The sequence below is a fragment of the Alosa alosa genome, chromosome 12 (assembly GCF_017589495.1).
Source record: "Alosa alosa isolate M-15738 ecotype Scorff River chromosome 12, AALO_Geno_1.1, whole genome shotgun sequence".
In the NCBI taxonomy this organism is placed as follows: Eukaryota; Metazoa; Chordata; class Actinopteri; order Clupeiformes; family Clupeidae; genus Alosa; species Alosa alosa.
In genome coordinates, this window is record NC_063200.1 from 32,473,241 (window position 1) to 32,544,424 (window position 71,184).

Genomic DNA, 71,184 nt, shown 5'->3' on the forward strand with positions numbered 1-71,184 from the left:
CTCGAGCTCCTTTGGAGAACAGCAGCCTGAGCTGAAGTGAGCGTCCTGATGACTTTGAAGAGAAAAAAAAAACCCACACACACACACACAAAGAATAACAGCGACACACACAAATGCACACATACACACACTGAAAAACACACACACACACATACAAAAACATACCTAGGGATATGTAAATACACACACACACACATACAGTGTTAGCACAAATACAGACACACACACCTACACACACACAGGAGTAAGGTTAATAGGGCACTTGGTTTCGAGGAGTGTGTGAATCTCTGTCCTGCTCTGGCTGTTGCAATTCTCAGCTGGGTAGGTATGCTTACACCCATCTCAATCTCAGCTTCCACTCACCGCGTCACCAGGGAAACAATTTGCCCTTTTCCATCCACCAATGAGCTCTCGGGAATACCCAGCGCAGTGTTTGTGTGGGTGATGCTGTTTCTGGCGAGGGCTTGAATGGCACAGCAGCCAGAACAACACCACAACAGTAGCCAGGGTTTGTTTGTAGACTTGAGTGACTAACTCATTAGTATTGAAATGTCATAGTAAGCTAGCGCTGGCATGACAATGGTTTCAGATTGTGTGAAACCTTTGCGTAAGCCTTTGTTATTGTCATCTGGTGAATATCGAGGGAGGCACGTTAAATCAGTATACGGGGCAGACAAGCTGTTTGTCTGCTTTATAAATTAAAAAAAAAAAATGTCAATGTTGTTTTATACAAGTCTCCCCTATGAGCTTGAACATTTACTCTAGAGAGGGAAAGATACTCTAGAGAGGGAAAGAGAGAGATTGAGAGAGAGAGAGGGAGGGAGAGAGAATCAGAAAGGGGGAGAGAGAAAGTGAGAGAGCCACAGAGCGAATTAGAGAGTACAGATTGAGTTGACTGAGGGCGGGAAGGACAGCACGTGAAAAGAGGGACAGAGAAAGAGGGAGGGAGGGTGCCGTGGTGCTTTTGTGCACTTTTGTGAGGCTCAGATTGTCTCCTACTCTGGGAAAGTGGAAACTCAACACCCCCTCCTGAGGTCTGGTTACCAGGTGAAAGAGGGAGAAAGAAGGAAAACAGAGAGGTAGAGCGAGGGAGGGGCGAAGAGGTGCAGAGAGAGAGACAGGGGGGAGAGAAAAGAGAGGGAAGAGAAAGAGAATGAGATTGGTTAACAAGGAACAAGAGACAGGAGTAAAGAGAGGAACTGATAAAAAACAGGACCGGGAGAGTGGGAAACAAGGGGAGTGGTAATAAATCTGCCAGTAACCTTTACTGATGGGCCGAGGGAGGGTTTTCACAGGTCAGAACAGCCAAGTTTGGCCGCCGTGATCCTGTTCCATGAGTCAAACAGTTTCATTTTTAACCAGAAAGGTATTTTTTCTTTTCTTTCTTTCTCTCTCTCTCACTTCCTTTCTTTAATAAATAATCAGTTCGTTTCACACTGGTCTGTGATGAATCACTGTGCTTCCAGTAGGCAGATGCCGGAGAGAGCTGCTTGTTCTGTCATAGCACCCCCTCTACTGGACATGCACAGAACTGCAATTATTAAACAGCTCTTCCCATTACAGGTAGATCAACCTCTTTCACAATCATGAATAGGAGTCTTGCCTTTGTTGGATATTTGTTTACAAAGTCATATCCTGCAAATATCTATTCATTAGTATCTAGCTGGGCCAAACCTCCATTGTGTTGTCTGTAACCTGAATGCTTTTTAGAACAGAGACTTGATTAAAGGTGCTCCTTTCATTATACACCTCATTACACATATTAGTTGAAATAGTTATCTTAGACTTATATTAAGTGAAATTAAACTTTATTTGTGACAAAATAACATTTGTACAAATCACGCAGCAAGTCACTGTACACAGCAAGAGGAGACTACAAAAACAGCAAGTTCTCTTTGTCCTATGCTACGAGATCGTTCCTAGTCCATGTAACTAATATCCTTTCAGTACACACCTGCCTCGCTCACACAAAGACATTATAAACAGGGTTCACATTCTTAGTCGTACTTGTTCAGATTTGTAGTTGACATTTTAGGCTATTTACAAACTGAAAATTTGCAATTGCTCGACATCTACACCCCAAGAGAAAATCGAAACATTGCACTCCAATCAAATCATTCTCAATGTCTGACACACACACACACACACACACATACACACACACACAACATATTGTGTACCAGGCATTCTACCACAAAATCAGTTGAAAACAAAAGGCTCACTGGCCAAGTGTTTTGAACATGGCAGGAATGTAGGAGTATTTTCTTTCCTGTACTGACAGTGTCAGGTTACACACTCAGATTAGTGGTGGAGAGAGAGAGAGCAAGCTCAGATAATTGATCGTTCTTGACACAGACATCTGCCACACTCTGTGAAACTGCCGAATCTGTGAAAGGGTGTATAAGTGTGTGGGCGGCCATGTGAGTTTGACAGTGAGGTGTGTGTGTGTGTGTGTGTGTGTGTGTGTGTGTGTTTGTGTTGTGTGCTCACTCAACACCTCTCTCTCTCTCTCTAAGTGTAACATCAAGTACACCTGCCACTGACAGACAGCTGAAGAGGCCATGTGTGCAAGTGAGCTACAGGAACACTAATAATAATATCAAATACCGCCCTGCAATCACGGCACACAAAACATGACAGGTGAGGGCGATAGCGTCAGAGAGGAGGCCTCTTACACCTTCTCCCATTGGCTATGAGCATCCTTTTCATAGAAAAGAGTGATTAGCCACTCTCTCTCTCACACACACACACACACACACACACACATACACCACACAGAAGCTTTGTATGCATGCTTCGGACAGCTAGGAAAAACTCTAACTATAGTGACATTCAGTAAAAAAAGAACCCAGCTCAATGATGATGACTCACATTCAAGTATTGAAGGAAAGGAAAAGGAGGGATCACAAGATGGCAAGGGGACAGGCTTTCCTCTGACAGCACTGTGTGGAGTGGATCCCTTTAAACATTTGTTGTGTATAGATAATTCAGCTGTGGAGCCGCAAGGCAGATAACTAACATGCCACTGCACACATGGACCTGGCTGAGGAACATAACTTGGGGGTTGTTACATTCATTTTGCTCTAAGGAAATTGAGTATTGTGGCCTGAAGGGATGAAATGAGGGAAAAGTTCATTTCCACTGTAGAAGTAACTGCCAGCCCCTCGGACCTCTCCTCCCTTCCTCTCTCTCTCTGTCTCTCTCTCTCGCTCTCCCTCTTTCCTTCTCTCTCTCTCTCCCTCTCTCTCTCTCACCTCACTGACCTCCATTGTAAGCATAGTCAGCCTTGTTGTGCATGACCAGTCTGTTGTCCACGAAATAGAAGCTGTCAGAACGTGTCTCATATGGATGATCCACCATCTGGCGAACTGAGGAAGAATACAAACACACACACACACACACACACATTGTTAGATGTTAGTTAAACACTGTCCTCATATGGCATTTGAAAGGATGGGAACATAAAACTAAAAAAAACAGTTTACAAATTCTACACTGCTGACAGTGTTGCTAATAAATATTTGTCAAAAAATACCACTCTGTCTGTCTGCTCATATACAAGACCGATTGCTGACTTTCTGGCGTTAGTCACTAAAGTCCATCAGCCACTATCGTATTTCATCTAGTGAATAGCTAATTGCATCAGTCTGTTCCCAGTGGAACCATAAATACAAATTACCAGCTCTAATATGATGAAGTCTCCTGTTCTATTTTTTTATTGTCATCTACAAATCTGCATTGATGACTATGCTTAAACATCAGTTTCACTGTTTTAGATCATTCTTTCATCACTGTGGTGCCTTGTGTTTTCACACTCCTTCTCTTTATCTTTCTCTCACTCTTTCTCTCTACCTCTCTCAACCCATATCCACAGTGAGGAGAAACAGTCACGCCTATGTTCGAGGCCCTGGCAGGCGAAGAAGATGGAGGCGCCATCCGGGACGGGTAAGAAGGAAGTGACTCACTCATGCTGTCCGACAGCTGTGGGAACTCGTAGATGTGCTCGCATGTGTTGCGGCTCATGGGAATGCAGAAGCCAAAGTCGAAGTCGAAGCTCTTGAGGAGGTGCTCCTTGAAGTAGTGCCTCTCGATCATGCGGAAGCTGTTTAGGGGTCGTGGGCCCACTGTGAACTCCACTCTGCATGGGGGGGCAAGTGGAGGAGACAATGACTGTTTGACTGTTGTGTACTAAAGTGAGGGTGCGAGTAGGACAGTGAGTTATGCGGCTCAGAGAGAAAATTGATAGAAAAAGGTGAGGCATGGGGGCTAGTGTTCAAATGACAGTATGAATGTGTGTGTGTGAGTGTGTGTGAATGTGTGGTGAGTCGGTGTGCTTACACATGTATGTGAGTGTGCGTGTGTGTGTGTGTGTGTGTGTGTAAATGCCCGAATGTGCTGTTTTACTCACGTGGCTCCCACTGTTTTCAACTTTAGGAAGGCGGTGGTGAACTGGTAACGCACAAACCGCCCAGTGCTGGAATCTGCCTCCCTGTTCTCCTCATCCTCCACTGAGAGAGACACACACACACCCACACCACGTCACATACCACACTCCTCCATTCACCTCAAACAGCCATTACACTGTATCACACCCAAACACACACTTCACAATCACATACATGTGCAAACATCAAAATCACTGTTTCACATGCTGGACATGTTAGTGCGTATCCTCCTAGTATGTAGCCTATATAGCAGTAGTAAGACAGAAACTAGAAACAAAAGTGCAATCTTGCATGCATGCAAATGGCAAAAATACCTACTTTGACAGTGTACAAAAATGTCATAACACAATGCTGTGTTTTACCAGTATGGGGTGGTTTAGCAATCTCAAACAGCACAGTGCCTGTGTCCAAGTCCCTTATCTTGAAGCGGGTGAAATCTATGTTGTAGATGTTGTCCTCTGGTTTGCACAGATAATCTGTAAAGATGATCCACAGAGACTAGTAACTGGAAGGGTTTTAAAGATTCCTTTGCAGTTAATGATGTATTTTGGTGACTATCACCTATTCACTGTGAAAATAGCCTACCTTAAGCAAGTCTATGTAATTCTTTTATATGTTCGAAATAGGCTTTGAATTGAACGAGCACTGTTAAACAAATGTGATTTAAGGTGATCTCTTACTGACAATCCAGTTCAGCCAAGTGGCATTTAACAGTTAGCTGACTGAACTCAACAGGTGTCGCGTGCTCATGATTAATTCTTCGGTCCCATATTCCTTTCTACCCCTTTCGCGATTAAACGAAATTAAACAATTTCGTGTCGACACAAAATAACAAGTCTTTTCAACGTTATTACCAAACTAGTTAATGTCGCAAAGACTGCTTCATACCCCGTGTGGCCGCGCGAAGTCCAAGCACGTCCTCAGATGTGATATTCCGACCCTGCTCGCGGAGCTCATCTTCAGTAACCGGCCTAGTATCCACCTGGCTGCGCCTGGACCGCAGTCTCTTCAGCACCCCGCTAGTCGGCTTGAGCTCTCGAGAAGTCACTGTACTTTGACCTGTTTCTGCAACGGACGCATCGGTTTGTGGCTTAATTCCGCTCATGATAACCAGCGGTTGACGTTTGATCAATGTAAGATGGCGTCCCAGATCACTGTGTAGTTAGACTCTGCATTTTGAAGAATGACTGGCCACTTGTTTTCATGAACACATGCTCAACAGTTGCCATGACTACCAGAGCTAGAGAAAGGATAACTAAATCGGATGGGATGGGTGGCTCTGCATCTAAAAGGAGACGCATTTGATTTGGTGCGTGGTGACGCCTACGCGACAGAGGATTCGCTGCAGAACTGTAGCCTATCCCCAAGCCATTGATCAAATTTCATGAGAATGCTGCCATGTCAGCTCTGCCCAACTATACTCTTTCGTAATAGCCCAGTCTACCTTTTCTTTTAACTTGTTTTGTTTAAAAGTAGCCTATAGTCTACTTGTCAATAGCCTAGAAGACGCCTATCATCAGACTATTAAATGGCAAATTGACAAATAAGTCATAAATGACACTGACAAAAGAAAAAAAAACTTGATCTATGACAAATTACCGGTTACGTTGATGCACGGATATTAATTATTGATGAGAAAATACTGTGCACTAGAGGTGCCACCAAATCAAACATCTAGTCGTGGTAACATTGTAGAAAACAATGAGCTAAAAATCCATTTACACTGTCAACCTTCCTTGCTGACTCACCCTTTGAAAACCTCTTCAACAACACCCTGTTTGAAATTTACATTTTTACGTTTTAGAAAACAATAGAGCGTGACATAACAACTACACCAAAGTTGTCCAAGAAAGAATGGCTTTTGTTTTCATAATGACTACAATGTAGGCTAATGTTTCCCTTTGTAGCCTAGGTGCGAAGTGTGATGGAGAAAACATCCTCAGGAGCGGAAATATTCTCCCGCCAGATGTGGAAAGGGGTAGGCAGAACCAAATATCCTTATGGCCACTGTTCAAACACTTCGACATCTTGCTCAAAGCCAAGATAATCTTGAACTATTTATTTAATAAAATCGTTAGAGTATTCTAATTTAATCAGGAGCCATATGATGCGTCGAATAGACTGAATTAGCCAAATAGATGGGAAAAAATATGAGGATTTTAATCATGATGTTGAAGACGGTGTGCTGAAGAAAGCTGTTCAAAATGAAAGTGCTTGATGTCATGGATCATGTTTTGGATTCGGGTGATGCTGGACCCGCCTCCTACCGAAATTCGAGAGGAAGGGAAGAATTTAACTTGAAAAGTTGCCAGCAATGCGTGGCTCTCTTAATTCACCTTAAGAAAAATTTTTGGAGGTACTTTTAATTCCCAGCCACATTGGTATTAGCAATTGAGTTTGTTGTCCTCTGGAGGATGCCTTCTCATCTCTTTTCTATTGGCAGTGGGTAAGGTCGAATCGTCCTAAACCTGTTTGTCCGGTCAGAGAAAACGAAAAGCTTACGTCCTAGGTGGGAGGGGCTCCAGACTCCTGCTCATACGCCTTGCATGAGATTTCAAGGCAGTGGATCTCGCTATTTGTCAAATGTTTCTCAGCTACGCTTAGTCTAGGCTGTGGCAAGTATTTACCTGGAACTAAAGAAAAGGGATTTACTACCCATCCTAGTGTTCTTACGCTTTCCGATGGAGTTGGATTAGGATTTCTACTAACCGGTAAAGTTCGTTTTTATCTCTAACTCATGGTTTTAGGTGATGTTTACATAAGCTGTCTGTTGGCTTGGGGCTGATAAATGTCCGGGTGGATATGAAACATCTGGGAACTCGGAACTCGGCCTTTGTGTCTGTATGCTGCTCCCCAATCTGGAGACTGTTGCATGTCACCCATGCAATCTCTGGTACCAATTCATACTTTAGAGTTTGTGTGACACTCTCTTTCTCTCTCTCTCGCTCTCTCTCACTCTCTGGGTATGTATCCATCCCGCTCCTTGGGTTCATAGACAGACCGTTCATTGTGACCTGCCTGCATTTATCAGTAACTTATTAGTGGCAGGTGAAGGTTGGTTTATATGTCAGATGTGGCTACCTGGGGGCATAAAACAGCATGTGGCAGACTTTTAGGTCAAAGTTCCCCCCTATCTAATTTGAGATGTTTATCAAAGGGAGAGCATATTGACTTCAATGGTCAAGACTTTTAAAGTTCAGAGTTCATATAAGGAACACGCACACCACACTTAAGGACAGTCTTTTCCTTAAACCCTCCATGGTCAGCGTGTTTCTCTCCAAAGTCCCAACCCACCACTCTCCTTGTGATCACATTATACAATTTAGGCAGAGCGAAGCATACCAGATTAGTGATGTTATTCGATCAACTCTCTGGAAGTTCGTTCAAAATATCTTTGCCCTCAGCTGGCCTTGCGTTGAAGTTTCCTTGATCAAAGAGCGCTCTCACTGGCAATCCACCAAACAGGAATTGGCTTGAATTTCATGCTCAGCAAATAGAATTTTCTTGCCAGGAACATCAGGAGGGTTAACAGTTTGTGACTGATGAGAGATCCTCTGATTGCAGTGCTTATTTTTCCTGTAAGGCCCCACGGTGGTCGAGGAGCAACACTCTTGAGTCCTTGTCCAACAAAGAAAAGCAAACTCACATCCCTCGAGCATGGCATGCAATCGGGCATATATTAAAGCCTTTTTAGGAGGAGGTTGTGTGACTCGCTTATACAGAGTGATTACAGACAATGTTTTCAGCAGGAAGCTGCTTTCAACAGAGCTTTCCTTCAGGGTCTGTTTCTCAGACTGTGTACATCGTTTCAACCCCGAAACATCAGTGTGTAGTCGGACCGGTTGTGCCATGCTCCCGTACAGGAAAAACTTGACAGAGACAGAGGGTTTTACCCCATAATGGAAGGGAAACCGGCAACCCTGCCTTGCCTTAAGTGATATGGTTCATATTTGAAACACTGTAAACATTTTTCAGCCTTTTTTACACAACCACTCTGTCGACGCACACCCTATGAGCTATCCCTTTCCTAACTCCCATATTAGCAAATCCAGGTCGTATCCAAGTCTACTCAGGAAGTCATGCAAACAAAACATGCCTTGATATGAGTCATTTGTGGCTAATTGGAGGAGTACTGTGGGAAGCAGAGAATATAACAACATACGCCAGGGAGACTTTAGGCTCTGTGGTAACACTCAGCCTTCTTTTCTCTGTTTGCTTCAGTGTGTGTGTGTGTGTGTGTGTGTGTGTGTGTGTGTGTGTGTGTGTGTGTGTGTGTGTGTGTGTGTGTGCTTAAAACAGAGAGATAAGAGATTAGGTTGTAACTTGCCCAGGGTGGAGAACTATACACAGTGTGGCTACAGAGTTAGCCTCAGAGTTGTTTTTGGATTGTTGTGAATCAGTTCCGAGTTTTCTTGCCGACACTATGACAGAAACCTCATTCTGCAATTTGTTTTACCCAAATCCACCATGCATGGTTTGCCATGCAGTTAACAAAGGAATGTATTCCCACAGAGAAACAAAGGGCATATTTTTAGTCACAGCTGATTACAAGAGAAATTCTTGAGAAACAATGAAGCAATTTTTCAGGTGGTGTCATTCACTCAAGATATCAGGGTGTGAGTCTTGCACTTACTTGATCTCTATTTATTTGGAAGGGTGATTTACCAATGCTGGATCAAGGTTGGTGTCGTGAAGCCTTGCGCACGCGCATTTCTGCCGAAATATAGTGGAGGGACTTGTCTAAAAGGACTTTGGTACAGTGTATGACGTATGAACATTTTTGCATTATATTGCGTTCTTTGAGTGTTTTCCACCAAACAGAGTAGAGACTTTGACCACCATGAAATATTTGTGTGAGCTCTATGCTTTTCAAGCCTTTAAATAGCAGTTGTGGTTGAAAATTGCAGATACACAGAAACAGAAAGTGTGAGAACAGGTTAGCAAGAGAGCCATCGTTCTGTCGAAGTTGATGTCAGAGGGTGTGTCAAAGTTCTCACAGCTAACGCTTGAATGTGAGATCTACACTTCCGAGTGGCAAAGTAAAGGCCCAATTAAAGGAACCCCTTGTGACACACTCTCCCACACAAAGAATATATTTGGAGTAATAATACACACATAGCATCTCTTTCTTTCTTTCTTTCTTTCTTTCTCTCTCTCTCTCTCTCTCTCTCTCTCTCTCTCTGTCTCACACACACATACACACACACACACACACACACACAGTCACATTCCCTTTACACAACATAACTAAGAAATGTAAACTAAACTAAAAGATTATAAGTAGAGAACATGAACTGTACATTTCCCCCCCTGAAGCCTGGTGGACATGATATCTTTTACAACGTCTGTACAGTTTCTTTCTTTTATGTCTTTTGATAACAGAGGCTGAGAACAAGACATACCTCATTGTTTGTTAAGTTTAACACAGTACAGCTGACACAGCACATGGAGTGCCTCCCCTGAGTTATATTATTTTTCTCTTCCTTCTACAGGTTGTGTGTAGCCATGGCTACGCAGGTGGGAGTAAACTCAGGTGAGGGTGGGCAGACCCCCTCTCCGGGGGCCAGAAAGCCCAATTTAGCCCCCAAACCTCACCTCATGCCCAAGCCTTTCACCCTGCAGAAGACACCCATCCGTCAAATAGCCGCTCCGAAGACCTCAGTCAGTAAACCGGCCTTGCAAACCACTGCCCCAGCCAAGCCAGTGCCAACCACTACCCCAAAGCCCACTCCGAATGTCCCAGCAAAGCCAGGCCTTTCCAGTAGCTCTCAACTAGAGGCGATTGCTTCCACTCCAGCAGTCAGTCCTAAAACTACTCCTGCTGTGGCGGCAAAACCAGACAAAACCATTTGCGATCCAGATGTTGCGTCTCATGCTACTCCAGAAGCCACTGCCTCAAAGCCTGAACCAGCAAGCCTTTCAAAAACTCCCCCACCTGTGGCTCCAAAGCGCACACCTGTCGTGCCAACCAAACCAGACCAGGCTAACATTATGAAGCCAGACTTACCTAAAAGTAATGATAACAGTAAAGGTAGTACGGTCTCCACAGAAGAGCTGAACCTGCCAAAGACCAATGATGTTGGCGTAAAGCTAAGAAGCAAGCCTAAGTCTATAGGTATCTCAGATCGTCAACAGCACGAAGAGGCTCTGAAAGAAGGTCAGGGGCCTGACAAAGCTGAATCTATCTCCAGTCCAACCACAGAGACCTCAGACGGCAAAGCCAACTCTCGATGGCCCATCCGGAAGCGTCTTTCGATGGAGCTGACCTCCAGGTTCGAGTCCCTATCCGTCCCTCCAGCAGTTCCCCTTCGGCCGAGCAAGGACAACAACCAGGAGCGGTCGGGCAAAAATGAGCCGATCTTTCCTCCGGGAGGACTCAAAGACCGAGGATCAGATGCAGTCCAGACCACTCCAGATGAACCGGATCAGAAGCCCAAACCCACAGTGGTGCCCCGGAGAGAGTGGAGGAAAAGCGAAGAGAAGGAAAATGAAAAAGAGAAAGAGAATGAAAAAGAGAAAGAGAAAGAGAAAGACAAGGATGAATCCAGCGGCGGCTCCATTAAACGGCGGATCAGCATGCTGCTGGACTCCTCGGCCGCCTCCCAGCAGCGAGAGTCCAGCAAAAGAGAGGAGCAGCCACCACCATCACCTGCTGAGATCTCTGTGGATGTCAAGCAGAGAATCAAAGAGCTGAAATTGGATATTGGAGTGTCAACAGACACCACAAGAGGGTAATTTGAGTCTTCTATTCCGTCCACATACATTTCATACATATTTTGCAACCTCATCCTTTTGCAATTTCATATCAACACTATGTGGACAGAAGTATTTGGACGCCTGCCATTACACCCACAGGAACTTCAATGGCCGCCCATTCTAATCCCTAGGTATTAATATGGAGTCAGTAACTCCTTTGCACCTGTAACAGCTGCAAAGCTGCACTCTGTTATAAAAGATTTCCACAAGATGTTAAGAGTGTCTGTGGAAATTGTTGCTGACTCATTCATAAAGCGTACTTTGTGTATTTGTGAAGCTTGGCTTCTAGTTCATCCCAAACGTGTTTGATGGCATAACCATCATCAATTGAGAAACCTTTTGTCTATGGGCCAGTCAGTTCTTCCACACCAAACTCTCTCAACATTGTCTTCATGGACCCTGCTTTGTGCACTGGGGTACAGTCATGCTGGAACCAAAAAGGGCTTCCCCGAAATGAAAAATGTCTCCAAAATGTCTTGGGACACTGAAACATTAAATTTCCCTTCTCTAACCTCTGAAAAACAACCATTATACCATTGTCCCTCCACAAGCATGACTTCACAGAGTGCACAAAGCAAGGTCAAGGCAAGACATGTTGAAGAGATTTTTGGTGTGGAAGAACTTGACTGACATGGGAGGACCTTTGTGAGGAACTGGAACAGACATTGCAAGCCAGGCCTTCTTGTCCAACACGAGTGCCTAGCCTTACAAATGCTGGAAGTGGAAGCTGTTTTAGCTGCAAAGTGGGGATCAATTCCATATTAATGCCTATGGATTTAGAATGGGATGCTATTGAAGTTTCTGTGGGTGTCATGACAGGCATCCGAATACTTTTGTCCATATAATGTTATCATGTGTTTAATCAGAGCATTCACATAGCATAAATCACACCTTCTCATGTGCTCATATGCCAATGCTAGTCATTAAAACCACTATACACATCAGACTGAATGTGGATGCTAATTGCATTTAGTGCTAGACTAATCACCTTTAATTGTGTTTGCAGCTCTCCATCCCAGAGACCATCAGAGAAATCCCCCAGCGGGTCTGCAGAGCTGACAGCAGAAGGAGACTCGGCGACAGCCCCGGTCCTGGTGGAGCACGCTGTCAACAGTGTACCTGCCGTAGGTGTGTGTGCGGTCAGTGAGAGTGTGGCCTTGGCTCCTCTGGAAGACAGAGCCCAGACCCTCCGCCGCTCTGGAGGGCCTGGTGTGCTTGCAAAGCAGGAAGAGGAATCCTCTGGAGAGGAAGAGGAGGAAGAGGAAGAAGATGAACAGGTAGAAGAGGAAGAGGAAGGCACAGGGTCCAGCCCAATGCCTCTCTACCGAGGTCTCTTTGAGAGCCAGCTGGAGGCTGAGAAAGACACGGAGCGAGAGGAGGAAGAGAAGGAGCGAGAGGAGGAGAAGCTCAGGCTGGAGAAAGCGAGGGAGAAACAACAGGAGGAAGAGCTGAAGAAGCAGAGAGAGGAGGAGAAGCAGAGAGAGTGGGAGCGATTGCAGCAGGAGCGAGAGAAACAGCTGGAGGAGGAGATGAGGAGACAAAAAGAGGAGAAAGAGAGGGAGAGACTGAGAGAGATCGAACAGGAAAGAGAGAGGGAGAGATTACGGCGGGAGAAGGAACGTGAAGAGGAGGAGAAGAGGAGAGAGAAGGAGGATGAGGAGAGAGAGAGACTCCGAGAGGAGCTAAGGAAAAGAGAAATGGAGGAAGAGATGGAAAGGCAGAAGAAAAAGGAGGAGGAAGAGAGGCTAAAGAAAGAGGAGGAGGAAAGAGTGACACTGGAAAAGGAGAGAGAGAGACAGAGAGAAGAGGAGGAACGAATAAGCTTGGAAAAAGAAAGACAACGGCAGAGAGAAGAGGAGGAAAGGCTTAGGTTGGAAAGAGATGAGGGAAGAGGAGCAGAGAAGACAGAAAGAAGAGGAGGAAAGAATAAGATTGGAAAAGGAGAAGGAACGACAGAGAGAAGAAGAAGAAGAAAAGCTTAGACTAGAGTGGGAGAGGGAGAGGGAGAGAGAGGAGGAGATGAGGAGACAAAGAGAGGAGGAGGAAAAAATAAGGATAGAAAAAGAGAGGGAGAGACAGAGAGAGGAAGAAGAGATGCTGAGGCTGGAAAAAGAAAGGGAGAGGCAAAGAGAAGAGGAGCGAGAGAGAGCAAGACAGAAGGAGGAGGAAGAGCGACTAAAACAGGAGCTAGAGAGGGAGAGACGGAGAGAAGAGGAGCTACAGAAACAAAAAGAGGAGGAAGAAAGGATGAGACTCGAACAAGAGAGAGAGAGACGGAGAGAGGAAGAAAAGTTGCAAGCGGAGAGGGAGAGAAAAGAGGCAGAAGAGAGAGAGAGACAACTGGGGAGAGAAATGGAGAGACAAAGAGAGGAGGAAGCAAGACAGAGGGAGGAAGAAGAACGACTGAAGAGGGAAAGGGAGAGGCAGCGAGAAGAGGAAGAGAGGCTTAGACTGGAAAAAGAAAGAGAGGAGGAGAGGAAGCGACAGCAGGAACAGGAAGAAAGGGACAGGCTCGAAAAAGAGAGGGAGAGACGGAGAGAGGGAGAGGAACGACTTGAGAGAGAAAGACAGCGACAGAGAGAGGAGGCAGAGAAGCAAAGACTGGCCGAAGAGCAGCAGAGACAGTTGGAGGAAGAGAGAAAGAAGAAGGAACAGGAGGATAGAGACCGGGCCCTTGAACAAGAGAAAGAAAAACAGAGACGGAGGGAGCAAGAGAAAGAGAAAAACACAATGAAAGAAGAAGAGAAGCAGTCAGCGCCAGTAAAAGAGGAGGTTGCAACATGCAATGATTTGATCAGTTTTGACATGGATGAGCCACCGTCCGCTCCAGCAGCCCAATCCGTCCCGTCCAGTGCTGCTTCCCACACTGCCTCCCAGCTGGAGCCGGAGGTCACCTATGATAACCACTCAGTGGGGACGTTCCGGAGGTGGGGCACCAAACCCAGACCTTCACGCAGACTCCACCAGGATGAGAGGCCCTCTGCTGGGCTCGAGGTCTCTGTGGATGGAAGCCCCCTGGATGATGGCCCACAGAAATCAGATGTGGAGCCTTTAATTGCAGCTGAGCCACGTGCTCCAGAGCCAGAGCACCGGCAGCCCACCCTGGCGCCCTCTGCTCAGGAGGAACAGGAAGAAACCAAGGTCAGCTTTAATCAGTGTCTCTGTGTGTGTTTGTGTGTGTGCGTGTGTTTGTGTGTGCGTGTGTTTGTGTGTGTGCGTGTGTTTGTGTGTGCTTGTGTGTGTGTGTGTGTGTGTGTGTGTGTGTGTGTGTGTGTGTGAGAGAGAGTGATTGAGTGTGGATTTTTAATCCTACATGTACTTGCTTGTATGACAGAGAGAGAAAAATGTGTTCTTGTGATCACACGCAAGATAGAATGTTGGTATGACGGCCGCAGACGAACCTGAGAAAAAAAAATGAGACAAAAATTTTGGGGGGGAAAAGACTTAGGGAATGAGACAGATAGTAAAGGAAACGATGGAGTCCATATTGTTAGATAAGTGATAGGCTGATAAGCCTTTTAAGGGCATGCAGTTAGCCTGGAATTTCCCACTGGTTTGACCTGGTAGCAGAGTGGCCTCATGATGTCAGGAAACTGCAGAGGGAGTCACATGCACATGAATGCGCGGATTAACGTTTGACAGAGAGTAATGAACGAGGTGTTTTACTGAAACTCGCAGACCAAAACACACACATTTGCACACACACATACATACATACACACACACACACACACACACACACACACACACATACACACACACACACACACACACACACACACACACACACACACACACACACATACACACACACACACGTAAAGGCGACAAAATCATGATATGAACACTTCTGCCCTCTGCCACTTCTTATCTCTAACCAGCCAACACCAATCACAAACAAAAGTTCTATTTCAGTTAGTTAGCTGTTTTAGACATGCTATGACAAGCTCTGTGCAAGGATCACAGACATGGTTTGACAAGACCTATGCAAGGAAGTGCCAAAAGGTTTCACACACGAACATAAAGAAATGCCTAAAGTACACATACAGGGCCTCTCCAAAGCCATTTTTAGATGTGCTGAAATTCCTGTGAAGGACGGATTCAACAAGAGTAGGAAATCCTGACTAGAGAAAAAAAAAAACAAGGAAATGGTTTCCCCCCAGACATCTGTACCGCCCTCTAGTGGGAGATGTCCATCATCAGGAGACTCTTCCCTGAAGTTCTGAAGTGTTTTTTTTTTATCTATATAGATTTGATCTGAGACTTATCTATCTTGCTTGCCTCAGGCGCCCTTTGGTACCTTGTTGTGTGGGTTGAGCACCAAACATTTGTTAGCATTTTCTACGGAAAAATACACACCAGTAACTAGTGCAACTAAAGATAGCAGGACTGTTAATCATTGGTTTATTTTATCTTTATATCTGACTGGATTGGATTTCTTCCAGCCTACTCAGTTGTAAACTGTCTTGGTTGAACACATCAGACAAATGAGCTGATGTAAATGGCTGCATGTAAATGTGTGATGCAAATAGATGGTCATTATGGAGGAGATGAGATAAGTAACTTAGAGTAGTCGCCCTTTTTGTATCACTGTGCTTCTTGTGGAGTTTCTTTTCATGTTTTTTTTGTTGTCCTAAGCTGAGCTGAATGCTTGCACATGATGATGACGCTAACAATAGCCCACATTAGCTGCAAATCAAATAAAGGGTTAACTTTCTGTGACGGCTGACTGCCCCTGAAAATACAGCTCTTCTGTGGTTTACCTCGTTTTTTTTGTAAACGTCTAAGAACAGAAGGTAACTGAATGTACGTGTATGCTTGTATGTGACTGTGAAGTGGACAAATTTCAAGTGCAATAAGCCACAAAAACGCTGAGTGTCAGATAAAATGGCTGATAGGTCAACATTTTTGCTTGCCCATTTAAGGACGTGTTTCTATTTTCATCTGGGTTGAGTCTTGTGCTTTGTCGCCGACATCTGCTCAGAGTGTTGGGACGAAGGCAGAGATGGCTGTGGGAAAGGATGGGGGCAACATCTGGGCTTGTCATCATCATCCTTTCCCCTTCTCTGCTTAGTCCTTCATTTTTCCCTTTATTACTCAGATTTACGATTACAAATAGTAATATTAACGTCCGTGCCACGCTGAAAATACTCCACTCTCATTCGCTGATAGGCATCTCTACATCAGAATACCCTAAGTTTTCCTATGTCGCCATTTCATCACATCATCATTTTCACATGTCAGTCATAGCTCTGTTCACTCCTCTCTTATCCCTCATTGGCTGGTAGACGTTCCTACATGAAATACCCTTAAGTCTTCATATTATGTCCGTCATCATCATTTTTATTTATTAATCATAGGTCCTTGTCACTTCTTTCTTAAAGAAGTAGTCTACTCAAATGTGGCTGGGATTCATGACTAGTAGTGCTTCTATGCAGACATGCAACATCTCTGGGGAGTGTTTGATGAGTAAACAGCAGCTGGACTGTTCCCTGTAGAACAGGACACATCCCTGTAGGGTCCTCACAGAGAGAATGGGCCAGAGGAAGTCTCACTGAAAGGACAGAAAGATGAGAAGGTCAGTCAGGACAAGATAAGGTAGACCAGAGCTGTTAACAAAGATGAGGCCTTTGGTCAGAGGACACTGAATGACTGTTGAAACATGCTTAAATGGTGCTCACAAGCTATGCATGGATAGATAATATTGACTCAAGGTCTAGTGGTAGACATAATATGTAACACACAACAGAGAGGCCAAACTTGTCACCATCAGCAGAAAAGAAAGAAATCATCTCTGTCTGGCACCGTCAGTTAGATGAGGTTACTTTGTTGTGTGACCAGCAGAGGGCGCTGCTGCTTATGTTGTTTTTGGGGGAGGGCATTTTTTCTGTGACTTCCTTTTGGGGGAGGAGTAGGGGATGGGGGATTGCCTCATGTTTATGTCTTGCAAAAACTAACAGCATTTAGCTGTATTTTGGAATGGTATATCCCCAGTCTTTTGTTACAGTCATTATCTATTTTTGATCAAATGTTTACTTTACAGTTGCATGTCAGATGATGACAGTGCCATGGTATTTGTAAGAAACTAATCTGAGCTGGTAAGCTGCTGAACTGTTCAGTGATGTCAGCTCAATGTCACTTGCAGTCAGGAAGGGGGATGTCTTTTAATGTGTACACAATATGTCAGACTCCTATTTGGCAGACAGACCTTAGGGATCCATTAGACTGAAGTGGTTAGACAGACACAAATATGGAGCGTCATCCCTGGCAAAGAGCTGTTTGTGTAGGAAAGTTCACAGTGTTTGCAGTCAGAGCCACAGCATTTTCTCTCTTTACCTCCCTCTCCCCCTCCCTCTATCCCCCTCTCTCTGTGGCTCTTTGATGCAAGCATTGCATAAATACCAAACATGGTCTCTAATGGAGACTAGTTTCTCCCTCTCCTGTGTTCCTAGCCCCTCCCAGTCTCCTCCCCTAGCTGAACGATTGCCTCCTCCTCTTTCTCTCCTTCTCTTTTTCATTCTCTTCCTCCCTGGCACTCTCCCCCTCTCTTTTATTCTCCCTCTCTCTCTCCCCCACTTCTCTCTATCTCTCTCGCTCACTGTGCAAGCAGAAAAGGGCCCATGAGAGAGGGAGATAGAGAGAGAGAACGAAACACTGCCATGCCAAGACCCATGGTTCACACCTTCCCCCCCTCCTCTCTCTCCCTCCCTCTCTCACTGCCACAGCCCCCCTCCCTCCATCCCTCTCTACCCCTCACACACAGACAGTTCTCTCTTCCACACGTTTCATTCACTCTCTTCAGCACTCTATGGAAAGTCCTGAACACGTACGCAGCCAGTAGGTTGTGCGTGTGTGTGTGTGCGTGTGTGTGCGTTTGTGTGTGTGTGTTGGCAGGGCTGGGGCTGCGCTTGTTTGGAGGAAGTGGAGGTGCAGGAGGACGGCCTTCCTCTCTTTTCCGGTACCTGCCCTTACCTGCAGCAGGGAGAGGCAAAAGAGCGAGAGAGAAAAAGAGAGAGAGAGAGAGAGGGGGGAGTGTATAGCTCGTGCTACCAGGAACTTCTCGCAGCTGTCTGAACAGAGTGCAGCTTTGTATCTGCGATTCCTTCTCCTCTCGTCTGCCTCCTTCAGCTGTGGATCGGAACAAGATGGACTGAGACAGAGACAGAGAGAGAGAGAGAGAGAGAGAGAGAGAGTGGGAAAGGGCACGGAAGGAGGAGGAATAAGGATCGAAATCCATGGCCAATCCATACCTGAGCTAACATTTTGACTTCTGAGTCATCTACCTATTCAACTCCAGGATTTGCCTCTTCTCGTTGGACTGAGAGAAAACGGGGAAGCGACGGATCTCCAGGTGGTACATGCCGATTTGCCTCCACAGAGCGCAACTTGACAGGTTGGGTGTGTGACTGACGGAGAGTAGGGGACGCGGGGGGAGATAAAAACAGTGATAGAGAGGCTGTAGTGACAGTGATTAGAGTGTGTTGAGTAGAAAATGTAAGATAGATCAACACACTGAAAACTGATTGAGGTGTTACAGATAGTGTCTGGGTTTTGTATTTGTGGTATGTACTTAGTGCAGACCACTGGACTATTGGACCGCACCAGCTGTTCTGTTATCGCCGTGACACTGTATGAACGTTTGTTGACTGTTTTCCCATGGCAAACAGTGTTACAGTCAGACATATTACGTTGCATATGTTATTGCACAAATGAACGTTTTCTAAACCTAGGAATTAAGCCATTAGTTTACTCATTACATGTACGTCATAATTGACTACAGAGTGGATTAAAAACTAGGAAGAGGCCTGTTGAGTGTTAAACAGTTACAGTTAATTGCATTTTTATGAAAAATGATTAACCAGTTGTTTAAACACTAGGGAGGGCTTTTTAATTGGACATAACATTTTCATTGGTCAGATAGGTTTTCACTGACAGCGATGACAAGACAGGATCACTAGTAGACGTGTTCGAGAGATGAGCTCATTAGAAAATGTGGAGATTGCACTGGTCAGCTTTGAGATCTTTGTGGACATGAGGACATGGCTTCTGAAGAATCTAGCATGACCCACCCTGTGCTGTATGTGACACTGAGCCACATGGATACGTCTGACTCGCCGAAGAGACCTTGTGACTGAGGCATTCGCTGAATGTAAGCAAAGCGCCGCCACCAGAGCATTTGCGGTCGAGGCTTTTCTGGGAACAAAGCCTCTACACACACACACACACACACACACACACACACACACACACACACACACACACACACACACACACACACAACGCACCTCGGAGTGTTTGGCTCATAACTACAACTGACTCAAAACAGACTCAAAGCCATATTGGACCTACTCTGTTGAAATTCTGCTGGAGGACCAGGATTTGGGCAGCCTGAAGATATCCAAATTCCTCTGCAGTGACCAAGGTTTTTTGGAGATAACTCCACTCACCACCACCCTTAGGATGCAGTATCTGGGCGACAAGCTGACCACTGCCCAGGCCCAGGTGTCCGGCTGGGTGGGCAATGTGCGCCGCTCCCTTCAGGGGGCGCTGGACGTGGTGTCAGGGGCCCTGCAGCAGCGCGGCTCGCAGGGGGCCGAGGAGATGGGGGAGACGGAGGAGGACGACTCCAGAGCCGGGGGACACGGGAGGTTCCAGAGGGCCGTGATGCCACTGCGCAGCCTGGCGACCCGGAGCAGGCGGTCACTACGCAGCCTCTCACTCCGCGGGCGCCAACGGCTCTCTTCACGGAAGAGGCCGGCAAATGGGGATGCTGTAAGGCACCTTTTACAAACACACACACACACACACACACACACAGTCACTTCAGCCTTCATCTCTGGAGGCTCAGGCTACTACCGAGTGTGTGTCAGCGGCTAGGAATGTTGTTGTTTGAGGAGGTACTTCTTGACTTTGTTCACCTCAGTCACTTAACGTTTTGTGTTTATAATGCCACACTAGTTCACATTCTCAGGATACCCAAGTTAAATTAGTGAACTATTTTGTTTGTGTTGCATTTAAGGATGCATGAGTGCATGTATCTGATCCTCCAAGTGTGGATTTGACTGAAAATCCTTTGATAGATGAAGGGTTATTATGAGGCAATTTGCGCTGAGGATTTTGCAGCTTGAGATAGCAGAGGGATGAGTACAATGCCTCAGCTACAGATTCAGGCTTGTCCGAGGCAAAACTTTCACTTGGCTGCCAAAGCTGGTGCTCCCCACAAACGCTCCCCGCTAATCACCCTCTTTCTCCACTCCTTCTCTCACGCAACACTCCTCCCGCACCTACCGGACCCTTCCTGTCCCTCCCTGACTATCCTCCCACTCAGAGCCACTGGCACATCCGTCCGTCTGTTCCGTCCCTCACAGTCCATCTCTCAGTGTGTCCCTCAGTATCTTCTGGACGCCCTCTTATCTGTCTTGCTCTGCAGTCTGCAGCAGGACGGGGATTCTTGAAATAGTCCTAAAGCGACGTCGCTTAACGGCTCTTACAGCAGCACAACTCGAGCTATTCATCAGTGTGCTCTGGGATGCTTAAAGGAGAATTCCGGTGTGATATTGACCTAAAGTGTATTGAAACATGATACCGAGTGTGAACGTATGTCTCATAGCCCATCTCTGCTTGTCCCCTGCACTCCAAAATCTGGCTTAGTTAGCCGATGCTACCAACAGCTTTTTCAATAGTGGTGCTTTCGCATCGGGCTAGCCATGCAAATAAATCACTGTTTTACACCCATTTACGAGGCTCAATGTATCTCCACACTTCATTGGTAGACTTACGAGGGCCCTGACATTTAAAACGAGACATTGAGAACTTTGAAAAAGCACTGGTAGTTTACTTACAAGACGATTTATACAGACAGTATCTTCAATGGGTTTAGCGTTTGCAGCCATCTTGAATTTAGTCACGATAAGTCGAAAGCAACAGCAGTAAGAATGAACAGGTATGATAAGGGATCAGATTCCAAAATAATTTAGTGGAAATGCATGGATTCCAGTTTCTTCCAGTAGCAGCAACTGGAATCCATGCATTTCCACTGAATTATTTATTATATTTTATTATAAAATAGATTTTGGAGTGCAGGGGACAAGCCGAGATGGGCTATGAGACATACGTTCACACTCGGTATCATGTTTCAATACACTTTAGGTCAATATCACACCGGAATTCTCCCTTAAAGTGTCTGCTTGCTTAAAAGGAATCTCCCACAGCAACTAGAAATACAAATTGAATTGCATGGGACAAGCCTGGCTACCATGTGAAAGTGCAGTACAGAGCTCATTTGTCCCCTGAACTGGCACTCATGCATTCAAGACTATGGTCACAATGTTTATCACAGAGTAACATGTAATTAACTGCTAAGCTTGGCACAGCTTGGTATAAATATGTTCATTTTAATGTTAATGTAGTGTTTATTGATGTCATTTTTGTTGCTGCAGACTAAAGCACCTGCTAAGGACTAAACATAAACATCTCTGAAAGAATGTTGGCCATTTTTAGTAGTCACGGAGATGATGTCCGATGGAACTAGAGGTATGTCCTGCCAGTCCCAGAGCGCGGAGGGGAGGGATGTGGAGAATGTGATGAGCGTGTCAGACAGACTGACAGAGAGACGGAGAGAGACACAGGCAGGAAGTGGTCTGGTATCCGCTGGCCTGTCACAGGGACACTAACAAAGGCCAGCGCACAGAAACCTTCAAGTGTGCTGAGGGGTTGTTATCTGTGAGAAGGAGAGCCACATGTCCGTGTTTGTGTGTGTGTGTATGTGTGTGTCTGTGTCTGCGTGTTAAGATGCTACTCATGTTTTAAACAGCACCATGCTGTTTCCGCCACTGATATGTGTGTTTGGGGGATGGCCTTCAATAGTTCCCTAAATAAGTGACATCCTCCTATGCCTGTCATTTCATTAACTGTTTTTTTAACCTCCTGTTGTGTGCTATTCAGTGAGCTTAGGGGAGCCTCTTTCTGAAGGGCTTTGTGCTTCTTTGTGTGGGACCCACCACCTTGCTCTCTCTTTCTCTCTCTCTCTCTCTCTCTCTCTCTCTCTCTCTCTCTCTCTCTGTGCCTCCCTTTGTTTGTGGCTGGTAGGTAGAGGTGAACAACTGTGGAGTAGGTAGAGCTGCAGAAAGACTAGAATATTTGTCCTATGGAAATGACTTTGAATGCGTGAGTTGGTGTGTGTGTGTGTGTTTGTGTGTGTGTGTGTGTGTGTGTGTGTGAGAGAGAGATAAGAGGCCCCACAGGCTTGTTTCCATATGCATGTTTTATTCCTGGAATGTTTGAGAAGGGTGGAGATGAGGTTTTGAGTGCATGTGTGTGTTTGTGTGTGTGTGTGTGTGTGCTTGTGTGTTTGAGTCTGCCACTGAGATTCTGAAGAGCCACCTTTGTGTGGCTTTGATAGCCCAAAACACTAGCGGCCTCTGTATGACAAAGCTCCCGCACTGAGGATACGGGGCGTCTCAGAAGAGACTTTTGTGGAATCCTGCGCTGTCTGAACATGTCAACCCCCCTCTCCTCCCTTCATCCTCCTCTTATTTTATAGTTTGTCTGGTCTGTATGCTCTTCCACTCATCTATTCACTCGCTTCCTGGAGTGCCACCTGGAGAAACATAACAGTGATACTGAAGTGGGGTATTACTCTTCGAAGAAGACCTTTATACTTGAGTGCCTTTCCCTCAAAAGCACAAACAGATGTTTTATGTCTCGTTATCCTAATACATCACAATTGTATAGCCATAGGTGTGGTTTTTTAATAAAGGCTTAAAGAGTGAGGCGGTGGTTATTTAACAGCAGGGAGTCATTATCTGGCAACCTTGGTGCGTGATCTGGCAACCATGCCTCGTGATTTGGCTGCTCTGATTCATGATCTGGTAGCCCTGTGTCACAATCTGGCAACCTCCATTTATAATCTGTTAGCCGTGTGTCATGATCTGGCAACCTTGATTCATGATCTGGCCTCCCCAAGCTGGTCGCTGGTGGCAGGGGTGGGTGGGGGTGTGGGTGGTGTGAGGTGGTAGTTTGTCCACAGGAGCAAGAGCAGCAGCAGCTGCGTCAGTGAGGCGTTGCTCCCCTCCAGCTCGCCTCTGTTTGTTTTTGGTTTAGTCATAAGTGCCTTACATGGCTGTTCTGCCAGACAGAGAGAGAGTGCAGGAGAGAGAGGGAGAGAGTGCAGGAGAGAGAGGGAGAGAGTGCAGGAGAGAGAGGGAGAGAGGGAGAGCGTGCAGGAGAGAGAGATGGAATGGTACGGAGAGTGTGAGACATAGAGGCTAGAGAGGGCACAGTAGAGGGAGGAGGGGAGAATGTGCAAGAGATGCACGGGGAGACAGAAAGAAGGAAGTTGTGTGTGTGTGTGTGTGTGTGTGTGTGTGTGTGTGTGTGTGTGTGTGTGTGTGTGTGTGTGTGTGTGTGTGTGTGTGTGTGTGTGTGTGTGTGTGTGTGTGTGTGTGTGTGTGTGTGTGTGTGTGTGTGTGTGTATTACTAGGGAGATATTTACATATGCGAACTGTAAAATAATGTCAGTTTGCTCCCTCATTGCTGCTAATGGCGGGTCCCTTTGAACGACTGCCTCTGTCTACTTGACGCTCCCTGCTCCGAGGCTGAGCCTGGCTTACCTGCAGAACAGGAGTGCCTCAGTTCCTGCTGGTTCCTGTCTGACCACGTGAGTCAGTAGGCAAATCAGCCCTCTATGGGCTGCATTCATACTAGCCCACGGGGATGAAGGACGATAAGGGCTGTGTTGCAAATGAAGGGTCTGTGTGTGTGTGTGTGTGTGTTTGCGTGTGTGTCTGTGTCTGTGTGTTTTTGTGTGTGTGTGTCCGTGTGCGTCTGTGTGTTCATCAGCAGTTCCAAGGTGCTGACACCATAGCAGGAGTCTGTGCAGATGCATCACATCACTCCTACCTCGCTGTCGCTGTTTACGAGGTTGTGTGTTTAGTTGCCCAGTAACCGGGCGTAGATGCATGCTTTGGCATGTGTTACCCAGTTAAACAATCATAGATTGAGGGGATATTACAAATGTGTGTGTTCGCCTGTGTTGTTTGTTGAATTCTGCAGAGCTGTGTGTGTGTGTGTGTGTGTGTGTGTGTGTGTGTGTGTGTGTGTGTGTGGTTCGGTGTTTATTGAGGACAGCTTGCCCTCCATGACCACCTCATTAAAAGATGCATGGTTCGCTGCCTGTCTTTCTTTCTTTCTCTCTTTCTCTCTCTCTCTCACTCACTCACTCTCTCTCACTCACTCACTCATACACATACACAACACACAGACAGACACACACACACTCACACTCACACACATCTACTGTTCATTCTGTAGTGCTTTCCATTGCTCCCCACACACTCATTCACTAGACCTGGATGTATTGAGTTCCCTCAACCAAATAGACTTCCTCAGTATGGAATCCCCAAACAGAACCATGAGTCTGACATGACCACCTCACATCTCTGGCTCTCTCTAGCATCTGCTGCTACATGTCTGTAGCCAGGCAACTAGACCATTGTGTTCTGGTCTGTTGTAGCAACTGCTAAGGTCCAGTGAGTGTCGGGAAACTTCCTGTCCCACTCTGGACTATCTCTGGTAGTGCAAATCAATCACTGCAGAACGTCAACGTGGATCACATGTAACAGTTAATTATCTCTCTTTTTTATCTCTTTCTCTGCCCTTCTCTCTTTCTATTTCACTCCCTCATTCACACATGCAGGAAAAGCTCAAAAGTGCAGTGGATGAGTCCAGGGTGCAGGACACTGACGCTTTGATACCAGATTCCGAGACCCATGACGACACCCACGAGCCAGACAATAGGTGAGCGAGCATGCCAGCAGCCCAGCCTTCTGTTTTCTTTAATGACCAGTTTAAAGCCCACTAAAGCTCCTACATTTTATTTGCCACAACTCTGAGGCTTCATCAAAACTTATTGTTTTTCCCTTCCATCGCTATTATGTAATGTCTTGGTCAGAACCCAGCCCTTGGATCAGACTGTGCTTACCATTATTACATTAAGTAATCATCTCTTTTCAGTCATCTCTCTTATTCCTCAGGTCATGAGGTTCTGTAGCTCTCAGTTCAGCTGAATGCTCTCATTCACCTCATAACGTGTCCTGTGTGTGAACTATTAGATTGTTCACACTGTCCTCTTGTGGTGATGTGTAAAATTGCAAGATTTTATGTGTACAACTTGCAGAATGTATGTTACTTTGTTCTAAATTTTATGTCATTAATGTGAGTGAACTTGTTTTCTTTCTTCACTACTATATTCACTACTGACTTGCAGACAGATGAGAGTGCCTCTGAACCTTAGTTCAGTGATCTTCACTTGTTTGTGTATTATTATTTTTTTCATATGTGTATTTTTTCATATTCTATAATTGTGATATGCTCTAATTTGGTCTTTTAGCCATACTGCTGAAAGAACTAAATCTCCAGAGATTGTTGTGCCTGAGGACACAGTCACTGAAGATGAACCTGAGGCTGAACTTGAGGCTGAACTTGAGGCTGAACCTGAGGCTGAAGATGAAGCTGACACTGTTGACAATGATCTTCCCTCAGAGCCAGAGCTCCCTCTCTTCCCTGAGGTAACACTTTCAGAGATGCCAGTCACAGAATGTGTGGATAAGATGGAGCATGTTTTATCTGTGCAGTGTTTTTTTATGAATAGGTGTGGCATCCGCCAGTATGGGTGTGGTGTGTGTGTGTGTGTGTGTGTGTGTGTGTGTGTGTGTGTGTGTGTGTCTATTAGAAGTGTAAAGGTACACATTCGTACCAAAACGTTTAGGTAGTGAGATGTGTACCTAAGGCAGTCTTAAACAGTAATCAACAGTAGGCTTTTTTGCGTGTGGACGTTTCAAATTTGAGTTCCCACACAAACATATTAAGTGGCAGACCATATGTCAGCTTAGTCAATTAATGTCAAAAAAACATTTGATGTCTTTTCAAAATGCCATTCCCGTTGTGTTCTATGTGTGTTCTTCAGGTCACTGTGCCTCTGTGAATTGTGGACTCAAATAAATGTGTTCTATTTGTGTTGTTCAGGTCACGGCGCCTCTGTGTGAATTGTGGACTCAAATAAAGATGTTCTATGTGTGTTGTTCAGGTCACGGCGCCTCTGCTGGACTCCACTGTTCTGCGCTCGAGGGTGGAGCTGGGGAAGAGAAGGAGCACACGGACACGGCCACCGAAAGCCAGTCGCCAGAGCGCTGTCATGCCCACAGTACAGGAGGCCTCCGCCCCTGACTGGAGGTTCTGTGACACTGCAGGTTGGTTGGGCCTGACTGGAGGTTCTGTGACGCAGGTTGGTTGTTTTGACAACTGCAGGACAGTGACACAGTGAATTGTGGACTCAAATAAAGATGTTCTATGTGTGTTCTTCAGGTCACTGTGCCTCTGTGAATTGTGGACTCAAATAAAGATGTTCTATGTTCTTCAGGTCACTGTGCCTCTGTGAATTGGGGACTCAAATAAATGTGTTCCTATTTGTGTTGTTCAGGGTCACGCCTCTGTGTGAATCTTGTGGACTCCCAAATAAAGATGTTCCCATGTGTGTTGTTCAGGTCACGCGCCTCTGGACAACTGCAGTGGACAGTGACACAGTGATTCATTTGAGCCATGAGCTGTGACTAATGTGGTTAAAGGTGCACATGAAAAGGAATTTCAAAAGCAAGTCAAGCCTGTTGAACCAGCATAGCAAACTAAAACCAGGGCACATTCCTCAAGTGACAGTAGAAACTATTACACTGGTGTTTTTTTTTTTTTTTTTCCATCTATATAGGCTACATGTAGGAAATGCAAGAATTTTTTTGTATCCGGATAGCTGAAACAACAGGTTATTAGTACAAACAAACAATGGATCAAAATATCTCCAAAGTTAGTTCATGATAATGTCTAGGCCTTGTGTTTTCTAAAAACACAACAAACCATGCTCATTGATATGTTGGCTATTGCTGGACCAAGGTTCCACCAGCATAGAAAGGCAAACAAATGATTGGGGCTGTGAGAGAACGCTACATTGCTAGTTAGCAACTGGTGGTCCATGTTTAGTTTAGTTTCAAGGGATGTACCGGTATGTTATGCATGTTTTTGGTAATAGTGTTTGTGATTTTTTTAACACATAGATCTTTCTCTCTTGTAGATGGAAAAGTGCCTTCGACTAAAGAGGAAGAGTCCAGCTCTGAGGATGAGCAGCCTCGAGAGAAAGAGGCCATACCTCCCCCCTCCCAACCTCACAGAGTCGCCCTGCCAGGAATGGATGCTGCCTCCCTTAAGGTAAGAACTACTGACCGTAAGGAACCGTATTCTACAGGTGGCCCAGGTGGAGGGTACTTGCCCATTCATTACTCTTGCTGGGAAAAGTTACCTATAAGTGGATAAACTGGTATGATATTTGAAGTGGAGGAGGTATAAAATGCACTGCTGATTGCCTGCAGAGTTTGGATGGTTTTGTGGTCTGTGGGGTAGTGAGTGTTCACTCATGACATTAGAGTCATGATGGTATAATGAAAACATGAAGAAAAGCATGCCATGGTTAATGTCAATTTGTTAACCATTGTTGATGTCGTCTCTGATGCTGAAGTGTGTTTTTCCTGACAACGCTATTATTATTGCTAAACTCTCTTACCTTGAAATAGATGTCATACTGCCATCTAGTGGTGGATAGAGGAGATTATGGATTCTGGGGGGTATTCCAAGTACGTGGTTTAGTGACAAACCTGGGTAAGTTAACTCAAACTAAGTGGTAAACCTCCTACAACAAGAGCCCTATCCCATTGTTTTGTTTGGAGAATGAAGCCATACAGCTCTTCTATTAGGAGGTTTACCACTTACTCTGAGTTAACTTACCCAGGCTTGTCACTAAACCACATACTTGGAATACCCCCCTGGTACAGCTATGATCTTGGTCTTGTTATTATGATTGCACAGTGTGAGAGGGATGTCCATCTAAATTAAAGCGTGTGCAGACACAAAGTAATAGAATGCTTTTCCATATTTCATTCATAGTTGAGCTTCATTGTTGTGTGAGACTAAAAACAGACTTATTCAATGTACAGTCTGCTTCATTGATGCGGACTCATCAGGGAGTTTGTTATTGTTTACGTTTCTCTCAGGCTCGTCTGTTTGGGAGCAAGAGACGAAGTGGGGATGGAGCAAAAGGTGCGCACACTGGTAAAAACACTGATGTTTTTAATTTAAAAAAAAATGTCATCTATGTTGGCTACATGTAGGAAATGTTTTGCATTGATTTTTTGTATCCAGATAGCGGAAACAACAAAGTCCATTTTTAAGACTTCTGGCCAGGCTGCTAGTACAGACAAACAATGGATCGAAATGTCACTAAAGTTAGTCCATGATAATCTGTTTCCCTTTCTGTGCTGGTGGAACTTTGGTCCAGCATCGGCTAACTTATCAATGTTGTGTTAACCACCCTTGTTGTTTTCCACTCGTTTTGGAAAACATAAGGCCTAAACATTATTGGGGATGTGAGAGAACGCTACATTGCTAGTTAACAACTGGTGTTCCTTTTTTAGTTTAGCTTCAAGGGATGTATGTTATGTATGTTTTTGGCAATAGTGTTTGTGATTATTTTTTTTAACACATAGATCTTTCTCTCTTGTAGATGTTAAAGTGCCTTTGTCTAAAGAGGAGGAGTCCAGCTCTGAGGATGAGCAGCCTCGAGAGAAAGAGGCCATACCTCCCCCCTCCCAACCTCACAGAGTCGCCCTGCCAGGAATGGATGCTGCCTCCCTTAAGGTAAGAACTAATGACCGTAAGGAACCGCATTCTACAGTCAGTGCTTGAAACCAGATGAGGTCACTTCCCCATTCATTACACTTGCTGAGGAAAGTTACCTCTAAGTGGACAAACTGGTATGACATTTGAAGTGGAGGAGGTATGAAATACAGACAGATTGCCTGCAGAGTTTGGATGGTTTTGTGGTATGTGAGGTAGTGAGTGTTTGCTTCTTAGAATAATGATGGAATATTGAAAATATGAAGAAAAACATGTCATGGTTCATATCACTCTGTTAGCCATTCTTGATGTCGTCTCTGATGGTTGAATAGCTTTTAGGACACTATATGAAGTGTGCTTTTCCTGACAATACTAGTATTATTACAAAGCTCTCGATAACACTTTATTTTAATGTGTCGGTGTTACAGTGTACCTACCTAATTAGGTACAGTGGTACAACCTGTGTAACAACATGTACTATCAGGTACTATCATTGTACTTGCATTATGTATTTGTGGGTACCTACATATAGTTGTTACATTGTAATACTGAGTGCTTTTACAAAACTTTGCCAATTTGCCAAAATTTTCATCAGAGGCAAAGAGCTGACCTGAGACCTGCTGGATGGGGTAAATCTGGTCATGGTAGATTTGATATACAAACCATTCTTAGCTCCAGTCAAGGCCTCATTGTCTTCAGTGTACATGTTACAGCTGTGCTGCTACAACCTTGTTACTCTTTGATACAGTGGAATAAACGTATTAAGTGTACCAGTTAATTACTTACATGTACATATGACATGTATGTTGTGTCTTCGATGTCTTGGAACAGGTCTACTAATTCACATGTACTGTGTGGTGTAACAGCAGACACGTTTCAACACATCAATTACAGGATGCATGACATCATTGACAGGATGTATATAATTTGTACATGTAAGTACTTAACTGGTACACTTTATTTTAATGGGTTTATTCCACTGTATCAAAAGAGTAATAAATGTGTACCGACACAGTTGATACATGTACTACAGTATGTAGGGTAATGGCAGACATGTTCCAAGACACCAATGACACAACATACATGTAATATGTAATTGTAAGTACTTAACTGGTACACTTCATTTTAATTGGTTTATGCCACTGTATCAAAGAGCAATAAATGTGTACCAACACAGTTAATATATGTACTATGTAGTGAATTAGTAGACCTGTTCCAAGACATCGAAGACATAACATACATGTCATATGTACATGTAAGTAATTAACTGGTATACTTAATAGGTTTATTCCACTTTATCAAAGTGTAACAAGGTTGTAGCAGAACAGCTGTTACATGTACACTGAAGACAATGAGGCCTTGACTGGAGCTAAGAATGGTTTGTATATCAAATCTACCATGACCAGATTTACCCCATCCAGCAGGTCTCAGATCAGCTCTTTGCCTCTGATGAAAATTTAGGCAAATTGGCAAAGTTTTGTAAAAGCACTTAGTATTACAATACAAGTATTATAATGTAACAACTATATGTAGGTACCCACAAATACATAATGCAAGTACAATGATAGTACCTGATAGTATATGTTGTTACACAGGTTGTACCACTGTACCTAATCAGGTAGGTACACTGTAACAGCGATACATTAAAATAAAGTGTTACCAAGCTCTATTAGCTTGAGATAGTTGTGTCATACTGCCATCTAGTGGTGAATAGGGGAGATTTTGGACAAGTTCTGGGGGGCATTCCAAGTACGTGGTTTAGTGACAAACCTGGGTAAGTTAACTCAAGAGTAAGTGGTAAACCTCCTACAACAAGAGCCCTATCCCATTGTTTTGTTAGGAGAATGAAGCCATACAGCTTTTCTATTAGGAGGTTTACCACTTACTCTGAGTTAACCAAACTGTGGGGCGGTGGTAAGTGTAGTGGTTAAGGAGCTGGGCTAGCGTGCAGTAGCCTGAAAGTAGTCGGTTCAATTCCCAGCTTCCACCGTTGTGCCCTTGAGCAAGGCACTTAACCCCAAGTAGCTCCGGGGACAATGTGATCCCTTGTAATATAGCTGACATATGTAAGTCACTTTGGTCAAGAAGTGTCTGCTAAATGTAATGTAATGTAACTTACCCAGGCTTGTCACTAAACCACATACTTGGAATACCCCCCTGGTACAGCTATGATCTTGGTCTTGTTATTATGATTGCACAGTGTGAGAGAGATGTCCATCTAAATTAAAGCGTGTGCAGACACAAAGTAATAGAATGCTTTTCCATATTCCATTCATAGTTGAGCTTCATTGTTGTGTGAGACTAAAAACAGACTTATTCAATGTACAGTCTGCTTCATTGATGCGGACTCATCAGGGAGTTTGTTATTGTTTACGTTTCTCTCAGGCTCGTCTGTTTGGGAGCAAGAGACGAAGTGGGGAAGGAGCAACAGGAGGGAAAGGAGGAGGAGGAGGAGATGGAGATGGTCAGAAAGACGGACCCTCCCCATCACCCCCAATCCCAGCTGCCCGCTCCCCCCACGGACCCCGAGTACTGCCCCCTGTGGGAGCGAAGGAGGGCGGGTAAGAGAACACCCCATTCTCAAGAAATGTTCATATTAATAGTAATATTACTGGTAATCCTGGTTCAACTCATGGATTAGTTGCATGTGTGGCTTAGCCCTAGCAGGCTAGCATGGCGTGCTGTTTATGATTATAAAATCATATAGAAAAGCCAGAGTACTGAAATAATCATATATGTAATCCACTTACAGGATTAGATAGATACATTTATTTCCCTCATGGTCAACATCAAACAAACACAAGAGAAACATAAATCACATGTATCTTGCACTTCAGTAAACTGCACAGAGACCCAACTGACCAACATCCACTAGAAATGCACTCTTACTCATGCCTTGCAGCTAGTACCTCTCAAAAGATTTTTTCACAAAAAGTCTTTAAAGAATTCTCTGAGCCCTCTAAAATACTCTGAGCCCTCTAAAATACTCTGAAATCAGCCTGCATATCATTCCTCATGAACGTGTAGCATGTAGACAGATTCTCATTGTATAATATCGTCCGATAACGTTTGATCCCTGTGACTCCAGGGCCAGCCCCTCACCACTGTGGCTTAAGGAGCTGAAGTCCAAGCAGCGACTGAGCCAGCATGGTCAGCCTGACATCGATGCGTAACCTGGTCCAACAGGTAAGACTTTAGCTCACCCGCTTGCATCTCCATAAAAAGATTATTTGAAATCAGTTAATGTCAGTCATTCTACACACAATATGTTTTATTTTAAGACAAATGCCTTGTAGGTGGAGACATACTTGACAATACACCCATAGTCTGATTCTGATTGAATGATAGATTCACCTTTGCCTGTGCCTGTCTACAGGAAGTGACATCAGAAGATGGTGCCCTGCTGAATCCCAGATGACACCGATGCTGCTGCTGCTATCGCTGAGCTTCCTTCCTGATAGCCATGCACCGTACCTTCTGGAATTTTCTCATGAATTGACCACACATAGCAGGACAGAGGTTGGGGGTGGGCGACCTCCTCTTGCTCAATGCCATCAGTGGATCCCTGGGTTTGTGACCGCCGGGTCAAAAGGGATTCAAACTTGAAGAGACTTTACCATCCAAAAGGATTGACTGAGGTGCTGACACAACACAACACTATGCTAAAGGAGGAGAAGAGATGTGGATGCAGCAAAGACCACATAAGACCACTTTAGTCTTCTTCAAGATGCACTTTAGGGCGATGAGACCACAGGACTAAGTGCCTCCAAACTGAGTTTGGTTTTTTTATTTTTTGTAATCCTGGATCGAAAAAAAATAATTGTATATGCTTTGTGATGACTATGCATTAAGCAAGCAGGTAAACACCACGTCAAACCTCTGTATATTTGCAGATCTTCACCATAGAATACATATTAATCACTCTCTTTGTTATGTTCACTTGCTCTTGTTGATGTACATACACATTCCCATGTCTGTTGAGAAGCTAACGCAAATGAATGCTAAAGCTAATTCCGTCTTTTCCTATGTGCCAGTAAGAGGCCTTCTGTACCCAGTGTTTCTGGGTCTCTCAGTCTTGAGACTGAGGGGTGCAGGATGAGGTAGCCTCATATCTGATCCCAGGTCAGCTATCCACATCCTGCTATGCCAAATGGAGACAGTCAGACAATCCCCTGTCCCATTCGCTGCCATTATCTGTGTGTCTTGCCATTCTATTCCAACCAGTGCCAACTGCCACCGACGCTGGCACTGATGCAATCGCTCGGCACACCCGTGGCACCACTCTTAATCCAGTTTCCAGAACCGCTGCAATGCCACTGCCATGGCGTGAGCACTTTTGTTAAGACTTCTGATTGGCCACCATGAAAATGATTCATTGTAATTTACATCAATCCAACTCGTTTGATGACTGAGTGATTATGGATCATGGAATTGTTTTTACTTGTCTTTTTACTTTGCTAACTTCTCTGAGTCTGTCATTTTTCTGCAAAGCTATATTTTTTCTGTCAATAGGGAGACATTTTACATATGGATGGGTAATATATGTATTTTAAAAAGCAATCATGGGAATTCTCTATTAAAATCATTTTGATGGGGATGCGTGTGTCTATGTGTGTTTTACCTCTACACTGCTAAATTCTTTGGCCTACATGTTCATACATTTAAACAGTAAGGAACAGGATTTAAGTTTAAGGGCTTTCCCTTTAGCGACTTCAGGTTATTTTCCTTTGGAGAGACACTTCCTCAAAGAGGCGAGTCACTTTATTTGAGATCAGAGGTTTAAAGAGCCTTAAGACTGGACACAGACTCAGACAGAGTCCCATCTCCTTCTAGCATTCCCTGGGTTATATGCACCTGACTTCCATGGTATAAATAGATTATTTATACACTCACACCTTCCATCCAACTGCCCAGGTATTCTTGAATTTCCCCTGGGGATCAATAAAGTATCTATCTATCTATCTATCAATCTAGATATAAACTTAACGACCTTGACATGTACTTCAAGGTCATACTATTACCTGTAATGGAACTCATTCTAATTTGTACTCAGTGCCAAGTATCAGTCAACTGATACACTGAAATTTGTCAAATGGATCTCGGTTCCTTTTGAATTTGGTAAAAAAATTCTCAAGGTCATTTGGGGACAGATTTGATTTAAAAAAAATGACAACATGGAAGTCTGGCATGGGGGAAATGGGGATCTGGGGCTAGAGTGCAAGAAGAAAGGGATAGAAAGAGAAAACATAACAGACCTAAACCTGACCGGAGGGAGGGGGTGAAAGAAGCACCTGGACAGACACACAGATGCTGGACAGAACTCTCCACTGGATGGGTGTGGCCAGAAGCCCAGAGAGAGAGAGTGCCAGCGAGTGAGGTAGAGTGAGAGAGAGAGAGCGCGGGAGAGAGAGGGCTGGTGTGCAGGTTTGTGCTGAGTGGGTCTGATCTCTCTGAATCCTCTTGGCTCGCACCCTGCCTGTGCCCGCTGTGGGAGCGCTGGCGGCAGGGTAGCCGGGTGGCGCGGGGCAGCCTGTGCCAACCCCAGCCGCTATTGAGAGTCAGTGTGACGGACACAATGCAAGCGACAGACTTGCTGCATCAACAGCCTCACCCACCCAGCACTTTTCTGCTGCTCTGGACAGAAATAAACCATAAAAACCCCCCCTGGCCCCCTGGTGTATGCTCGCCACACACGCCCGCTCACACACCCCCCAAACAACACACACACCCACACACACCCACATCGAAGTGAGAGAGAGAGTGGGCGAGAGTGCGAAAGAGAGTGAGAGTGGTGTTACGTGCGGCGCACTGAAGTTACAGGCTAACCAGGTAACGGTGAAAAAAGACTGCATCCTCTGCTCCTCTGGCGCCAGGCTGTGCCTCCCTCGCTTCCCTCTTACCCCCTTTCCTCGCTCCCTTCCTCCGTCCCCTTTCCCTCCTCCATGTCCCCCCGTCCTGGTCTCCCTCCGCACAGCTTTCTTATGCACCGTCTGCACTGTGTGGCTACTTTTGCTTAGTAAAGGGAGCACTAGTTGGCTTGTCCACTAGTCGATACCTTTTCGGCCATGTCGAGCCAGAGATTTCTTCAAAAGGCTAGTGTGTAAAGACTCAGGCGTTGCTATTTCAAGTGCTACAGGTAAGAACATGCTGAGGATGTGCTTGGATGAGTTGTTTTGCAACAGTGTGGCAAGGAAAGAATTCAAGTTCTTGTGTTCTTGAAGCCACTTTTGAGAGAAAGAATCAAGTCAAAGACAACAGGTCAAGGTTGAGAACGTTAGACAGCTTCAGAGCACGGTGTTTCTTGAGGAGCATTCCAGAGAGAAATACCTGACAGTCGGCTAACAAATTAATACTGATATTTTTGCTCTTTTCTCTGTAATAATTTCTTCACTGAGGCCTTAATGCTGTGGTACAGTTCAGATCTTTATTTTCTGATATTGCGGTGACATTTTTTGTTTTTCAGAGTAAAGTTGCTCTCCAGTAAACCGATGGAAAAATGTCAGTGTATTTATAGATTTTCTGTCAGCTTCACCTCAGGACCTCAAGATCTCTCACTCCCTCTTGTTTCATCCCAAATCCCTCCCTTCTATCATTCTTTACCTTTCCTGCATTCCTTTGCATCTCTCACTCCTGTTCAAAGAGAGCTTTTGAAGCATCTCTCTCCTCAAAGTCTCTGTTTTACACAGACCTGTCTACTGAGACCCTCTGATTCCCTCAGCCGTTGCAGGTCCTGCACCTGCAGGTCACTTTCTTGTTGTTCGCCATTTAATGTGTGTCGCTTTGTAGTCATTTTTGTTTACTGTTTCATGTGTGTTGCTTTGTTGTTGTTTCTGTTGTTGTTTACTGATTAATGTGTTATTCCGTTGTTATTGTTCTTCTTGAGGCAGGATGTCGGAGCAGCAAGGCGCCCCAGAACAGCTGGCTGCTGGGAAAAGTCAGGGAGGGGCTGGAGCTACCTACAAGGTACCACCTCACACTAACATGCAAACCGGCAAATCACCATCTCCTCCTCCTGCATGAATTAGTTCATGTTTTCTTTCTATCTTGAATGGACTTCCACATGGCTGTTTGTCCCTGGCCTCTAGGTGGTGCTGTTCGAGTTCGAGAATTTCCGAGGGAAGAAGGCAGAGTTCTCTGCAGAGTGCAAGGATGCTGGCGAGAAGCTGGAGAGAGTTGGCTCGGCCATTGTAGAATCTGGACCGTGAGTAGACTCACCTCACTTCTGAATTTTCTCAGTTTTCCTTTTAAAAAACACCTTTATTGTCTCCATCCCCTTTCTCTCAATGTTTATCTCTCTCTGTGCTTCTCTGTCCTTCTCTCTCTCTGTCTTTCTTACTATCTGTCTTTCTCAGTTTTTTCTATATCCTTCTCTCTCTGTGTTTATCTCTGTCACTCTTTATCTTTCTCTGACTCTCTTCTAACCCTGTGTGTGTGTGTTTGTGTGTGTGTGTGTGTGTGTGTGTGTGTGTGTGTGTGTGTGTGTGTGTGTGTGTGTGTGTGTGTGTGTGTGTGTGTGTGTGTGTGTGTGTGTGTGTGTGTTTGGTCACTCTCTGCCCAGGTGGGTGGCGTATGAGCGTATGGGCTTTGCCGGGGAGCAGTACGTTCTGGAGAAGGGCGAGTACCCCCGCTGGAGCTCCTGGACCAACAGCCAGAGCAGCTACTGTCTGCTGTCCCTGAGGCCTCTCCGTGTGGTCAGTGCTGCTGCCCGCCTGCAACCAACTGACCTCATCACTAACTGACCAAGGATCACTGACTAAATCAATTACACATCGCTCGTCATTTGTCAGGCCTTTTTTTCTAAATGGAGGGGATCAGTCCACAGAGAGTAGCCATTGAAAGACAGGTTTATGCACGGATAACGGCTAATGCCCATCTGGGAAACTGGCCCATGTTATTCACGCAGAACATCAGGAGGGTTTTGGGTTGTAAACAAGAGTGCAGGCCTAGAACTGACCGTGTGTGTCTGACAGTGCTTGTTCAGGCCTAAAATTTACCAACACAGCGTTTTCACATGCCAACAAACTACACATGCAAAAACAGAAAAGTCTAGTGACACACACACACACACACACACACACACACACACACACACACACACACACACACACACAAACCACGCTTATTATTTTCTTACCCATGTACAGAACTAAGGACCCCAGAATGAAGTTGATCTACTCCCTGTTTGTTACAGGATAGTGCGGATCACAAGCTCCACCTATTTGAGAATGGAGGCTTTGCTGGAAGGAAGATGGAGATCATGGATGATGATGTCCCCAGCCTCTGGGCCCATGGCTTCCAGGATCGCGTGGCCAGCGTCAAAGCCCTGAATGGAACGTAAGGGGCCCACACAAGTGATTCAGTTATACAGATACTTGTCAGGGTGTGCCAGTTCCCCCATAATGGCTCCAGGACCGTTTTAAACAATTGCTTGACTAATGTAATTTGGATCATTTCACTACCATCTGTATGAACTAAAGTAGGGTATGATTAAGTTTTGATTGGAACAAAAAGCATGTGGGATGTACAGTACATTCCCGTGTCTAGACATTCTGAGGGAGATTTGACCACAGTATATTTATCTGACATGGTGCTTAAACATTCTCTCTCCTCTGATCTCTGTCTAGGTGGGTGGGCTACATGTACCCAGGCTACAGAGGGCGCCAGTACGTGTTCGAGCACGGCGACTACAAGCACTGGAACGACTGGGGGGCGGCCGTGCCTCAGGTTCAGTCCGTCCGGCGTGTGCGTGACATGCAGTGGCACAAGCGCGGCTGCTTCACTGCCCCGGAGCCCACCCCCAACCCCGTGCCTCCTCCCCCCGCCCCTCCCGCTGCGGCCGGCACCAGCTGAAGGAGAGCAGCGAGCCCCCCCAGCCTCGGGACCACCCCCAGCGCCGACACCCCCACCCCTTCCTCTGACCCTCCGCCAGGCCTCCACCCCTCTCAGAGGGCCACCAAGAAGCGGCGAACCCGGAAGTGACCGCCTTCCCCGAGTGTCTTCGACTGGAATAAACAATAAAGGCTTTGGCCCGCATTTGGTTTGATCAGTAATACTGGTGTGGAATGCTCTTGATTTTCACTGGTTAGGTTACAAGTGATTGCTTTCGGGAATTAGCTGTGAGTTTATTCAGAATTATTCAGATTAGTATGGGTTTCACTACTAGAAAGAGGCTTAGTGATAATCAAGAGAGTTTAACAGAGATTAATTTAAGACTGGTCAAAGGTACATTTCAAACTTAATCTACAGAGATTAAATTAGATTGATCAGAAATGGGTGGACTGAGAGAGTCTAGATACATGTGCACTCAATGACAGGAACAAATTCACAATGCACCTAAACAGAAAATATCACAGTTCCAACACTCAATGCCAGGTTAATTAGCGAGTCATTTAATCACTTTAATCACCTCAACCTAAATTAATTCATCATCACATCTATAGCCTACATTTATCCAAGAAATGACACACATTTTCATCCTGCGTCCTGCTATAATTGGCACGTACAGAAGGGGCTGAGGCTCTCTCATAGCAGTACCTGTGGCTCATTCATCAAGTGGCGTTTATGCCTGAGGAGGAAATCGTCCGTGTATCACAGGTTAATGGGCTTTAATGGCTCTGGAGACAGGCTGACGCAGGCCCTTTTAACCACAGTAATGTTTATATGGGGCTTCGCTCCATACGTTCAGCTTTTTAACCAGGAGTCTGACAGGAAGCTTGGCATGAGGAGCTGAGGCAGCAAGAAAAGACGGCAGGGAGCACCAGCGCTGCTCAGACAGGGCCTTGGAGAGATCAAAAGGATGCAGTCAGAGAAGGGAGCATAAGCAGTCGACTTGCTCAGATGAAGAAGGAGAGTTGGGAAGCGGATCTCTGACAGACGGGCTACACCAGGCAACTGACGCAACTGACGCCTTCTGTTCACATAAAAATAGAAGACTATTCTAATTTTTTTTAATGACCGCAGCACTCCTTCATCTGGTGTAGCCAGTTGTATTGTTTATAGTTGAAGCTAATTCTTTAAGCATATGCTGACCTTATCTAACACAATATATCACACAATATCTTGTATGCTCAGGCCATGGTTCTTTCTAAACTGCACTATTGCAGTGCACTATTAGTCTCCCTGCTGGCCTCCCTGCTTGTAGTCCAGTGGTTCTCAAAGTGGGGTCCAGGGAACCCTGAGGGTCAGCAACCTATAGCCAAGGGATCCAAGAAATAATTTGCTTGGAATGATAAAGTTGTGCTTTATAATAAAAATATGCACATCTGATGTGATGATCCAGATGTGATGATCCAGATGATGACCCTTTGCACCAATAAAACAAACAAATGATTGCTCCCACCCACACTAACATTTAACTTTGATATGATAATGACAAATCAGCCTGGAAGCAAGTCCGAATTTAACCCCGCCTACAAAATTTGAGGTTGGGAAATTTCACATTCTGAATAGAATTGACTACGTCAGGCTAATAAAATCATGTCAAATCTCTTCAATCACTTCACTCAGGTCACGATAAACTTGAGGTCACTTTCTGCTGCTTAGCTTGGCTTATTTGCCAGCAACAAGCTGATGAATGTGGAGAAATGTTTGAGTCAGCCCACATCGACAGTGATACAAAAAGCTTACAAAAGACCAAGTTACATACCTGCCAGAAACACAGGATAGTGAACCTGGCCACAACTTCAGAGTGGTAAAAATGGTATCCAAGTATACAAACTGTAATAAGCATATGTATACCAAGTATACAAACTGTAATAAGCATATGCATACAAGCATATGTATACCAACGTATACGAACTGTAATAAGCATATGTATACCAAGTATACGAACTGTAATAAGCATGCTTGATTGTTATGATTATGAGGGGGTCCTCAGAAAATGTTTTCCCACACAAGGGGTCCTTGGTACCAGATGTGAGAACCCCTTTTCTAAATTGTAGCCTATATTACGTTTTTGCCTCCGATTACAGGCATTACCAAGACATCATTTGAAAATGTACTTTGCTCTCTTTTAATGGTCAGTAGCCTATCTCTTCATTTCTTGCGTAAATATTGCTGGATATTCAGGCAGTTTAGCATGGTCCATGGACATGATTTTAATGACACTATGACTCAAGAGGCTAAACCTTTATTTTTGGTTAGAAAGTAGTTAGCAGTTTTGACTTTTCTTAGAGGAAAACATGACTGTTGCTGTGTTACTAAATTTGGCGCTGCATAATTTCCTGTCACTTAATTTGAATATCTGCATTGGGTGAACTAAAACATTTTGCGCCTTTTGTGGAGGGACCTCATAGAGATTCCTTCCACTATTTTTGTATGTAACTTAATTAGTCATTCACATTAAGGGCACCAAAAACCAAAACCAACCACTTTATTCCAATCTTCTTAAGGGGCCCTCCACCCCTGGGGCCCTGGCAAGTCAGTTTCACCCCCCTGTTTCTAAATAATTCGAAAAAGCACTATATAATTAGCCTGACGAGCCAGACCCACATTAAAATGTAGGGTCTGGGCACTCACCGTTCGCAGTGCTCAGTCCGATGGGCAGGATAATCAGTTGTCTTTCAAATTCCCTCTGCACGCAATAGGACAGCGGCAGCGCTATGAGTCCCATGCGTTTCCCACCAGTGGAGCTAGTTGGCTAGTTCAAATGTTTGCCAACTTAATAAAAGCTAAACTCGTGTCACACTGTTCGCCAACAGCAACATCCATCTTATTATGACCACCGCTAGCGAAGCGGTCATATAGGGATTGTCAACGTTTTTTTTTTTTTTTTTCCTGTCATCTACTTCCTGAATTTTTGGTCAACGATACCCGGGACACCGAACCACCGGGGCACATGAAATTTGGTGGGTATGTAGCCCCACTAGACTTTTTACAGAAAAAATTTTGTTTTAGTCCCCGGGGCCCCTCCCCCGTGCTGGGCCCCTCGAACCACAAAAAAAGCAGTTTTTTCTAAATAACTACCTGAACCGTGGCACTGAGGATGAAGAATCTTTTATGGTATGTTGGTCTCAAGGGCCCACATTAATCTGGCCCATAATCACTCATTTGTGATTTGCACCCCCCCGGTAAAAAATGAAAATGCAATATTATTCTGCTTTAATCGCCCCTATCTTCAGTTAAGATGTTCAGAACTGCACCAAATTTTATGTGTATGATTGACCTGGCATTCTCTGGGGTATGCCAAGTTTCGTAGAATTTCATCCATGGGGTACACTCATTGGCCTGTAGATGGCGGTGCACACATATACACATGCACACACACACAGGCACCCACATACTATCGGTATTAGAACGGCCGATACATAATTACAAATTCAGTAGGATTAAAAGAAAGCAAAAATAAATATTCATCATCATGGCTGCATTTCCAGAATTGGCGATAAGTAGTCGTTTGTCCACTAGATGGCGCATCGTTATATTGTAACCCAAAACTTAAAGACATGTCAGGATAGGCTACACAGTGCAGCTACTCGCCATCTTGGTGCCCTAACTGGTGAAATACAGTATTAACTATGTAAGTATGTCATCATATGGCCAACTATAAAGATGTAATCTGCCTGTTCCCAGGGATGGGTAGTATTTCTGAAACATGTAATATGTGTTTCAAATGCAAAATAGTATTTTGTCATTTGTATTTTATTGGGTTGAAGGAAAGGGCTCTGTATTTTGTATCAAAATACTTTATTGGTGTGTATTTTTGTATTTTAAAAATACTGCAAAATACTATATGTGAAAAACACAAAAAAAGTAGATACTACACACAGGTGTAATGAATAGGATGATGTTCACATGAAATGTAATTCCCATTTCTTCTTGAAGCCGAAATAAATCTGAGGATGTTTATCGGACATGCTTGGTTTTTACTGCAGGTACGTTAATCTTATAATATCAATAAGGACCTAGGTAATGTTACCGTTAGCTTTGGTTGAGTGATGGAGGCCAATTTGATTGATTGCATTTGTAGAAAACTATAAATGCGGTTATACCAAGAAAATTGATAGCAGCACTGTAATTGTATCTTTCGACTGTCATTTGTTGCACGTGCTACAAAAATCATTCTGTGCAATGGAAGAGTTACCAACGTTACACCGGTCTGATACAGTTTTGCCTATACATGCGCGAGACTGAGACGCCTGTTTATTTTGTTTTAAGTGCGTGTAGGGTGTGAGAGGGGAATCGATGTGCTTTGATTCCAGCTTGGTAGTTGTAGTTAAAAGCATAAAAGATAACAGATAAAAGTCTGTGAAATAAAAAGCACGTGTGTGTGAAGTATCCAAACAATGACACCTTCATTTCATTATGGCTGCTTTAGCAACACACCTTAAGCTACTGTGTAGTGGGTCCCATTTAGAAGTGGCTACTTCATTCGCGCTTTCCTTGACTCATGGAGCTGCGTGAATTTTATTACAACTTTTCGCCACGATATGGCAGTTTAAGTCCGCTTGATACTGTAAGGCGTAAGCCATTGGTTTCCAAAGGAGATTTTATTTGTGTCGCCAGCAGTGTTGAGCAAGTTACTTCAAAATCGTAATATATTATGTATTACTTATTACTGTCATTTCAAAGTAATTCATTACATTATAATATTACTGTCTCTGAATTGTAAGGCATTACACTACTATTGTATTACTTTTAAGTTACTTTTACCAAAATATCTAGATATAAAATATGGATTTGGAATTCTAAATGCAGTTTATTATGCTCAATGCAGCTCATTGCACTTCTAATGGAGGGTGATGTGGTACAACATAATGACTGAGCTAGGCTTAAGGCTAACAACAGTAGAATGCAATAGGTGCAGTGATGGCTCATGATGCAATACAAAGAACAATCATAGCCAGAATTTTGTTAAAAAAAGACGAAAGGTCAAAGTCTGGTCAATTGTGATAGAAATGCTGTAACTTCAGGCTTAGGCCGACTCATTAAAATCAACAGAGAGCCCACTACCTGTATATTGTAACCCAAAACTTAAAGACATGTCAGGATAGGCTACACAGTGCAGCTACTCGCCATCTTGGTGCCCTAACTGGTGAAATACAGTATTAACTTAAGTATGTCATCATATGGCCAACTATAAAGATGTAGTCTGCCTGTTCCCAGGGATGGGTAGTATTTCTGAAACATGTAATATGTGTGTCAAATGCAAAATAGTATTTTGTCATTTGTATTTTATTGGGTTGAAGGAAAGGGCTCTGTATTTTGTATCAAAATACTTTATTGGTGTGTATTTTTGTATTTTAAAAATACTGCAAAATACTATATGTGAAAAACACAAAAAAAGTAGATACTACACACAGGTGTAATGAATAATTGGTAATTAGGCAACAATGGTTTATGTTTATCACAATCAGCTAATGTGAGAACAGCTGTGTTCAACAACACTTACAGCTTTTCAGTATTGCTGAAGCATCAGCTCTGGTCTGAAGCACTGGTGTGAAGTGGTACGCAAGTAAAGATAAGCAAGTTTACCTGTGCAAGTTCACATAAGGACACTGACAAAGGCAACCATGTCCCATTGTCTCCATGCCAATCTTTAACAGAAAAATGTCAGATGTCTCAACCACAATGACATCAATAGATGGTAAGGTGTTGAGTGTGTTTGAATTCCCTTCCTTGTAGCATCCTTTTCTGCATGCCACAGAGGGGAGAAGTTCACCTTGTTTAATTAAATAACAATTCTATTTCCTTATTAGCTGCATACTTGAGGTTGGAGATATTAAGGCACGTCAAGTCTCTCACATACTGGAACTTCAAGATACATAGCCATATGATTTTCTTATTCAGTTCTGCACTGGACTTGAATTACGAATTTCGGCACAGATACTGTACACAATTATGATTTTGGCCTATTGATTATAATGTGTTTAATTATACTGGCGCCTTAATGCAGGGGCTTTATATCACTGGCGCCTTAATGCAAGGGCTTACCTGGGCTGAAGCCCAGGGGCCTCGCCCAATGAGGGGCCTCCTAATAGTAATAATGAATCAATAATAAACGGCCGTGTCCGTATTCGCGGCGTCAGTCATTAGCCTACTCTGGAGCTAGCCTACATAATTGAGCACATTGCACTGCTCTACAATGACATCGATGCAGAGGCCCCCTTTGTCTTCTCTTCTGAAGTGTAACAAAATGATAATATTATCATAAAATGATAAACGAATGACGTGGATTCCTGTAACTGTCCATGAAAACAGAAGGCATAGCAGGTAAATATCGTAGCAAATAGCCTGGCAATGAAACGGCTTTAAAAACATGGAGGCCTATTTCACTTGTCTCACTGGAGTTAATGCAGAACATGGGCTGTTGCGCAAAGAAATGAATTAGTGATCTGCATCTTCGTTCACCAAAAGCTAAGTTTGTGCTAACCCATATTCGCACAAATAATATCCTATGTTATGTTTTGTGATTGTTAACGTGAGATATGTCTCCATGTTGGGAAGTGTAGTGATAATGCATAAGGTAGCCAATGTTCACGTCACATGAGCCAGCTGCTTGTTCTGTAGGCTAAAAGTATTTCTGTCCCTCCCAATCTGTGTTAGAATGGTGTGTTAAGTAGACAGAATTTCAAAAAACCTCCTGGGGAACCCCCCGACACGACAAACACATGCACTTTTGAAAAGCTTGAAACGTCCATATGTGTAACCCATCTTATAACTTACCCTATAGTGTTGCAAAAGTTCAACGCTGTTGTTTTCGTGCAGTAGGCTAACCTTTTTGATAAGCGATGTCATGGGTAGGCTGACGTGATTAAGGGCTTTCTGTTCCTGTTTATGTAAATGTTTTACATAGGCTCAATAATGATAGGCTACACTGCATGTTAGGCTATATCAACCAAAAGCGCACGTTATGTAAATAGGCGGGTCAGATCGCGGGCCGGGTATCATAATTAGTATTTGCGGGGGGCTTAAAAACATATAGCCCAGGGGCCTCAGGTGGTATTAAGGCGCCCCTGGGCACATTCCATCCAACTTTCTATCCATTCATCCTCTTCAAACCATTCACTCATCCACCCATTAAACTATCCACCAACATCCATTAAACAATCTGCCTACCAACATCCATTCAACTTTCTGTCTATCAACATCCATTACACTATCTAAATTTAACTTTTAAACTAGCCTATATACTCTGTCTCAGGCTTTAAGCAAACAATCTGGCTCTCTTAAGACTCTTCTGTTCCTATTTCCTCTGCCCACAACTGTTTCAAAATAAATGTCCTCACTACAATAATTCACTATTAAATAATTTAACTATTTAAACTACTCAACTATTTAACTGTTTAGACATTTCAACTGTCAGTTGTTATCAACTATGACTCCTGCCAACTGTTTCCAAATGAAAGTTTGTTTTGCATTTTATGTTAATATACAGTATGTTTATATTTTCATGCACTGGTAATTTCCTCGAAATTACATTTTCTAGTTTATCCTGGTGCCACGCACCTTGCATGTAGCTGTTCGCTTATTTCCTCTGTGTACGAAGTTATTGTAACTGAAAGTAACGATAAAAGGCACAACTCCAGGAGGACTTCTTGTCACCATAGTCAATGCGTTTTTTTTTATATATATCTGTGAGTGTGCGCACATAGCGCATGCGTTACGTTGCACATTATGGCAAAGGGGCAATGCCGCTCGTTATACGTTTCCCAAAGTATATGTAGCAATAAAATAAAATAGAAATACATGAATACATTTAGATAAAAAAAGCAATAATTGCATGAAATACAGCTTGTTCAGGATTCTCAAAGCTCGAGTCCGAGTCAAGTCTGAAGTCTTTTGAGTGGAGTCGCAAGTCATGTCTGAAGTCACTGTTTTTGCGACCTAAGTCCAAGTTCCCATCTTTTTTACATTTCTATCCCTTCATTCTCTTTAATTCAAGTTCACACACAGCACAAAGCTGACATGCAGTAGAAGAGCATTTATGCTTTATCAAGAATCAAAAAGATTAGCGTGGCACCGCTCTAGATGTGTCATTAAATTAATTGTGCTATTTCGCGAGGTATAGAGATCTTTCGGTTTCACACACAAAGTGCACTTAACTGTTCTTCATATCCTAGTTGTCTCTGACAAATTGAAAATAATGAGCGTATAGGCTTATGTCCATCGAGTCAGTTGCAGCCAGCCACAGTCATCTTCAACCAGTAACAGGAGCTACGTTCTGCTATTTGCGCAGATTTTTTCTCCTCTGTTCTCGCAGTGTTGTTTGCGAATATGTATCAATACATAATACCACTTAATTTCAGGTTAAAATGCATTGTAATGCGCGTTACTGAAGTTTGTACCGAGTAAAATATTAAACCCTTTTTTTTTTGTAATGCCTTACATTGCCGCGTTACAGCAAAAAGCAATATATTACAGTAATTACATTACTTTTGTAACTCATTACTCCCAACACTGGTCGCCAGCATAGCCTATTGACAATTTATGTTGTAAATAGGCCTACCTTATAAGCCTACCTGTAGCTTAGGGAGGCTAACAGCTTTCTATTAGGATCTAGTTTGTTAGTTACAGTTTTGTCATAACTCCCTGATGCATTTTTGCATTTAGAATAGCCAGAGCGTGGATATCTCAATCGGAAAATTAAACAATATCGGGTGCCTATGCACTAGGCCTGATCTGCCCGCTATTTATTTTTTGATTTCTTAAAAGATTGAGCTTGGTCTGGTGAAAGCCAGACTAGCCATGGACCTCAGTTACACAATGCAAGGGAACATGAATCAGCCTATATTTGCACGAACAATAACGGACAACAGCTCTTCAACTTTGGCCCGTTAAAATGTGTATGAACAGTCTAGCGACGCATTTCATCAAGGCCCATTTGGACATGTCAGTTATTTGCACCACTGGTTAGATGTAAAACAGCATTTCGTTTCAGACTACTGTTACTTAATTTGTGCATTAACAATAAGGTTTCAGACTACTGTTACTTAATTTGTGCATTGACAATAAAGTATTACATGAACTAAAGATGACTAAAATCTTATGTAGAAGAAGAAACATTCACAAAAACTCCATCCATCCAAAAATGACCTTTGTTTTTGATAGCTGTTGAAAACGGCATGGAACTGACAGAGATGTTTTTGTTTATAAATACATAAAAAAAAAAAATAAATAAATAAATAACATTATGCTGATACCTTTTGCTTTTCCCAAATACAATGTAGCCTACAGGTGTAAGTGACCTTTCATCAATCCAGTAGCAATGGATGAACTGTGATGAACTGCCCTACTTGTGATTGTTTAGAGATTTTAAAGGTTTTATAACAATGCTACATCTTCTTTGGCTATTCTACAATCTATTCACCTTTTCAGCACCAGTAGGCTGCTTTCTGTGCAGCCGCACACACACACTCAGGCATGCCAAACAAGCATACACAAAAGTTTCAAGAGTGGGGGATGGAGTAAAATATGGAGACAAATTGAAGTGTGATTTATTTTCGCGGAACGGATGTACAGGACTGAGCGGCAGTCATATTTTGTACCGCTATGCGGTACATCTAGTTTGTTTTCAAGTAGCAGGGAATTCAAGCCAAACCGTTGCAACTCTGCCATCAATCATTAGGCTATGTTAAGCCCACCTAACGACTCTATACACGATTTCATTGGCCTGATTGAGTTTCGATTTCTGGAGCTCACAAGCCAATAGAGAGTTGCTAGACTAGCCCTGGCAGCAAATGTAATTTGCGCTAGGGGAGCGTCTAGATTTCTAGGCTACTATATAATAAAGACTTACTTACTTTCTTACTGACTCACTAATTAATTTTCCTTACAGAGTCACAGTTTATACGGTTATTGTTATTATGCTGTTAATTCTATTTAGTCTATTAAGACTTTGAATGCTGCGCTGTTTTCGGAAGCTTTGGCTCAGACTGCCAAAGAGTGGCGAGACGGCCACCTAGTGATAAACTCACAAAAATAAAATGGCCTGGTTTTGACCTTCGTGCATGCGTCACTGATTCGACCCAAAGTGGCAACCATCAAAAGCCGAGTTATGATAAAATGTCCAGATTGTGCATTTTCATGAGTTTTCGATCATCATCTATTTCAGTTCATGATAGATTTCCCAAAATCGCACATAAGGTGTGTTAGAGTGTCTATTTTCGTAATTTCTTTTTTAAAAAAGCTAAAAACGCAGAAACTCCATCACTACCTTGTTCTAGCCGGTGCCTGGCGTGTATGTGTGTAGTGAAGCAATTTGTTACATCGCAAGGCTGCGAGATATGGCTGCGAGACTTTCTGTCTCTGAGGCCATCGGCCTGCTGGCCCAAAGTTGCAAGGGTGGTTTTTCCACTCACAGGCACTAGGCCCGGGGGAAGTGAGGCGGCCACCATTCAACCCTAAAAAGTCATATAACTATTTCAGTGACTTTGAAGCTGTTCAGTTAATAAGGTAAATTAAGCTAAAATACCTGCATAGTTCCCCTTTAATAGTTTTTTTTTTATTTAGGCCATATGACTGCAAACTGTTCATTTTAATTTTAATATCATGTTTATTGATGTCATTGTTATTAGCTTTGGATAAAAGTATCTGCTAAAAAACAAACATAAACATAAACATAAACACACAGTAAATCAGTAAATGTCAATATCAGTGTATTGCCAAGCAATGTTGGTAATGACAATGGAACTGTTTTGCGATCAAGCTTGTAAATCATTACAATAGTATGCCCTTCAGGAGAACACATGGTCACTGAATGATGAACATCTTAGCCAACAACATTTCCACTCAAAGTCAATACTTCTGCTCCAAAACAGTGAATTCCTTACACGCAAACTAACACATTACTTAATGAAGTCACATGTGGGTGACATTATTCAATAACAAGTTTCTTCTGATCAAAACATCCAGGCAATTATCCCTGATCAAAGGCCTGCAGATATGTGACCCCTCAGAGACGCTGAGGGTCTACGTCATGACAGGCCCACAGAAGGGCTCCAGAAGGTTACTTTGCCACCGGAGTCGTTTAATTAGGTGAGTGCTCCGGGTTGATCAAATGGGCCCTGTGCAATGTACACGCTCACTTCATGTATGACCTAACCGACTTAACCGAACAACAGCTAGGAGAATGTGGTGACCAGATGTGGTTTGATTCATGGTGAGGGCACGTAACTTGATGTGATTTCCCTTGAGTTTGCTGTCAGGATGCAATTATTCAACAACATCAAACTGAACAGCAAAGGAATTAGAGTTTGTTTATTTGTTTATTTTTAAAAATGCTTTCTCAATATGTTTAGAAAGTGATGGATATTTCTCATATATATTTATAACATGTAATTCTAGCTGTTCTAGCCCTTGGTGGTGTGGTGTGTGAGGAATCAGAACAAAACTATGATCTCAAAAATGTAATCTGATATTTGTTGTTGTTGCAAGTCATCACTGGCTTGGGGGCTGAGGGGAAAGTGTTCTCATATCACTTCACCTGAGAATTAAAATCCATGTTTCATTTAATCACACACTCTAAATCCAGCCAATAGCTCTCATGTTTGGCTTAATTTTTCAGTGAGGATGATACATCACAGTCCTTTTCCCTTTCAGGTCTCTCTCTGTTCAGTCCTCTATATACTGCAGTGACTTCCTCTCTTCTCATATTTCCCCCTTACCTGTATCAGGCACTTCATTTATGATTTAATAAGACATGAATACCCTCTACCCTTGATTTCTACCGAGCATTTTTCATTTCCTACTGTGTATACATATTTCTTGCACGTTCCCAACATTCAATCTTACATGTTCTTCCATTAAATGTATTTTCTATCCTCCTCCTCCACATCATCATAATGACATCCTCAGCATCTGATTTTACCTCTCTCTTTCACTCTTCCTCCTCACTCTTATCACATATCTTACATTTCTAACTCTGTATGTACCTCTCTCTCTCTCCATGTCCATCCATCCAACCATAATTGCTCACCTGTTTAGTTGATCTTTTTCATCATCCTCATCGCCAAAATCATCATCATCTTCATCATCATCATGCCTATCACCACCCCTCCTCCTCTCTCTCTCTCTCTCTCTCTCTCTCACACATTTTCCTCCCTCACTCTCCCCACTTTCCTCACTCTTTGTGAGCAGCGCTCTCTTGGCACGGGCGGAGCTGAGTCATGTGAAAGCAGAACAAAGCGTGGCAGCCTAAAAAACTGACAACTAATGAAATACCTCTGGCTGTCCAGGGTTGGCGCACAGAGATAGAGAGAGAGGGAGAGAAAGAGAAAGAGAGAGAAAGAAAGCGGGAGGAGGGGGCAGGTTTGGATGGGGGGGGTGCTGTGCTGTGGTGTGGAGTGGCGGTTGTAACGGTTTCAGGATGGGGTGGGGTGGCGGAGTGAGGACTGTAGAGAAAGCTGTGACCCCCCAGCCCCTGCCAAACAGCCTATCCATGGCTTATCAACACAGCACTCTGGGCACAGAGAGAGCAGCACTGGCACCACATCCACCCCTGTGCTGCCCGTATATATTGCACCCCACAGTGCCACTTCAAACCACTGGCACAGGCAGGGACTGGTAAGGGTGCACATTTCGCCTCAGTGATTTGTTTGTTTGTTTGTTTGTTTGTTTGTTTATTGTTTTGTTTGGCTTCTTTGATTGTTTATGTGTTTGTTTATTTATTTTTCTGTCATTTTGTGACACTTTGTGTCACTTTTTGTATGGTGGCCTCTGCCAGTTTGTCTCTCTGTGTTGTGTGATACTGTCTTTCCCTGTATTGCCCTGATTGCTATCCACACGTAATGATTAAAGTCAGGTCTACCATTACATAAGTAATGATTAAACAGGTCGTTTTTTTTCATGTCAGCATTTGAATTTCTATTGCCGTTTCCATTGGCTATGAAATGTGGGGAATGTTTTGCATTGGGACCCGCCAAGGTATTCCCTGGGAACTTTTATCATGGGGAACAGATGGTGGCTTTGGCGGAGCTCGGAAGCGACTCTTTTCTGTGAACTGCATTTCTCTCAGTGAATGCTGCCCACTCTCTTTTTTTCATTCAGACATTTCCTTTTCATCGCATTCCATCCCGGTTCATCATGGCCACTGACCACCCCACCCCTGTGGCTAAGCAGCAGCAGCCGGGCCCTACTGCATTCAAGGTGCACTGCCCACCATTCCACATGTTTGCATATCCAGACATACACACGCATGCATAAACAACACATATATTTCGGCACAGACACACTCCTATAGATGAAATATGTTTTGGTTGTCAGGACTTCGCATATTTCCAGAGCAACCAGCATTTTGAATAGATTTCTGAAGAGATGTTTACCACAATTCCATCTATGTATCTTTACTTTTCAGTTCAGGTGTTCTTATGGCTTTGTTTACATTTTCAAGCACTGTAAACGTGTAATGGAATGCATTTAAAGGCCTATATGATGAATAAGATCCATGCAGAGCTCAGATATATTGTGTTTATTTATCTATTTTTGACAACAAAATGTTCCTATTGAGCCTGGTCCAAATACATCCTTTTCATCGTATACACAGTATAGAGAGAGTAAATATGGTCCAGACGACCCTCTTGGCCACTGATACTTGATCTTCCTGCTCTTGGTCCTGGGCCTCTCTCTTTCTTCTCTCTCTCTCTCTCTCTCTCTCTCTCTCTCTTTCCTTTTTCTCTCTCTAACATTTGTCATGTGTGCTCTCATTTTCATGTTCTTGTTTTTTTCCATTCCCTCTCTGTCCCTGATGTCTCCCAGTTGGCCATCTTTGAGCAAGAGAACTTCCAGGGCCGTTGCCATGAGCTGACCGGGCCGTGCCCCAACCTGCAAGAGGCAGGAGTCGAAAGAGTGGGCTCCATCCTGGTCTACTGTGGCCCGTGAGTGGACAAGCAGTCACGTAAAAATAGAAGTCCAGGCTATTTACATTGTAGTTGTAAACTCTGGATCAGATTCTCAGAAATTGCCTTTAAAATAGATAAATTGCCAAACCAGGCAACTGTTGTTAGTGCCACCATTTCCCCTAGGGATCAATAAAGTATCTATCTATCTATCTACCAGTGCTATTGCAAATTAACATTCACAAGGTAAGTCTGTTGGCTGTAAGCTAATTAGCTTGCTAGTTTTAGACTAAAACACAACATCTTGTCAACAATTATTAGAGGATTAGGGTTTGGGGGTTAGAAAACTGGTTTAAGTGTAAAATGTTATTTACACTCTTTGCATGTTCCTACTACCCCCTGCCTGTGTATGTCTTTAATAATTAAGAAGCTGTCACATTCATTTTCGATTCATTAAGCCCAAACCATTGAACCCACCACACCCACCCAACTCCATTCCGTCCACCCTGCTACCCAAACAACCTGCCCCCTCCCCTCTTCTCCACAGATGGGTTGGCTATGAGCAGGCAGGCTGCAAAGGGGAGCAGTACATCTTTGAGAAGGGGGAGTACCCTCGCTGGGACTGCTGGACCAACAGCAGACGCAGCGACAACCTCTTCTCCTTCCGCCCCATCAAAGTGGTGAGAGAGGCCCACTTCATGTCTGTGTGTCCATCTGTCTGTCTCTCTTTCACCCCTACACTCCCTTCCCTTCCTTTCCCTGTCCTACTATCTCTCTTTATTTCTCTCTCCCTCTCTTGATCTCTCTCTTAATCTCTCTTTCTCACACACACACACACATACACATGTACACACATACACACACATTGTTTCTCTCTTTGCAACCACATCCATGTTTTCTTTTTCTCTTTTTCTATTTTCCTCCTAGACTTCTTTTATCTCACTCTTTCTTTCTCCCTCCCTCTATCTCTCTGTGGTCTGCCTGCCTGACCATCTGCTTGTCTGTCTGTTTATCTATGCGTGCCGCTGTCTGTACTCCTCCCAGCGGATGAGTTTGCTCAGCTGTCTGCATGGGGCTTTTTTATATTTGCTGTGAGACCTTTTTTTCATGTTGCATGTTTGTTTAAACTTCATGCTCCATATGTGCTTGTATGAGACACAGGACAGCCTGGACCATAAGATCGTCCTGTATGAAGGTCCCGGTTATGCCGGCAAGAAGATTGAAATTGTTGATGATGACGTCCCCAGTTTCCACGCATACGGCTACCAGGAGAAGGTGTCATCAGTGCGCGTCCACAGTGGCATGTGAGCCTCCACTGAACACACTGACATGCTGACTCACTTAGAAAACATTAGATTGATTTCTCTTGGCCTGAGAGGCAAGATCTGGATCTCATCAGAATCACCTTTTAATGGCCAAGTATGTTCACACATACAAGGAATTTGGTTCCAGCAGACAATTTATGTCACTCCAGCGGTCCTATAGAAAATATATACATATATAAATCTGTTAATAATGATAAATATTGTCTAGATGCCAGGGATAACCACTTGTAATGTTGCTGACCTGCCATTCCTTCTCCCTTCCATGCAGATGGGTGGGTTATCAGTACCCCGGTTACCGTGGCTACCAGTACCTATTTGAGAAGGGCGAGTACAAGGACCACTCCGAGTTTGGTGCCCAGGCCCCCCAGATCCAGTCCGTGCGCCGCGTGCGCGACATGCAGTGGCACCAGAAGGGGGCGTTCCATGCCTCCACTTAAAAAAGCAAACCCCCTCGCTCTCTCCCTGCACCACCTGCCACGCCTGAACGCCTCGTCTCGTCCGCCAACAGCCACCTCGCACACGCCCGCCCTCTGCCCACTCCTCACACATCTGTGCCCACTGCAACTGTGCCAGTGCCACCCTGCAACTGTTCAAACAAATAAATTATTGTGCTTCTCAAACTCTGGTGGTGGTAGTGGTGGAACTCCTTGAGAAGGTGTGCAGTGCTCATGTTTAAACAGAACAGAATACTAACTAAAGTTTAATAGTAATAAGACAATGACATGAGTATTTCCAATGATATTTTCAATCAATGGTAGAATGGTACATCAAGATTGAACATAGATTGACAGGTCAGACAGGAATATTTGTCATGGACATTGCATACTTGTTAAAGCTATCCTCACCTCACCTACAGTACACAATAACTGGGTACACATATAAAAACGGATAGGGATAGGAAAACAGAGACACATGGAGAAAAGACATTGTGAAGGAGAGAGAGAGAAAGAGAGAGAGAGGGGGGGAGGGAGAGCGATAAACAAATGCACATACAGAGGGGCTTCTGTAATATGATGACATATGTAATGGCCTCTGTACTGTATCTCAGTTCTCCTGGCATTGCAGGGGCCTTTAGCACCCTGTTAAGAGGCTGTTTACAGCTGTGGCAACATGGGATATCTCAGGAGCCTGGCTGTCTAATGACTGTGCAAAGGCCCCTGAAGAATTCCTGACTCGCTCAACCTCACTCTTCAAGACAGACTCTGATCTATTTGTGTGGGCTGTAGGCAAAGACTGTCTCTCTGACTCTTGTGTTTTTCTGTCAACAAGTGTGTGTGTGTGTGTGTGTGTGTGTGTGTGTGTGTGTGTGTGTGTGTGTGTGTGTGTGTGTGTGTGTGTGTTCTAGTGTGGTTACATGCTTTAAATTTTCACGGATAGGCAAAGAATTTAACAGTTACTGTGGACAAGTTTAACCTTTTCTGGGATCCTCTTTGTGGTCTGTCTGGCACTTAACCTCTTAGGCCCGCAAGTCCACACAGTCAAATATGCATGCAGCCAGGCACTCACCCAGCACTAAGCCAAACAACTCATGAAATTGAAAAATTGAAAGTGTTTTCTGGAGACATGATACCATTTAAAATACCCACGAGCACCTAGAGACATCGTAAAATAAAGTGCGTCAATATATGACCTGGATCCATAAAGAATATGATACACTGCGACCTGATGACTGGTGTGAAAACGCAAGTGAAGAATATTAAGTTACTGAAGGTCACAACTAAAAATTAATAATAGATTATGTTACCAGTACATTACTCTCAGACCTGTCACTGTTAAAGACCTTTTTTATTTTAGCATAAGCTGCGCTATTTACAAACTTTTGCCTAGAGACCAAGTTCAACATTCAGACACAGGGTTGTGCAATTCTTTGGCCTACAAAGGTGTAGGGTAATTCATTGAAGAGTCATGTCATCATTAAGTGCTCTGATAATGTTGCAACGGTGCACTATTACATAAGAATGTGTTACACGACCCTCAACAGTTTGCATCATTAAACTAAAACAAACTGGGGTATTGACAACTTCATTGAGGGCAATTATGGATGGGGAGTTCACCTGTTAAAAAAACATAATCAACAACAACAACAAAAACATCACTGACTACAGATAGAAACCTGGTATTTTGGTCTCATGTCTGGCATTGCCTGCTCTGGAGAAAGCTTCAGTAAAAATGGACAAACTGTGTACTGTTGAGCACCAACTAGTTTACCACCTGTCACATGACTGAGATAATGTGCATACATTTGGGCCTAAACTAAAAAATGTGGGCCTAAAATAAAAAAATACTGTATATTCTTGTCTTGTTTTGATAATTAGCTTTGAAAATGGTTTCACATGATGATAATTTGTGAAACAAAAAGTGTAGCCTAATCTAATCCTCCACTTAGTTGTTGCATTTCAACCTCATAAATTGCTGAGGCCTCTCCCAAGATGCCTGGTAGTGAGTGACTATTTTAAGAGCCTGCAACCAAATATGCTCACCCATTCTGGGGTCTCATAGGCCTATAGGCAACCATGTTCATTATGCAATACACTGTATACCCCACACCTTACATAATTCAGTTGTATGCATTTAAAATGCTCTCAGAAGTATTGGAGGGGGAGGTACAGTATAGGCACACATCGTAAGAGTACATGAATTACAACGGCCACAAGTTAAGTCTACCACTAGATGTCACTATTTTGCCGAGATTGCGTGAACAACTCAAACCAGAGCACAGCTCCAGAGCCACACAACCTGAGCGGTGGCGAGCTGCGAGTTCCCGACACGGCTCCTGCGCTGCGCGCTCCTGTGACTTGAAAACTTCTGTGCTGCATACAGTGAAGATCACAGGGATTTGGTCAGCAGAACCTGGGTGTACCAGAAACAACACATCTAAGGAAACACCGGGCCGGTTCCCTGCGCCGAACTGAATCATAAAAGATGGATGATTTAGGTGAGTGAGCGGAAGAACTGAGCGTTCATATTTTTTACAGGTCTATGATCTTTTTCATCAGTATAGCTGGATAGATGGCTAGCGAGCTAGCCTGCATGGCTAGCCAGCCAGCTAATTAAATAAGGTGAGTGAAACGTTTACCAGCGTCAGCGCGGAGCTTGAATAGCGATATCCAGCTATCCCGTGGCATGAAGGAAATAGCCCAACGTTAGCGAGCGTGGGAATAGTTCGTACTGAGGCCTGTAGTCAAGATTTTAGCAGATGAAAAAAACATTCGAATGACTGAGTTGCAGTGGCATGAATATTACGAGTTTTATGGTCCGTTCGCCCTGGTTTCTTTGATAATGTCCAAGTGTTGCTAACTTGAAGTTATGCTAGCTAGTTATTCGTAGGGGTTAGAGTAGTGCCATTTAACTGACCACCTTTCAGCTGTTTTGAGCTAACGTTATGTGTAGTTATGTGTAGTAGGTTGGTCTTTATTTGCTGACAAGTTGAATGCATTCCTACTTTAGTAACGTTACCGCCAGACTTTCCTACTCTATTTTTAATATAAAAGTGAAATATTTAGCCAACTAACATCAATTGTCTAATGTCAATATTAAGTTAGTTCTGAATGTCTACCGATAGTATGTTTAAATGTCGTTGTCTGGTTGTAATGTTTTCACAAACCATTATCAAAAGTAACTTCACTAATTCTGTAGCCTACAACCAGATTGAGGTTCTGTGGACGTGCAACGCCTGGACTGCGTATTATTAACAAATGTAACATATGTTATTGTAACAAATTTAACATCTGTGCCGCAGAGTAGTTTTGTGAAGCTGGTGGCGAATATAATACTTCGCCCAATGCTTGCGGTGCTCAGGTGTTTCAGTGGGTGGAAATACAGTGTTCTTGTTAAAAAAAAAAAAAAAAAAAAAATCCAGTTTAGGCTACTGTTAAATCGCAATTAACATCTAGTATATTTTCAAGCTATCGACCACATCCCTCGAGATATGTATTTGTTAGGCTGTATCCCACATGAAAACCAGGGTGTCCACAGGTTGAAAGACGTGGGGATGTCATTGACCTAACTCTATCGCCCAGGGCTTATGCCTCAAAGATAATGGTTATCGCAAGCCATTTCGAATTAGGGCGTTGGTTGCGCTGTCATAAACATACCCTGTCCCCCTTTTCTGACTTGTTAACTAACGCTTCTTATTCGCTATGATTCTTCAGAGTTAGAGAAAAAACTTTAACAGTAACCTTTTGGTACCCTACTGCTTGACATTATTGGGTAACATACGACACGCTTTTGCTACTGCGCGTTTGCATATCGAAGTATAGTCCCATTAGAAACATTATCTTCCACCCTGGGGGTGGGGAGTTGCTGAGAAGAAAACTAGCTGTCGCCAACAAAAAAAAACAAAGGAAGATTATTTTGTTCACATTGTAAAGAAGTTGTCTTCCTCCAGTTTTGGGTGCTTAGAGCCATACTTTGCACAATAAACCAATTAGAATCATTGATGATTATTATAAAGGTCGACTTGTTGTCTGTTTTTTGTCATGTTTTTTCTGTTGTCATGTTTTTTCTTCGCCCTCATATTCAGCAATTCATGCATATTAATAATTTGGAGGAATGTTTGAAAGACCCAAACCACTTTCTCATGTGAACAGGTGATTATTGTCAACCTGCCATGCTAACAGCTATTAGTGAAAAGAGAGTGTGGATGAGCCACTAAGGAGGTGTAAACCTCTCTAAGCCAAACTATCCTACACAGCTGCTAGTTACTTCAATTCTCAATAGACATGGTCGTCTCCATCTCCCATCATGTGCATGTTGATGCATGCTTGCTTTGAAATGAGCCTGGTTCTAAAAGAAAAAGAGGTGTGTGTGAGGTGTGTGTGTGTGTGTGTGTGTGTGGGTGCCAGCTGTGATGGCAAATAGATAGTCAGAAGTGTGATAAAGAGCTTGTCCTGATAGCGCCAGTCTGTGTGGTAGATAGAGGAAGTGTAGGAGGCTGAAGAAGAGGAGGGAACATCTGCGCGCTCTCTTTTTCTTTCTCTCTCCCCCTCTCTTTATTTTTAGCGGGGTGTCCTGGCCCTGCTGAAGTGCTGAGGCTGCAGCCGACAGGTAGCTCCTCTGACATGCTCACTGCGCAGGGTTACCTATTTCTGGCACATCACTCGTTTGACTGCAGCCTTGTCATACACACACACACACACACACACACTGGTCATGCATGCACGGATGGATGTTTTTTTACACACTCCAGAAGCAGATAGGATATTTATAAGTAGATGCTTATGGCATATGATTGTGGCATCAAAGCTGAAGCATCCAGACATTTGTATGCAATTGCTACATTTTGTAAATCGCCTTGTTTTTTATTAAAATATATATATTATATAAATAAATAATATAAGCAGCTTAAATGTTCATAGAGAATATCCTCAGTCATAATATAACTGATCAACTCACTGAATTGCTCCATAATGATTACAAATAATTATTCAGAATTAATAGAGGAACCAGCTGTCTGTAAATCAGCACAATCGCTATAAGTTTGCTTGACCACACACACCACTTCACAACCATCCACACACACTACCTCACAACCATCCACACACACTACTTCACAACCATCCACACACACCACTTCACAACAATCCACACACACACCACTTCACAACAATCCACACACACACCACTTCACAACTATCCACACACACACTACTTCACAAGCATCCACACACACACCACTTCACAACCATCCATTCTCATGTCCAGCATTTGGCAGGCTGTCTCAGCATTCACCAGTGGCAGTGACCACACTGTGCAGCCCCTACTTGCAGCACGCATTACCTCTTGGGGCGAAGGAATCGGAAACGGTCAAATATATGAAAGTATGACCAATTAAAGGTAAAAGACTCACCCATACTTGTGGTCCAAAGACAAACGAACACACTAGCTCTGATGCACTGTCACAGCGTACTAAATTCGAAGTCAGACAACCACATACACCCCCACACCACATCCCCTTTTTTTTGTTTGTGGTAAGAACAATTCGGCGACACACAGGCATGTGTTTACTGGCCTTCTCTTTTTAAGCAGCCTCAATGTTGCCTCTGTGTTTTGTGTGTTTGTGTTTGTGTACGGGTGTGGTCTCGCCTCTCTAGATGCTGTCAATCGGACTTATTAAGTGGGGAACTGTGGCATGTTTGTTTGTTCTCCCCTCTCCGTCGTGTTGCAGTGGGGCGTTGCAAAAGTTACGGGCGCTCTCTTTCCGCCCACTCGGAGGCCAGGAATAAAGCTGCAGTGTAGAGCAGCGTAGCGTAGCCCAGCGCACCATCCCAGCGCAGCTCAGCTTTGAGACATGATTCAGTCTCAGCCTGAGCCCTGGTCTGCAGTTACTAATTAACTCTAGCTTTTGTCATGTAATCCCCTGTCGTCCTCCTCACACACACACACACACACACACACACACACAGAAACACACAGAAACACACATATAAACACAGCCACACACAGCCACACACAGAGACACACATTTAAACACAGCCACACACACACTCGAAGACGTTGCACATACAAGAATGGGATGGGTGTGGAGGCGGAGGTGTCTTCCAAAGGGATCATGGCTAGACGTCTGTAGTACACAGATGTACACACACACACACACGCTTGCATAGAGTGCCCAAAACTTCCGGAGAATTCCAGCGGTACACCTCAGAGCCGCCAAAAGGGCGGAATCCCACCCACTGCCCTCCCAAGGTCAGACTTCTAGAGGCCAGACTGCTGTTTACAGGCAGAACGGGAGAGGGAGGGAGAGCGAGAAGGAGAAAGAGAAAGACTGCTTTGGGGGAGGGCAGTGCACTTTATGAAAAACCCCAAACACAATCACATGAGCGTGTTGGAGGATAATGAGAGCAGCGTGCCAGGGAGTTCGGCTCATGATCAAAAGGGGACTTCCACTCTTCCGCTGGTCTCTCCCTCCCTCCCTCTTTCTCTTCCTCTGTCTGAATGCCTGTCGTCCAACACTCCAGTCCACGTTGAACCTACAAAACAGCACAATAAAAGTTCCACTGAAACCTGTGGAGAGGATGTTTCCAATCACCCTCAGGAAGTTGTCATCTAGCAGCTCATTGATTGGCTACGCCAGTCAACCAGGGCCTTGTATCGTCGTACTGCCTGGTCTATATCAATTGGCTATGTAACAGGACTTGGCCCCCAGTGATTGGCTGCCCATCTCTCTCTTCTCTTCCCTGGTTGGCTGCACAGAGAAGGGTCTTGTCCCACTTCCCTCCTGCAGTGTTGCCGCTCCAGAGGGGGCAACAATCTCCAGTCGGCTCACGAAACATCGGCCCCGTCCCTATGAGGTCACCGCATGGAAACACTGATGTTGTCTGACACGGTTTCTGAACGGGGAACGCTCCATATGTGATGTGTTAAGTTTCATTTGAATGAGCTGGGGGATGAAAGGGCCCTGCTGGTTAAATACACGGCAGTCACGCTTCTTCTGGAGGGCTTTGGTGTGTTGGTTAATGAACAGACACACAGGAAGGAGGTGTGTGTGTGTCTTTGTGTGTGTGTGTGTGTGTGTGTGGGCGAAGGGCATACAGGTGTTGCTAGGGTAAACAGGTTTGCAGGTGAGGGACTCTGGCAAAGGGATTTCTGGACAGTAATTATGTGTGTGTTTAACCCATAGAAACAAAGTCTGTTTACTTGAGGTTGTAATGGACTAGGACCTGGCTGGACAAGAGTTTGAATTTAGGTCTCTCTTTTACTCCAAAAGTGTGCGTGCGCATATGCCAAGCTCTCTGCACTTGGACAAGCACCAACAAGACATGAATGTGAAATACCTGACTTCTACTAAATCTTTAGTGTGTGTGTGTGAGTGAGTGAGTGACTGAATGAATAACTGAGAAAGAAAGAAAGAAAATAGAGAGATATTTGGAGCGATGAATGTGGACAGTCCCAAACTAGTGTGTGACAGGGATGTAGAGTGAGAGAAGGCGCGTGTGTTTGAGTGAGCCCAACAGGGAGGCTGGACCTATGAGCAGAAGATATCTGGTCAGCAAACAATGCTCTCAAGTCTAAAATGTGTGTCTGTTAGCCCATGTGTGTGACTAAAGCAGAATGTGTGCATGCCATTTAGAAAGTGCTTTTTAGATGTGTGTGTGTGTGTGTGTGTGTGTGTGTGATTGTGTGCGTGATTTGAGTGAGTAGAGCAGTGATGAAACTGTGGAGCAAATCATTTCAGAGTGTTAATGTGTGTAGCTCGACCAGAGTGTGTGTGTGATAGATAGTAAAGGATTGTGTGTGTGGGGGGAATGAGGGGGAATGAGAGCTCATTAGCGCTATGTGAAGCTCATCTCAAGGCACCGTTAAAAATGACTGGAGTCAGGATGACTGTGAGTGTGTGTGTGTGAGTGTGAGGAAGCGGGGGAAGGAGGAAGAGAGGAAAGACAGTAAAGCAGAAGCTGTGTTTGTTTGTGTGTGTGTGTGTGTGTTATATCTCCCAAGGGAAAATGAGTAGAGCCTTCAGTGTGTTAAAGCCAGTCCTGTATGAGGGAGCAAAATCCAGCTTAGTTGGAGTGCAGCGATGCTGAGTCCAGCGAAACTGTTGAAGAGTGTCTAAAAGGACAACCCCCACATCAGCCGTTATCTGGGGATTCTCCGAGGGCTTTAAGAAAACTGGTGAAGAAGCGAAGTGTGTGTGTGTCTGCCTGTCTATGTGTGTTAAAGGAATCATTAAGGAAAGTCTTTGTTGTCCGTTTCTGTCAGGGAAATGGTGAAGTTATTTTTAGTGAAGTGTGTTTGCTCGTGCGCTCATTTATGTATGCACCACTGAACAATAATACATTATTATACAGTGATTTATTTGGAATTGGGAACATTTCTGTCACTGAAGTGAATGAGTGTGTGCATGTGTGTGAGAGAGAGAGCGCCTTTTTTGTCAGGCCTGCCTGAGTTGTGTGAAACAGTGAAGTCCGCCTTGGGTGGCGATGTGTCATTTTTGACCACCATTCTGTCAACATTGCCACTGTGTGCGTTTGCACACATGACCAGATCTTGGTTTCAGAGTGTTGGTTTGTGTGTGTGTGTTGGTGTGTTTTGGTGTGTGTGTGTGTGTTGGGCCCCGTCCACACGGAGACGCTTTTTGGGTTAAACGCACCGGTTTTGTTTCGTCTTGGCTGATCGTCCAAACGAATCCTGTAAACGCACTGCCCAAAACCGCGCTTTTATGAAACCTGGTCCCAGGGTGGAAAAATCTGAAACCGTAGCCCTTGTGAGTTTGTTTGGACGGCGAAACCGCATACTTGCGTATTGATGATGTCATCACCACACCTCTGCCTTGGACTTGACCCTTATAGTATTGCCTAACAATTTCATACATGACATTACCTACGATTACACTCAGTAGGATAAAAATCACAACTGGTGCTGCGCAGCGCCAATAGCTTATGACTTGGTGGACTGAACAGTGTTTTTTTGATGCATTCTAGCTACTGTCAGTGACGTGAGAGAACTAGTCAGAAGTTATTAGGGAAGTGCGGTGTAAGTTTAAATTAATTTGTGCATAGTGCCAGTGTCATTAATTTATTTTACATGTCTTACAACATAAATAAATGCATTCAGATATGAGCATACAAAGACGCTTAGAACTCAAGCCGATGGTAACGCACTAAATGCGAATGCGCGATTTGATCCACACAAACAATTCTGGTTTCCTTGTACTAGCCATTTTCGTTTGTATAGCCTACAGCGCGCAAGCTTTGGTCAATTTCTGTAAAGAAACAGTGCCACCTATAGGCCTGGGATATGAAGTAACGTGTTGAGTCGTGTTGAGATGGATCCGTTTGGACGCAAATATTCTTGATACGGTTCCAGGGAAGACGGAGGGGAAAAAAGATCGGTTTGGTACGTGTGGACTAGGCCTTGGTGTGTGTGTGTGTGTGTGTTTTGGTGTGTGTGTGTGTGTGTCTGTGTGTGTGTGTTGCTGTGTCTGTGTGTGTGTTGCTGTGTGTGTGTGTGTGTGTGTGTGTTTTGGTGTGTGTGTGTGTGTGTTGTCTGTGTGTGTGTTCTGTGTGTGTGTGTGTGTGTGTGTGTGTTGCTGTGTGTGTGTTGCTGTGTGTGTGTTGCTGTGTGTGTGTGTTGGTTAAGGAGAGAAGAGACATTTCCCCTTATGAGCTTTACTCACCTCCTCGCTGGCCTATGAATAGGAAACACACCAGCCTCCGCTGCTTCCTCTCTTTCTGTCTTTCTTGCACGCTCGCTCGCTCACTCACACCTTTAGCCACAGTGGTTTGCGACTCATACAGCTTCTATTCAAACAAGGGCAAAGTTAACAACAAATGCTGTGTGAAGTTTGAAAAAAGACCTTTGTGATTTTACTTCATATGAGGAACTTTCCTCATCAACAGTTTACTCCCTGTGTATCTGTGTGTCTGGCTTTCTGTCTGTCTGTGTGTCTGTTTGTCTTTCTGTCTGTCTCTGTCTGTCTGTCTGTCTGTCATTCTGTCTGTCTGTCTCCTCCCAACGCTCTCCTCTTGTCTTTCTCCAGAGTATGTTGAAAGAGGTTTCTCCAGAGGTTTGTTTTGGAGATAACGTCTCAGTGAAGTGTAATGATTAAATAGCTTGTGAGGAGACACTTGTTTTTTTATTGCTTTAGAGACGCTGCTGACACACAACCCTCCTCTCTTCAGCCCCCCACCACGGAACCTTTCTCTTTCTTTCTTTTTCTTCTCTCTCTCGCTCCCTCCATCCCCGTGGCTCTTGGAGCTCCAGCTGGCTGTGTGTTTGGCTCTGAGGTGGATGTGTTGTGTGTGATGTGTAGCGAAGCGACAGATGAAACCGCTCCGTGGTTGAGAGGGACGAGTCTGAGCACACACACGGCACTTTGACGCACACGCATACACACGCATGCATATACATGCACACACGCACACGCACACAAACACACACAAGCACACATGTCCAAACAGGCGTAGTCACAAACAAACAGCACATACACACGCATGCATATACATGCACACATATACACACGACCACAAACACACACAAGCACACATGTACAAACAGGCGTAGTCACAAACAGCACATGCCATTTGTTCACATAGATAAGATGATGACAAACATGCACAACATCAGCCTGATAGAAAACACACACACATAAACAACAAAGGGAGCGAGAGACAGACTGCTGTGTTTTGCTTGAAGCCCACGGGCTGAAGTTCTGCTTGTCAGTTTTGGATGCCGTTGTCCCTGAAGGCTTGTGAAAAGAAAATGACCTCCCTGGGTTGTCTGTTGATTTTACTGCCCCATGGCCGCTCTGAGCTGAGGTCAGGTCTTCCATTTCAGACCTGGGATGTGGCGACTGGAAAGTTCCCTAAACCTTGCCGTGCACAACCCTTCCCCCAGAAACCCCACTGCATCTGTGGAGGCCCCTGGCAAGGGCCCCCGACTAATTGTGTGCAATCTGACTACTCTGTGTGTGTGCGTGTGTGCTGTGCTGTGCATGAGACGAAGTGTGTATGTTTGGTGTTTAGACGGCTCAAGTGGAGTTGGCGTGTGTGTGAGAGTGAAATGAGGCATTTTATTGAGAAGGAGGGGAGCACCAGTGACCGAAGCAGCCGAGTAGTGCATCACTCAGATGCAGGAAGAGGATCTTTGAGCTGGCCCCCATCTCTCACCATCAGCAGGAAGCTAACAGCACCCCACCCCACCCCACCCCACACCACACCATGGTCAGGGGTGAGAGCGGTGAGAGGTAGAGTCATGATTTGGGACTGTGTGCATGCCTGCATTTCTGCATTTTCTCTCTTGCTTACTTTTTCTCTTTCTCCTCTGCTTTTACTTGATTTGTTGAGCTGATTCTGCTCCCTCTTTCATCATCACTCGCTCTTTTTTTATTTCTGTCTCTCTCTTTTCCTGTTCTGGATCATTCTCTCAGTTCTCTGTCTGTCCCTGTGTGTGTATGCTGGTTGAGCGGTTGGGAGGGGAAAGTCCTGAGGCCGCGCTGCTGTTTGTGAAAATCGCTTGGCAGGAAAGAGAGAAGAATGGATGGGTGGAGGAGAGGAGGGAGGTTAGGAGGAGGGTGACCTTACTCTTTCAGTCCGGCCTCTGTGTGTGTGTGTGTGTGTGTGTGTGTGTGTGTGTGTGTGTGCGTGCGAAGGCTGCCAGATGCAAGAGCAGTTCAGCTTGGCCACATCCAGAGAAAAAGGGAGAGAGAGATGGTGGAGAAGAACAGAGGGACATGGAGACAGGAGGATGGAGGTTAAAATAGAGATAGGAAATCTTATCATAACCCTTTAATGTCTACTCCTCCCCCCCTCTCTACCCCCTCTCTGTTACACTGCTGGTGCTCCTTTGGCCTGGTGGATTCCTGGAGCTGCTGCGAGATTCTTTAGCTGCCTCTAACCCACTCTGATTGACAGATCATGATTACCTCTCAACCCCTTACACACACACACACACACACACACACTTTTCTCATCACTGGGATGCACACTGCTCTGATTCCACTACCGACCGATCCTCTTGTTGATTTAGATAAGCACACACTACATTCCAGTGAGAGCCATAAACCATTCGCCGCTCCACTCTTCTGTCGGCCATGGCTGGCTCACAGCCTGTACCTGCCTCAAACTGCTCTTTTGTTAGCAGGCTACAGGCCACTGGAAGAGGTGAAGAAGAGGTTGCACTGTGGAGTTGAGGGAAGAGGAAAAATAGATGAAGGGAAGAGGAAGAAAATGATGTGTTGATTTGGGAATGAGGGGGATGATGACCTCTCCAGGGCCACCTCCTGCACCAGACGCACCCATCAGAAACATGGTCTCCTCCACTGTTGAATGGTCCATGGAGCTGGCACAATACAGCCTTTTCATTCTCTGTGTGTGTGTGTGTGTGTGTGTGATTGAGGAACAGGGAGAGGAAAAAGTGAGAGTGATTCAGAGCGCAAAAGAATATGTGTGTTGTTGATTGGGAACTCTTGAGATCTGAACATCGAGATGAAAATGTGGGATGCAAAACCGATGTATGTGACCGGAAAAAAAACTGTGAGCTGAATTAATCATCAGAGAATAACTCACAAGTGCACCTGCAGTTCCCTGCACAGTACTAATAAACAACAGACCTAGACACACACACACACACACACACACACACACACACACACACACACACACAGCTTGGCTGCAGCAAGGTTGTAATTTGTTTGTAGCCAAATTGTATAGAAGACTAAGACAAGACAAGCGACACATGACATGACAGGGCTGTCCTTGCACACAGACGGGGGCACAAAGCGTAGGCTACTGTGCTTTTGTCTCATGGGCCGACTGCAGTTGATTGTGTTCCAGCGGGGTGAGTTGGCCGAGTGGAATGCCTTTGCTTGTCCACCACTGAGCAGTCAACCGGCACGATACAATGGCAAGTCTGTTTCACACACAGACACAAACACACTATATATATATATATATATATATATATATATATATATATATATATACCACACACAACATATACAACACACATACACTAATATACCACACACACACACCACCTACTTAATTGCTTGCTCACATACACACACCTATACAAACATTTAACCTGCGTCTCCTCTCTCCCTCCTCTAAAGCAATCAGACGGACACTCTCTCACACACACACACACACACACACACACACACACACACACTCTTTCCAGAACGCAAGGGCCTTGTCCACACCTACTCTCCCCATCTCCGCCTCCCATGTTCTCACACATGCTTCAGGCCGCTCCTCAGCTGAGCGAGTGCTAGACCAAACATACGCCAGAGTGCTTACATGTGTGAGAGATAAGTGGACAACGGGACTGCATGCAGTCTGAGTAGTGCTCATGGCTCCTGGTGAGTCAGGAGGAGGACGAGCTGAGCACCGAGTGGATGTACCGAGCGGCCTGGAATATCTGACTAGCTTCAAACTAGCCGAGTTCCGCTTGTCTGTACTTCCCCCTCCTCTTGTGTGAAGGTTGGTCTCACACGTGTAAGTGTGTGTGTGTGTGTGTGTGTGTGTGTTGTTTGTGTTGTGCCTGTGTGTGCACACTCTGCAGGGGTGTGTGACTCAGTGGCTGTTGATATTTCCAGCGAAGGTTCTGAGAACACTTGTCTGGTGTGTGTGTGTGTGTGTGTGTGTCTGCCTGTATATGAGTCATCCGCCATGTTGTTGCCCTTCGTCCCCTTACACCTACCCACATGCTGCTTGCAGCAAAGCAGGACGCTTTCACAGCTACCCCCACCATGCACAGTCACACACACACACACACACACACACACACACACACACACACACACACACTTCCTACTCTCACCTCTGCCTTCATTAGCACCCTGGCTCTGGTTGGCTTCCTTCCCAGCCTCTGTGCTCAGGTGTTGGGGTTTGAATCAGCCAGGGGGAGTCGGCTCTCCATGGGTGCATGGTCCATCTGGTCTGTTGTGAGACCACTGGAGTTCCTGTCTTACTCCTGTTCTCTGAACTTATTTTGAAAGGAGTACTTTCTGTGTGTGTGTGTGTGTGTGTGTGTGTGTGTGGACCAGCATGGTGTGATGTTTTTTTTTTTTTTTTTTTTTAATGAAGAGGAATCGGGAGTGCTGGACCGTGCAGGAATCCAGTGAGGAGCACTGGGGTGTACGCTTGCACTCCCTCCCTTAATCACACGCTCACACACTCTCCCTATCTTGCATTCACACACACAAATGTGTGCACTCTCTCTCTCTCTCTCACACACTTTCTCTCTCTCACGCTCACTCCAACGCTCTCACACACACACACACACACACACATTCTTAATCACAGTCTTCAGGAGCACCTCCACTAGTGGCCCCAGGCCCCGCGTCCCAACAAAGGGCGGCTTTCACCTCTCAGGAATGCACCCGCACACAAACCCTTCAAGAAGATAACTCACCTCCCTCCCTCTTTTTTTTTTTCCTTCATTTTATCTGCTTTTCAATCCCCCTTATCCTTCATTCACTCTCTCACTCTCTCACTCTCTAACTCTCTCTCTAACTCTAACTCTGTTGTTGTAAGGTGCACAGTTCACATTCGTAGTGTCACTTGCAGCCTGATTCTCTGAGTGTGTGATCAATTTCAAAGGGAGTGTGAAGGGTCGGGTGAGTGGGTGTGCAGGGGTTATAATCAGTGCCTTAATCAGGGTGTGGTGTGTTGTGGGTTTGAAAGTGAAGACGGTGTCAGCTTTGATATGTGGAGTGGAGGCAGATTGAGTTGTGACCTATACTCCTCCCACGACGGACACAACATTCTCATGCTACTCCCAATGATTTCTCTCGTGTCTGTGTGTGTGTGTGAGAGAGAGAGAGAGAGAGAGAGAGAGGGGCTATCCGCTGAAGCAGGAATCCAGTGTGGTCTCTCTAAAGTGGCTGGAGAGGACAGAGTGTGGATGAGTTTGGCTACATCCACACTATCCTGCTTTCATTTTAAAACGCTATAATAAAACAAATACAATCTCCATCTAGACACACATTTGCAATTCTGGAACCTTGGCTGCAATAGAACCCTGAAGTGTGGATCACATGATCATTAGCACAAATCACATGACCTTTCACGCAATCAGTCAGTATTGTAAATGTCAGTGTTCTGAAATGTAACTGCACTGCACTGCACTATGTAAAAGCACCAATTTCTGCCCCTTTCGTTTGAAAATAAGTACTGTTTTAAGTAAGTACTGTTTAAGTAACAGTAGCCATAGGTATGTAGATTTGAACATAATCTGGTTTTGTTCTTACGGGATCTTTTACTGCCTGAAAAATCCGGTTTCATTTACCGTGCTCGGAGTTTGGTGCTGGGCTGGTGGATAACCTATATCCACCCACTCACTCAGCACATCAACAGTTAGACCGAGAATTCTCGTCGTGAAATCAAAATTCCACTGGAGCTCCAAGCGGTTTTGTACATGCAGCCTTACCACACTGTTTACAGCTCTTCGAGTCACTGTACAATGTCATTTAAATGGTCATTTAAATACACTTATGGGGTGGGTGCTTGCGTTTCTTTAGGAATTTGCCGTCTTGGTTTGTATCTGAAATGAATATTAAGCAAAACCTACACGTAAAAGGGTGAAAATACGGCGTGGGCGGATATAGGTGACTTTCCGATACAGAAGGCACCAAAGAAAAGCAAGGCAGTGCTTGTATCTGGTTCTCCCTGCTGCATTCACCACTGATGGGCAAGTAGTGGAGGGAGTTTTGGAGAGTGGAGAGACATCAGACTGACGAGGCTCAATCAGCTGACGTTTTTCAAATGAAAACGACGTAGGCAGCGCTTTCAAATTACTCTGTCATTTTTGAGCTTCTGAAACGGAATAGAGTAGATGAGAGGCGCAAACAAAAGAGAAGTGTTTCGGATTCAAACGAAAACGGAATAGTATGGATGTTGTCTTTGTCTGCAGCCTGCCGTGCTCTCTACCATGGGGCAGTGTGGGATTTGCAAACTGCTTCTCTATTTCTCCTTATCCCTTCCCTCCTCACTCTCTGTCTCTCTCCCGACCTTCCCGTAAGCTCTGTATCACTCACTCCCCCTTTTTACTTTTTTTCTCTCTGACCCATGCATGACTCTTTCGCTCTCTCTCTCTTTCTTTCTCTCTTTCTTTCTTTCTCTCTCTCTCTCTCTCTCTCTCTCTCTCTCTCTCTCTCTTTGTGGTTTGGCTCTCTGCTTTGGTCAGTGAACAGGAACCCATTGCTCAATGAGGGCTCAACACTCAATGTGGTGACTGCTGCAGAGAGATGGAGGGAAAGAGAGAGAGAGAGAGAGAGAGAGAAAGAGCAAGCGAGAGAGACATGTGAGAGAAGGAGATGAAGAAAGAAGGTCAGGATTTCTCTCTTGTGTAATAGTATTGGTATACACCCAAGCGCTGGCTCTGGGATTCCCATGGCAGGTTATTAGACAGACACACACACACACACACACACACACACACACACACAGCCATCTCTCACTCCATTAATTCCATCTCCGCTTCCTAACTGATTCTCTTTATCTTCCCTTCTCTGTATCACTCACACTTTATCAGGCGTGCACACACACACACACACACATAGATCTTCAGCAGGATCTTCAGCAAATGTACAGGCTTGCATAACTTATGTTTCTCGTATGATGCCCACTGTTTAAGTGTCACATTTGATCTCTGGAACAAGGGAAAATAAAAAACAACTGCTAAACCAACACTCACAAAAGCACAGACTGCAGGGAATAATGCATTTGCAGCACGCTTGCGATGTTCACAGTGATTAGTGGTTTGAGCGTGCGTGCATGCGTGCGTTTGTGTGCGCTGGCACAATTGGCGTGTAGTGGTGCCTGCATAATAAGAGCAGATGGAATCTACCAGCAGGTCACATGTTGGCTGGAGTGGCAGGTTAAGAACCTGACCTCAGATCATATGTTGAGATTCATTCAAATATCTATTTATCTTTCTCAGATATTTACTTTTTTTTTCAAATAAACAAAACAACCCAACACCTGGTGTCCTGATGCCAATAATGCCGGGTGTGTGTTGCCTGAAGTGGTTGTTCTCAGCGAGCGACACACACATGCACACACACACACACAATCCCCCACTCTGGTCACTATGCTATTTATAGAGCTCCTTTATTTCCAAAGCCCCTGGCCCATCCACCTCTCTGCTGTGTGTGTGTGTGTGTGTGTGTGTGTGTGTGTGTGTGTGTGTGTGTGTGCGTGCGTGCGTGCGTGTGTGTGAGAATGGAAAACTGGGTCACAGGAGATAGAAACCATCCCCAGTTTCTGTGTGTGTGTGTGTACCAGTTCTAATATGTGCACGTTTATGTAATTGTTGACATTTCCTGATGGATGTGTGTGTGTGTGCGTGTGTGCGTGCATGCGCTTGTGCTTGTGTGTGCATGCGCAGCTGGCACCTGTGAGTGTTGTAATTGGAGCAGCTGGAGTCACCGAGGCAGACCAGGCTCCATCAAGCTACAGCCTCCTGCTTTTTGTGCTGTGTGTGTGTGTGTGTGTGTGTGTGTGTGTGTGTGCGCGCATGCACAGTCCCAAATGAGCAGTATAGTAAATGTTCTATATGAATGTTTTGATCGGTCTGTCCTAAAAACACAAAATTATGTTTGTGTGTGTGTGTATACACTTGTAAAGCTCATGGCCTATTCATAAGGCTTGTTGCATTCTGTGTGTTGTCAGAATTTTAGGAGCACTAGAACCAGCAACTGACAAGGTATGCCTTTCTTGCTTCACC

At 44.4% G+C, this 71,184-nt stretch overlaps 5 protein-coding genes across 5 annotated transcripts in view; 4 read left to right on the forward strand and 1 right to left on the reverse strand.

Moving 5' to 3' along the window:
* Positions 1-1,840: 1,840 nt before the first annotated feature.
* LOC125304281 (protein unc-119 homolog B-like) lies at positions 1,841-5,736 on the reverse strand. The gene is made up of 5 exons (XM_048258405.1): positions 5,334-5,736; positions 4,808-4,921; positions 4,409-4,508; positions 3,966-4,138; positions 1,841-3,368 (listed from the first exon to the last, which is right to left on the reverse strand). The coding sequence occupies exons 1-5, from the start codon at positions 5,548-5,550 to the stop codon at positions 3,256-3,258; spliced, it is 717 nt and encodes a 238-aa protein (XP_048114362.1). The 5' UTR covers positions 5,551-5,736; the 3' UTR covers positions 1,841-3,255.
* A 1,252-nt stretch (positions 5,737-6,988) lies between these two features.
* tnks1bp1 (tankyrase 1 binding protein 1) lies at positions 6,989-33,513 on the forward strand. Its single transcript, XM_048258404.1, is given in 13 exon segments — positions 6,989-7,156; positions 9,938-11,176; positions 12,208-13,086; positions 13,088-14,342; positions 24,898-24,998; positions 25,591-25,768; positions 26,287-26,449; positions 27,322-27,455; positions 28,295-28,340; positions 28,804-28,937; positions 31,302-31,477; positions 32,005-32,102; positions 32,293-33,513. Coding segments are annotated over 11 exon segments (4,377 nt in total). The 5' UTR covers positions 6,989-7,156; positions 9,938-9,950; the 3' UTR covers positions 32,090-32,102; positions 32,293-33,513.
* Positions 33,514-35,804: 2,291 nt separating this feature from the next.
* Positions 35,805-37,766, forward strand: crybb3 (crystallin, beta B3). Its single transcript, XM_048258406.1, has 5 exons — positions 35,805-35,879; positions 36,002-36,117; positions 36,475-36,607; positions 37,108-37,250; positions 37,541-37,766. The coding sequence occupies exons 1-5, from the start codon at positions 35,805-35,807 to the stop codon at positions 37,764-37,766; spliced, it is 693 nt and encodes a 230-aa protein (XP_048114363.1).
* Positions 37,767-50,315: 12,549 nt separating this feature from the next.
* LOC125304283 (beta-crystallin B2-like) lies at positions 50,316-53,633 on the forward strand. Its single transcript, XM_048258407.1, has 6 exons — positions 50,316-50,417; positions 50,901-50,999; positions 51,609-51,727; positions 52,236-52,368; positions 52,850-52,992; positions 53,282-53,633. The coding sequence occupies exons 2-6, from the start codon at positions 50,937-50,939 to the stop codon at positions 53,448-53,450; spliced, it is 627 nt and encodes a 208-aa protein (XP_048114364.1). The 5' UTR covers positions 50,316-50,417; positions 50,901-50,936; the 3' UTR covers positions 53,451-53,633.
* Positions 53,634-55,782: 2,149 nt separating this feature from the next.
* pxna (paxillin a) overlaps positions 55,783-71,184 on the forward strand; it is a 41,921-nt gene continuing 26,519 nt past the window's right edge. Inside the window, exon 1 of the mRNA XM_048258391.1 lies at positions 55,783-55,948. Within this exon, the coding sequence (XP_048114348.1) occupies positions 55,936-55,948 (13 nt within the window). The 5' untranslated portion in view covers positions 55,783-55,935. The remainder of the gene's footprint in view (positions 55,949-71,184) is intronic.

What these genes read in the sequence shown, in the direction of transcription:
- LOC125304281 (XM_048258405.1), bottom strand. Translation starts at nt 5,550, where the DNA reads ATGAGCGGAATTAAGCCACAAACCGATGCGTCCGTTGCAGAAACAGGT. An exon ending in ACTTCGCGCGGCCACACGGG is followed by an intron (nt 4,922 to 5,333) that starts GTATGAAGCAGT and finishes TCATCTTTACAG; the next exon opens with ATTATCTGTGCAAACCAGAG. An exon ending in TTGAAAACAGTGGGAGCCAC is followed by an intron (nt 4,139 to 4,408) that starts GTGAGTAAAACA and finishes CCCCCCATGCAG; the next exon opens with AGTGGAGTTCACAGTGGGCC.
- LOC125304283 (XM_048258407.1), top strand. Translation starts at nt 50,937, where the DNA reads ATGGCCACTGACCACCCCACCCCTGTGGCTAAGCAGCAGCAGCCGGGC. An exon ending in CGGGCCCTACTGCATTCAAG is followed by an intron (nt 51,000 to 51,608) that starts GTGCACTGCCCA and finishes GATGTCTCCCAG; the next exon opens with TTGGCCATCTTTGAGCAAGA. An exon ending in CCTTCCGCCCCATCAAAGTG is followed by an intron (nt 52,369 to 52,849) that starts GTGAGAGAGGCC and finishes TATGAGACACAG; the next exon opens with GACAGCCTGGACCATAAGAT.
- crybb3 (XM_048258406.1), top strand. Translation starts at nt 35,805, where the DNA reads ATGTCGGAGCAGCAAGGCGCCCCAGAACAGCTGGCTGCTGGGAAAAGT. An exon ending in GCCATTGTAGAATCTGGACC is followed by an intron (nt 36,118 to 36,474) that starts GTGAGTAGACTC and finishes CTCTCTGCCCAG; the next exon opens with GTGGGTGGCGTATGAGCGTA. An exon ending in GTCAAAGCCCTGAATGGAAC is followed by an intron (nt 37,251 to 37,540) that starts GTAAGGGGCCCA and finishes ATCTCTGTCTAG; the next exon opens with GTGGGTGGGCTACATGTACC.